Source organism: Adiantum capillus-veneris, chromosome 13 (genome assembly GCF_014529385.1).
Source record: "Adiantum capillus-veneris isolate H3 chromosome 13, ASM1452938v2, whole genome shotgun sequence".
In the NCBI taxonomy this organism is placed as follows: Eukaryota; Viridiplantae; Streptophyta; class Polypodiopsida; order Polypodiales; family Pteridaceae; genus Adiantum; species Adiantum capillus-veneris.
In genome coordinates, this window is record NC_140943.1 from 89,317,812 (window position 1) to 89,389,900 (window position 72,089).

The 72,089-nt window shown below is 39.6% G+C and overlaps 1 pseudogene; it reads left to right on the forward strand.

The window, feature by feature from the left end:
- Positions 1-22,964: 22,964 nt before the first annotated feature.
- On the forward strand, positions 22,965-33,507 carry LOC147444423 (uncharacterized; annotated as a pseudogene).
- The last annotated feature ends 38,582 nt before the right edge of the window (positions 33,508-72,089 follow it).

A 72,089-nucleotide genomic window follows, 5' to 3' on the forward strand; every position in this document is an offset into this window, starting at 1 on the left:
ATGAAGCAAATACAAGCAACAGATACAGATAAGAGTTGGAATTGATGACTATCTATGGAGTTACGGTCACAATTGACGGTCCCTTAAGTTTTAGGATTTTCCATCAAATGACCGCAAATGCGGGTTGTAATTATGTTTTGGGCTCGTCAAGAGTTCCAAGTTGTAAACATTGAACTATATTTAGATCCTAGGCAGTGCAGATAGCAGATTAAGTGAGTTTGGCCATTTGGGTGCCTGGCCACTTCTAAAAATCCTAGAGAGTATATAACTCAAAAGACACAATGTAAAAGGGGATTCTTACTCACTTGAGATAAGTTTTGTGAAGAAGGAGATGGCTATGGAGTTCTTGAGCTTTCTACGCGCATGCATGGACGATTCGGCCTCATGACAATAGCTAAACTCTAACCTCTTCTCTCTCATTTGCTCATGGTGTAATCAATGCTTGATTAATCAAAGATTAGTGGTTGATTTGTTGATTAATCTCTCTCTTTTTTCATATTCCCTCTTGTTTAAGCATGCTACTAAGTGTGTGTAGGCTTGTGTAGAGTGTTGGTGCCCGGTGTGGTCATTCTATGCTATTCTATGCTCATTGTGTGCTTGATTAGAGTGGGATTAGTGATTGATTAGAGAGTAGTGTGTGACTAAGCTTGTGTGTGAGAGATTAGGCTGAATGGTAGAGTAAGTAGTGTGCTCACTCCTCGTAGCAACATCCTAACCGCTCCGTAGCTTTCTTTGTGTGTAGATTTCACCTTCTAATCCTCCATTTGGCACGCACAAGCCACTTGTGTGTTTCCATGCCCTAGCCGGATCCTACTCCTCGGATTGACATTATGTTGATGTCCTCCCTATGCTAGGATGACGTTCCAACATTGGCGCCGTTGCCGGGGAGTGATTGCCTAAGCTAGAGGTGCCATTGGTGTGATTAGGAGACACTAATTTCCCTAATTTTTTTGTTAATTTTGTTAGTTTTTAGATTAGGTGTGTTGATTAATTGAGTGGTTTTTAGTGTGATTAGTGCTTGGGTTAGCATTGATTATGCTTAGAAGATCACAAAACAACCCACACTCATCATTAGTTCTTGATTTTGATCACTAATTTTGACCATTAAATTCACTAATTTTCACTAATTTCCCCTAACTTTGATGCTAATTTCCCGTTGATTGGTAAGTGTTTTTTGTGCTACACACAAGTAGAAAGTGATTTGGGTGTATGGACAACATGCCTATGTGATCCACACACTCATATCCTACTCCATTTGTGCGCAAATCGTAGCCGAAATCACCTATTATTCACTAATTTCATTCACCAATTTTTCACTAATTATTTGGGCATTTTGCGAAGTGTTGATTTGTATTGATTATTTGATGCATTTCCATGATGATTATGTGTTTACATTCATGCTAAACGATGCTACACATTGATATTTTTGTTGGTTGTGTGTAGGTGATTTTACGGGATCGACACACACACACGCACACGCACACGCACACGCACACGCACACGCACACGCACACGCACACGCACACGCACACGCACACGCACACGCACACGCACACACACACACTAGTGTGTTGGGCACTAATCAAGTGCTTAATCGCTGAGTTTGTGGCTAATTAAGGTGCTGAAATTAATGCTAATTCTCTGATTTTAGGTGCAGGTTTGGTTCATAAACCAAGTACATTCGTAAAATGCAAAACTAGGTGCGGTTTATGCTCGCTTGAGTGTAGGCGGAAGTGCCTAATTTGGGATAATTTGGGGCTGTTTTGGAGTCCAATTTGCTCATGCGAAGCATATGATTTCTTATGGTTGTCAATGAGTTATGGTTATGCTTTTCTAATTCCGTTGTGACGCCGAAATGCTGCCGAAATTCGGTCAAATTTGGTTATGCATGCTTATGTGCATGATTTGATGCAAAAAGCGTGTTAATCATTGATTAAATTTGAGATTTGGATGCTCGAATTGATGTTTAATTGATGCAAAATGCTGTTTTGAGTGCGATTAGTCATCGTGCAAGAGAGGGTGATTTTTGTGTTTAGTTAAGCGCAGTTTTGATACGATTTGTGTACTTAAAGAATGATGTTTGTGCGATTTTGATTAAGTAAGTGATCAATTTTGGTGACTTGATTGCTTGACTGCGAATGTTTAGGTCGGTGGGCTGATCTAGAATTTTTGGGAATTTTCTGGTAATTTTTGACATTTGTTTTGGTAATTTTTGCTAATTTTTACTCAAATGTGCTAATTATGCTAAGAAAATTGATAAATCGCTTAATTCGGGTGGATTGTGGAGTGCTGGGGAAAATTTTTTTGTGTTTTTGCGTGTTAGTTTAAATTTTTTTACATTTTTAGGTTTTCTGTTTGATAAGATTTGATTTTTTTATTTATTATTTATATTTGTGTATTTTATTATTTTTCTATGATTTTTTATTTTTGTTGGTGTTTTGTGATTGTTTTGTGTTTTTTTTTAAATTATTTTGTGTGGTTTTTATATCATTAGTGTTTTCTAGTAATTTTATGCATGTTTTGATTTTTTTGTATGTTTTTTGAATTAGTTTGTGTGTTTTTTTATATTATTTGTGTTCATTGTTTGTAATTTTGTATGTGTTTTTTTTTATTTGAGTATTTTATTGATTTATTTTGTGACTTTTTGAATTTTCTGTGAGCCTTTTGGAATTGTTGTATTATTTTTGAAATTTTAAATGTAATTTTTGTATTTTCGTGTGTTTTTGTATTTGTTTTTTTGATTTATGTGTGTTTCTTTTTAATTTATTTGTGTGATTTTTTTTTGGTTTTTTTTAAATTTTTAAAAAAATAAAAAAATTATCCATATATATATATATATATACTCACCTGACAGAGTCTTCCTACGCGGTCGCCCACAGAGTCTTCCTACGCGCTCGCCCAAAAAGTCTTCCTATGCGCTGCTGGCCCGAGTCCTCCTACGCACGCATGCGACGCTCCCGAGTCCTCCTACGTTTTTTTTTCCACCCCGTTGATTGCACTGGGCTCACACAACGTGGCTTGCCTGACTTGGCCCACGAGGCACACAAGCCATTGATACCATTGTTGGCGCACACACACTACTCTGCAGTCTTTCTCACGGACCCCACCACGGCGCTTTGTCTCGTAGCTCACGACACACACACACCTCTGACCTCGCTGTGCACTTTTGTCATGTGGCAGCCGTAAAGCTTGGGCTCGTCAGCAATATCGTCGCTTGCTTTCACTGCTTCCCGCGTGCCTGGTTCGCTGGTCTCGCCACGGGCCTCGATTGGCCGCTACTCGCTCTCAGCATTGCAACCCTCACCACACTATCACGCACGCTCTCTCTCTGTCTTTCGCACACATCGTCTCTCTCTCTCTCTTGCTTTACTTGGCCCGCCGTGAGCAGCTCACCTCCCTTGCCCGCTATGAGCGCCTACACCCTCAGCACACGCGCACGCACTCGGTGAGGCATGAAAAAGCGCAAAAATACACACACACACACACACACACACACACTGGGGATTGACTGCTTTGGCTCTCTCTCATCTGAGTCCCAGTTTATGATTGCTCAAAACCCGATCCTGATCAGTTGATGCTCCTGCACCTGCCTCGGCCACTTTCAGCTCGCAATCTTCGCACTTGGCCCCTCCCATGATCCCATCACACGCAAACATGTCTCATGAGAGTGGCAAGGACTCCTCCAGAATTATGGCAAAATCCAGGCAATTCACATCTTTATGCCATTTTCGATGAAAACATTGGAAGTATGGATAATGACGATGGCCCAATGGCAACATCGACGTGGGTAGACTCCAATTACCATCATGGAGAAATTGCTACTTGCAAATTTCTTTACGGTGAAGCTACTTTCACAAGTGTAGGAAGTCTCATATGCATGACATGTATGATCATGTACACCACTCAGTAGCTGCGGACTCTCCCGACTCTCGCCCTGGCTGATTTCTATGAGCACAAGTGAGCACGTGGCCACAATTGAGACAAGGTGAAGCGTAGAGAGCATCACACTGAGAGTAATTGTGAGACCATATCTTGCAATTATGTGACCTTCTACATTGAGCATACCCTCATTGCACATAGAGCAGGTGAGATAGCTTGATGACTGGGATTGCCGATTATCCTAGAGATATCATTGACACGTCTGAGATCATTTTGACTCACTCTTTTGCGACATTGGATTTGAGCCATTAGTTAGTGAGCGCCATTGAGACATTGTTGAGTATTGAGATTCACATTGACATCACTAGACCTACGACATTGAGCACCTAGGAGAGGGGCTAGTGAGTCATTTATTGACGATATCGGCTTCATTTCTTATGAGAACTCTTGCAAGCCTGCAGGAATTCTAAATCGAAGTAAAGGACAAATATTGGGCAGACACTAAAATCAACCGAGTAAGTTGACCTAGAGCGAACACAAGTGCATGTGACTTTTGCATCATCGGAAAGCTGAAAATTGAACCGGATTTGGTCTTTGGGCCTTCAAATTGATCATTAAAAGACTGCTGATTCTAACCAGATTGAAATTATCATTCGGGAAGACCATTGGTCACTCACGGGAAGGTGTAAAAGCTAACTGCGGCCTAGTGTAAAATTGAGAGTTCATTCACAAATTTGGTACGGTAAGACCATACACAAGAAACCATGACTTTGTGATATCAAGACACAAGTGTCTACAGAGTTCTGAACTGGTCATTAGCTAGCAAATTAGTGCAAGTTGTGCATACTTCTCTTGTGCTAACTTGAGAGTCACCTTCGAGCTTAAGGCACAAGTGGGTCCGTCAAAAGTACATCAATATTTTTGCATTCATTGTGGAAAAAAGTTTGCCAGCTAAATAGAATTTTACAGATTGAGTGTTAAACTGAATAGAGGTTAGATCGACTCAAGAATTGCTACGAAGTGAGCAGTCGTTGTAGTACAGTGGTAAGTAACGTGCCAACTAGTGCTACAGCTATAGAGGTAAATCAGACCATCGCAGCTGACAGTCAGAGCAGTGATAACAGCTAAGCCTAGCAGAGAACTTTGAATCAGGAAAACCACTGGTCACCCGTGGGAGAGGCTAGAAAAAGGATACAAGTGCTCAGCAAGTCAGTGACAGGGATAAAATCAAAATGGAGCAGCATATGCAACAGCCACAATCAATGGAAATATTGGCAAAACAAAGTAGTTATGATGCATCTTCAAGCTCATTAATAATAGTCAAATCAGTTGGCATCAGGTTGGAGTTAAGAGGTCATTTCAAAGACTTTCCATGATACATGGATGATGCAGACAATCGCTATCTAAAGTCCAAGAAAAATGCTCTGAAAAGCCCGACAATACAGGTTGTGGAAGTAGACAAAGCTACCAACATGGCTAATTCGCAAAAGAACCTAATAGAAGATTGTTTAGGATCCGTGTACATGAAGCTCAAACCAGGCAGTGAGTTGGACATAATAAAATTGCATAGGCAAGATCTTCCAGAGGTTAGTAGTTGTCGAGTCACTGTGCACTTGATAAAGTCAAATTACAAGGACAAAAATTGTAGTAATCTCTATAGAGATATGGAGGGTAGATGGTACAGAACAGAAACACCTCAACAAGCAACGGAAGAGCCAGATCAATGCTTCATAGCTCATGAAGATGGTTCGAAGTTGGGTTACAAATATGTGTCGACAAGTGGTAATATTTACTGCTTGATAATGAGCTTACCTTTAGCTTCCAATGCAGATACAGTGGTAGCTCAGAACAGATAAATAACTGAAGATACGGGGCCTACTATAATCAATCTGCCAAAAATTGAAGACACAGTCAGCAGGAAGGAATTCCTTGAAGCCATGTGTAAACGAGAGTTGCCTTCAACCACTTCAAAAGTCAACAAGCAATCTGAACCAATAGCCCTTCATTGGATCCACGAAACAAGATGGAAAGATCCAATTTATGTCGATTCTGATGGACAAAGATGGGTTCAAGTCACGCGGGTAAGGACATTTTGCGAGTCAGTTCCTAGAACACTATGGGCAACGCGCATTGGGGACAGGAGCTATGATATAGATGGAAGATGCTATGAATTAGATCTTATTGTAGATAAATTCTCTGAAAGAGCTGCATCTTTCATCTCACCTTCAACTCCACAAGACCAAATTGAGCAACGGACACATGACGAAATGATATCTAACCAGGTAAATATTGGTCACACTGCCACTATTGCACAAAGTCAATCACTAGAAGATAGCAAAGTGCACTTTAAAATCTCTAGGCTTCCACTGACACATGATCAGACTTTGAATTTGTATAAGCACAATTCAACTCCTTTCATTTCACAGATGAGTGCCACAACACAACAGTCACAGGTACAAAACACTACACATGCACCACAAAATGTACCAACACAAACACATGTACAATCAATGGAAGAATCAACTATTGAGATAGCACGACTTCACAAAGACCTAACTCAATCAGCTGAGCTAGGTGACAAAGCTAAAATATCCACATGTGGCATAAGAAAGATGCCTCTTACAGTTAGGGAACACTCTCGGATGGGGGGAGTCCAATCTCCACCTCACTTACTGCAATCAGGACAACCCTATCAACTGCAAACAACAAAAGAGAGTTGCAATGCTCTCTTACAATTCAGTAGACAGCAAAAGCCAAATACAGGATCGAAGCGACAACAGAGTCCTAAAACTATACAAAAGCCACAGATAAAGGATCACATGTTCATAACATACATATAATTAAAGTTGGTCACAGAAGCAGGGGCGGAAACGACCATCTACCAGGGTTACAAATGGAAGCTATTACAAGCTTCTTGAGAATGCCACAGTCGAAAAGATAAGGGCAATCAGTCAAAGCCATCGTCAGTGTTGGTTTTCAAGTACCTACATGTCATGCTGATGACATATTTGATCAAAGATACTATGGGCAACAAATACCAACAATATTATGAACAGATACCTCGACCTAGTATAGAACAAATAGGAATAGATGTGCATTGCTATGGATGTGGCATTAATCATCTAATACCCAATTGCCCAGTAAAGATGCACTTAGATATGATGAAGCAGCAAAACCAAGACAGTATCAGACTGCAAGCAGCAGAATCATTAAAGCAAACGTCTCCAAGTCGAAAGTCGCTCGAAAGAAAGCATATCTTGTCAAAGGATACTAGAGACAAACTGAAGACTAAAATATTGGAGGTCAAAGAAGTCAATGATATTTCAATTGAAAATCAAGCTGCCAAAAAAGACCAGCTGCAACAGATATTCAACTTGGAATTTTTCAGGCCTGAAGTCGAAAGATCCGACAAGGATGCAAAGGACGATCCAATGTCAGAGGAAGTGGATGAAGAAATTATCTGTGATCCAGAACCAGAGCAGGTACGGGAAGTCAAGGACTTGCCACTGAAGATTTCATCAAGTAGAAATGTGGAATCAAAGATTCTACATAATAATGCTAATAGCACAGATAGTTCATCGCTCAAGGATGTACCCAAGAATTCAACAGAAGCAGAGATCAAGTATCAAAGCCAAGAAAAAGACATCTCAATGTGTTCAAATGATGGCAAGAATCAAAAAGCAGAGCCGGTCATAAAGTCAGATACTAATATTGTCTCGCCAGTGGAAAATGCCAAAGAGCCAAAGGTGACACAAATCATCATTAACTTGAACAATCAGAAGCAAATGGTGCATCAAGCACATGGAGCCTATCAAAAGATAAACAAAGAGATCAATAAAGAGCAATGTGAACCAAAGGCCACGGTAAGCATTGCATCTGAAGAAAAGAGTCAACTTACTTCTGTCCAGCTAGCAGAAGAAATTAAAGACTCAAACAGTTGTTCAAAAATAGAGGCACAAAAGATGGTTCAAGTCATTTTAAATGAAGAAATAACCAAAGCATGTCATCAACAAGAGAAGGTACAAACATCCCAAGTAATTACATCTCGACGTTTATCAGCAGAAGACAAGGGAAAAGCAAAAGTCCAAGGAGGCTTAACCTCTTCCTCTGAAGAACAAAAGTCCAGCAAGGAGGTCACAAATGCAGTTAAACAATCAAAGCAGACAGTAGTGGCTTCAACACCCCAGGGAAACCAAGACCAACAACCTTGCCAAGAGTATAAAAATTTCTTTCAGCCAAAATACCCAACTCAGAGTAAACAAAGACACAAGCAGCAAATCAAAACCTATGTTGCAGCCAATGACATCAATGTCAAAGATCCAGTTTGGGTAAATGATCCTAGTCCAAACAATTCAGGTAAACAAATGGGATGGATTGCCTCCCAGTACAACTTAGAAGCGCAAGGCTACTACAGAGGTCAACCAAATGTTTGGTTACCTAAACCAAAGATATCAGGCTACAAAGTAGCAAATGGCTTCAAACCAAAACAAAAAACAGGAAAATCAAGATCAATTTCAACTCAAAAGAGGAGATCGAACAACAGGGCTAGAAACATGTTCAAAAACGCTTCTCAATCTAGAAGGCCTACATATCTTCAAGGGAATTTACCAACCGTGAGTCCCAAAAAGTACAAGGAACAGATATAGTTGAATTCGAAAGTACAAACAAAAATATTTGTTCCATCAAATATACTTCAAGCGCAGGGATATTACAAAGGACAAAAACAAATCTAGCTACCCAAGGCACCAAGACCAGATTTTACACAACTTGAATATACTTACAGCTACAAACACCGACAAATCAAGGATTCAGGTCCAAAATGTCAATATGTTGTCTGTAAAAATAAGCCAACAACAAATAGCAGATACGTATGGGTGCCAAAGCAGACAAACGAGCAAGAGAAGATTAAAGTCATCTCCAACTTCCAACAAAATGAAACTAGCCAATCTTATCAGACAATGGACCAAAAGTTACAACAAGCAATTTTGACAACCAAGGTCACCCAGGTATGACAGAAAAAACCTACTTTGCCAATACGGTCATTTAATAACCCTCTTTTTGAGGATCTGAGTCAAGTCAAGTCAAAAAAAAAAGAAAAAAAGAAGAAAAGAAAAAAAAGTCAAGAGTCGGGCAGCTGAGCCGATAAATGAGAAAAGCGTTAGACCTAAGCTTCAAGTCCTAATATTTTTCTGTGGTCTATGAGTCTAGCTAATTAGGTTACAGCTCAAGCTGGAAGAGTGGAGCTTCATAATATCAAGTCGCTCATTCTAAATAGGCAGCAGCAAAACAACTCCAGACTCAAGGCAAAACTTCGACCCTTTTCAAGGGATAGAAGGCTTAAACAATTCACTTTCACGTTATTTATATAAGCCCACTCAATTCAGTCCCTAAACACCCATCATTGTATATTCCCATAATAAGATCACATACCTTTGGGCACGTTTTCCCATGAGGTTTTTCCCCATTGGTCATCCAGGGTTTCCAGACCCTGAAGCACTATACATAGCCTTTTATTTCTCTTTATTCCCATAATAAATCAAGCCAATTGCTTTTACTTGAACCCAAATGCCTAATCTCATATTCACCAACACGTCAACCCAACAGCTTACAGCTCTTCAGAACAACATTAACCACCAATTTCAAATCTCTCCAGTGCAAGCCAACCCGACAGCACACGAGGATGTGCACTGAAATCGGATGGGGGGAATGTTTGGCGGCTAAGTCAACAATGGCCAAACGGGCCAGTCAAAGATGCTATTTACTATTTTTAGTAAATGCTAACGAGGCCAGATGATGCAGACGCTAAGTAAAGATGAAGATGAAGAAAATACAAGCAACAGATACAGATAAGAGTTGGAATTGATGACTATCTATGGAGTTATGGTCACAATTGACGGTCCCTTAAGTTTTCGGATTTTCCGTCAAATGACTGCAAATGCGGTTGTAATTATGTTTTGGGCTCGTCAAGAGTTCCAAGTTGTAAACATTGAGCTATATTTAGATCCTAGGCAGTGCAGATAGCAGATTAAGTGAGTTTGGCCATTTGGGTGCCCGGCCACTTCTAAAAAGCCTAGAGAGTATATAACTCAAAAGACACAATGTGAAAGGGGATTCTTACTCACTTGAGATAGCTTTGTGAAGAAGGAGATGGCTATGGAGTTCTTGAGCTACGTGCGTGCATGGACGATTCGGCCTCATGCCAATAGCTAAACTCTAACCTCTTCTCTCTCATTTGCTCATGGTGTAATCAATGCTTGATTAATCAAATATTAGTGGCTGATTTGTTGATTAATCTCTCTCTTTTTTCATATTCACTCTTGTTTAAGAATGCTACTAAGTGTGTGTAGGCTTGTGTAGAGTGTTGGTGCCCGGTGTGGTCATTCTATGCTATTCTATGCTCATTGTGTGCTTGATTAGAGTGGGATTAGTGATTGATTAGAGAGTAGTGTGTGATTAAGCTTGTGTGTGAGAGATTAGGCCGAATGGTAGAGTAAGTAGTGTGCTCACTCCTCGTAGCAACATCTTAACCACTCCGTAGCTTTCTTTGTGTGTAGGTTTCACCTTCTAATCCTCCATTTGGCACGCACAAGCCACTTGTGTGTTTCCATGCCCTAGCCGGATCCTACTCCTCGGATTGACGTTATGTTGATGTCCTCCCTATGCTAGGATGACTTTCCAACAATATACTTTTTATTAATCAATATCAAAATTAATTAATTTTAGCCCTAATTAAGGTTAATAATTAAGTACATTATTAATCTTTATTAAGGTTAAGTAATCAACATATAAATACAATATAATAGAGTGTTTAATAATAGAGAATAATCGAATACTATCTAATCAATAGATTAATTCAAATAATTAGATATAAATTACTACTTAATGGAGATTAGCATAATTACCTTGCTTAATCACTTGGATTTTTCTCTCTTAGTAAACACTATGAAGTATCTCTCTCGCACGAGAGATTTTTTGGCTAGGACTCCGAGTCTAAGTGAAATGAGAAGCTTAGGGTCTTATTTATAGATTTTTTTAACACTCATAGGCTCTCTTGAGCTGAATCTAGCAGTTACTTGTAGCTCAAGCAACCTCCATCCTCAAGAAGACGTTCCCTACTACTAAAACAGTCCCTGGCAAGTCCAGATACTCTCTCCTAGTACATGCCTACTCTAAAAATCAAGCTTGCTAAAGAACTCCCACTTCATTTGAGGCATGTCTAAGGGTTGCAGGGTGAAAGCATGTTAACGTGTTGCGCTTTATGTGCTAGTTAGCATTTTCAAGTTAGCACATCTTTAAAAAGTTGGGTGTTTGGTAAAATTTTGACAAAAAATATCAAAATTTATCAGAGGTTGTACATTTCGATTCCTTGCTTCAAGAGCTTTCTACCGATATATCATACGTCATAGATCTTGGAGATGTACCTCATGTTATTGTACTAGTTAACATGTGTCAAAATTGTGCTAGTTAGCATTGCCCGGGACATGAAAAAGTGTGATATTTTAACATATTTTCACCCTGCAGCTTTCTTGGCATCATCACTCGTTCAACCCTGTTTCTTTGATAAGAGGGGCATTGTCTGATGTATCAAAGTACATCCCTCTTCATTCGGGTCCAAAAGTATATTTTCCTCAAGGTATCAAGATTTTTTGCATATCCCAGGTGTCCTGATACTAGGATATCATGACCTTCATAAAGAATTATCTGCTTTAGAGAGGTATCCTTAAGAATGTAAAGTCATGTCTGTAGTAAAGAAGTCCATCCTCCATAGAATGGCCCTTAACTAGGCCTTTTTATGTTTTTGTTGCATCTTCCTGGCTGAGAGTTTGAATGATTTGAAGATAGGATTCATCTTTTTGTGAGCATTCCCTCACCTTATCCAATATTGGATTGTTGGCCATGGAGATGGCTCCAAGGAAGGCTTTTTTGCTAAGGACATTGGCAACCACATTTTCCTTGCCGGGTATGTATTTTATTTGGAGGTTGTATTCATGAAGAAGTTCTATCCCGCGTCTTTGTCTCATGTTAAGAATTGCTTGGTAAAAAATCCATTTTAGACTCTGGTGATCAATGATCAGCTGAAATTGGCATCCCAATAGATAATGTCTCCATAACTTAAGGGCATGAATGAAAACTAATAATTCCATGTCATGAGTTGGATAGTTCAACTCATGAAGCCTTAATTGTTTGGAGGTGTAGGCAACTGGGCGGCCTTCCTGTGTTAAGACTCCTCTTGTAGCGAGTCCACTTGCATCTGTTACCACCTCAAAATCTTGAGTAAAATCCGGTAGTTTGAGCACGGGAGCAAAGGTGAGATATTGTTTGAGTTGTTGGAAACAATATTCTTGTTCTCTCTCCCATGTAAGCTTGAAGGATTTCTTGAGTAGCTAAGTCAAGGGTGCAACAATGAGTGCATAATCTTTGATGAATATTCTATACCATCATGTAATACCTAGAAACCATCAAAATTTCACTGATAGTTTTGGGTTGTGGCCATTCTATTATGTCCTTAACCTTGGTAGGATCCATTGAGATCCCCTTTGAAGATATGATAAATCCAAAACATTTGACTTCAGGAGTGCAAAAGACACATTTGCTCATCTTGACATATAGTTGATGTTGTTAAAGAATACTCAAGACCTTGCATACCTGTTCCTCATGATCCTTAGCATCTTTAGAATATACCAATATATCATCAAAGAATACCAGAACAAAATCATCCAGGTATTCTCAAAATATATCCTGCATGAGCCGATTAGAAGTTGTTGGTCCATTTGTAAGGCCAAATGCATGACTATGAACTCATAGTGCCCATATCGAGTGTTGAATGCAGTCTTGTATATATCTGCTTCTTTGATCCGAATTTGATGATATCGTGACCTGAGATCAATTTTTGTGAACATTTTGTCCCCGTGCAATCTATCCAGAAGTTTTATATGCAAGGGATAGGTTTTTTTTTTTTTACCGGATACTTGATTAAGGCCTCGATAATCTATGTAGAGGCGTAAGGATCCATCCTTCTCTTTTTGAATGGAAACAAGTGCTCCCCATGGAGGAATACTTGATCGGATGAACCCTTGCTCGACTAGTTGTTGAAGCTGTTCTTTAAGTTCTATGGCTTTAGGTAGAGACATCTTGTAAGGTCTTTTGAAAATAGTTTCACTACCCGGAAATGTTTCTATCGCATAATCTATGTCCTTGGGGGAGGTAAATTTGAGAGGTCCTCTAGAAACACTTTTGAAAATTTCTTAAGCCACTCCAAAAGCTGGTTGGACTATGAATCTTAAGCTTTGTTTAATTTGACCATGAAGATTTGTTTTCCAGTACGTAGACCCTTAGAAAGTCTATGAGCCTTAACTAGATGGGATTTCAGTTTCCCATTGCATCCTTGAACAAAAATTTCCTCCCCTAGCTCATCCTAAAGGATAAAATACCCTCGTCACAGGAATGTGATCTTGATTTTTTATTAGCCAATCCAGTCCCAAGATATCATTGTAGATTTCAATCAGTAGGATGCGAAAGTAAGATGAGGTGGAAACTCCTACTAGTTCAAATTCTACTTTCTCGGTTGTATATTGAGAAATGAACTTCTTTTCCGTTTGCTTATTTTACTACCATTTTTTTGACTAGGTATTGATTCAACTTAAGTTTCCTTAGACATTTTGGATAAAGAAAAGAATGAGTGCTACCACAATCTATAAGTAATTCAAACTTTTCACCTTGTTGGTTTGAAGTAGTTTCAATGACCACATATTGCTGGCGTGCTCCAAGATTGTCAATTGCAGCAAACATGGTTTCTCTTTCATCTTCCTTGCTCATTAGAGTAGGCTCTCCTACTGTCGCATAAGCTTAGGCTCCTCTTCCTCTTCCTATGCCATGTCCTCCATTTCTTCCTCCTCTTTGTAAGTTACCCTGGTTGTCTTGAGGTTGGTAGTTAGGCCTAGTCGTAGCTCTAGGGTCCAAATCTTGGGGAAAGTTGCATTTATAGTGTTCCATTTGACCGCATCCATAACATCTTACATCAGGGAATGTTTGATTCATAGTCACTACATCAGTTATTGTACGTCATTGACTTCCTTGGTTAAAATTTCCTCTAGTTCTTCATCTATAATTTTTATAGTTATGATAGTTTCTGGTTGGGTTGTTTCCTTCAGCTGCAAGAGGGATTTGGACCTAAGAAGGGCATCTTGAATTGATATAGGTCTCATGGCTTCGAGACATGCATGTACTTAGGGGCTTGTTGAGACCTTGACATAATCGAGCAATTTGTTGCTCCATGGTCATCTGAGGAGCATAACGTTGTAAAGACGCAAACTTTGTATAGTAATCCTCCATTGAAAGTCCTAGCTGGTGTAGACTAAAGAGTTCATTCATCTTAATGGCTTGGTGAGCAGGAGGAAGATAACGTTCTATGATGGCCTGTTTCATCTTCTCCCAAGTTGGGTTACTGGTAGGATTATCTCTGCAGTGTTGTTTCTACCATAGCTTGGCATCTTTGCTGAGATGGAACATATCCAACATTGTTTGGTTTTCCTGAGTAGTTCCTCTGGTTATGAAATAATCATCCATAGCCTCTAACCATGCTTCTGCATCCCGCTCTAGATTGGGCCCTTCTCCCCTGAAGACAGGGAGCTGGACCTGCTTTAATAGTAATTTCTTTTCTTGTGTAATAGTGTAGAGGCTATTTAGGTGAGGGTTACCCTGGGATTAACTTAGGGAGTTTATTGTTATTTAAATTTTTCTCTACTTTATTTGTATTTCAAAAAATTTAGCACTTCATTCACATTGCAATGATCAAACAGTAAATCCACTAGTCTTTATTCCAATAAGCATGACATACAGTATTCCAGGAAAACTCATGGTATATACAATGACTGATACAAGAAAACTAATCTGTACAAGGATAAAATCACTTCTATATAAAAAGCCTATGCACCATGGGTGGGTCAGATACAGGATCACAAAATAAAACATCTCTTGGCCCTCTAAAGCTAGGACCTAAAACCATTACCTGGTCGATGAAATATTCTCATGTTCATGGAAAATCAGAACTATAGACCTAGGGGATACCCTCCTAGAATAGGACAAACAAGTCAGTTAAGACTCCTAAATAATTTTGGAAAACAAGAAAGGACAAGATGAAAGCCAAAAGGGAGCCATTAGATGCAATTTCCTTGGCTTATTAAGCTAGGCTAAAACCCAATCCAACCCAAGAGCATAGATGGTTAACGTATCGTCATCCCATATATGAAAAAGAGAGGTTGCAGATGTGCAAGGAGCTCATCCAAGCGGCCCAAGATCTTATGGAACCACATGTCCCGTATGCTCCAAAAATTGAGGTGTTGATTAGCAAAAGAATCCAAGAGATGAACAATCGAGGCCTCAAAAACAAAGACCAAAAAGAGTCAATAATTGAGACACCATTAGATACGAGGAAAGTAGTGAATACCACATATGGGTTGAGCTCACAAGAAGTTATGCCAATTCCAAAAGTAGAAGAACCATGGCCATAGGATTTGTGAAAGGATATTAGAAATAAAAAAGATGGAAGTGTGACCCTTGAGTTAGCCCCTATCACTGAGATCAATCTAGACCATGAATTCTACCTCGGCGATATCCGATCACTATATGGTGATGCAGGCATAGAGATGTTAGAAGACATCAAACTTAAGTCTTTAAAAATTTTACCTTCATTCATCGACAATCGTGAAACAAGATCAAAAATTAGAAAAGTACCATCTCATTGGAAATCTAATCCTAAGATGATGGACACTAAAACTCTTCATGTGTTGATGTCAACTCCTATCCATTGTACACTAACTCTATTCAAGCTATTGCAAATAAGATCTCATATTTGGGAAGAAGTGGGATTTTTTTTTTACAAATAGGGTTGATGATTCCGCAACCAATCATTTCTCCAAAAACATTAAGCAACCAAACACCAGAATAGACTAGAGCAGAGCCTGTACTAGTAAATAAGGTGGGAGACTATTGCGAGGGAGAAGAAGGGAACACTACCTTATTTGTGGAATACAAAGGAGTAAAAACAGTTTCAATATTAAACAGTGGGGCCGGAATTGTCATGGCAACCAAGGGGATGTGAGAAAAATGGGAAAAGCTTGCTCTAAGGAAAACCCGAATGAAACTACAACTAGCAGATGGATACATGGAGAGACCAATCGGCATATTAGAACAAATCATTGTATCCTCTTGTGGAATTTCATATGAATACACCTTTTCTATAATGAATTTTGATAAGAGCAGCAATTTTGATATCATATTGAGAAGACCATTCATGTCAGCTCAAAATGGTACAAGACTGAGGCTATGACTGAAGAATCCCAATCTTCGAGCGAGCACCGAGCAAACAAATACAAAGACATTGAAAACATTTAGACACATATTTGTTGATGACCAATAGTTTCCAAAGAAAACCCAAAGGATTCATATAGCGAGCAAATCCGAGTGAGCACTAAATCGAGCAAAGACATTGAAAATATTTAGACACATATTTGTTGATGACCAATAGTTTCCAAGGAAATAAATTGGTAGTTTACCGTGCCTCTGACGAGGTAAACCCATATGATTTAGAACTATGTTGTCGTATAAGGTAAAGCCAATATATTCAAAACCATGAACTCTCTTACCACTCTCTTACCACGGTTGTTGGTAGTGAATGCAAAGACAGTGTAGACATTCAAACACAGTGCTATTGATGACCTATAATTTTTAAGAAAATATAGTCGCGAGCATACTAAGTAACTAAACTCACGCAATTCCTTACAAGGTAAAGCCAAAAGATGCAAAAATTGTCAACTCCTAGGATAGAAGCTGATAGTAAATCCAAATGCCAACAAAAAACGACCACAATATACTAAATACATGGAAAGTTTATGTGTTTGAAGCCTTATATGTTCGATGTATCCCAAAAATTCAAAATTGCAACCTAAAAACACCTAAGATGGTGATTGATAGTTAACGTAAATGCCCACAAAAAACTACTGCAACGACCAAATTTGAGTGAGCACTAAATCGAGCAAAGACATTGAAAATATTTAGACACATATTTGTTGATGACCAATAGTTTCCAAGGAAATAAATTAATAGTTTACCGTGCCTCTTATGAGGTAAACCCATATGATTTAGAACTGTGTTGTCGTACAAGGTAAAGCCAATATATTCAAAACCATGAACTCCCTTACCACGATTGTTGGTAAGGAATGCAAAAACAATGTAGACATTTAAACACATTGCTATTGACGACCTATAATTTTTAACAAAATATAGTCGAGAGCATACTAAGGAATTGAACTCACGCAATTCCTTACAAGGCAAAGCCAAAAGATGCAAAAATTATCAACTCCCAAGATAGAAGCTGGTAGTAAATCCAAATGCCAACAAAAAAAGACAACAATATATTAAATACATGGAAAGTTTATGTGTTCAAAGCCTTACGTTCAACATTTCCCAAAAATTTCAAAATTGCAACCTAAAAACTCCTAGGATGGTGATTGATAGTTAACGTAAATGCCCACAAAAAACTACTGCAACGGTGTGTAGTATATAATTTGAACATCATGTTGTGTAAGTATCCTAAGGACGCACAGCTGCCCTAGTGCCCCCCAGAGCCTGAAAAATTTCTACCTTGGATAAAGCAGCCTGGGGCATGAACTCATGGGCATGTGAGTCTAACCCAAGAATATGAAGAAATACATAGTACATGTGTCTGCACGGCACGTAGGTCTGTTTTTTTTATTCTCTCTTTTGGAAGTCCTCGCATGTGCATCGTGGAAAATCAGAGATTGTCACTGAGTATGTTATCCCCTTTGCCTTGGACCCCTCTGTAATGACATAGAAAACATGTGTTTCATTGCACACAATAATCACTTCTTTCACCAATTTTGCTTCAAGTGTGCTCCCCAAAGCAATCCTTGTATGAAAATCTTTTGACAGCTTTGATCTCCACTTAACAATCTTCCCATCCCTATACCTAGGATGGAAGGCACTGGGAACGCTATTTCTTGATCGCAAACCACTACCTAAATTGGTAGCTTTTGTTGTCGATTGAAGGACAAATCCATTTGCTTGCAAGTGCTCCACCTCAACCGGCAACAATTGTGTTGCCTGCGCTACAGGCCAAACACCTAGTGCTGGCCCTGGAGCCCCTACAATCATTTCATGTATCCACCATGTATGCATGTTATTGGAGTTGCAAAACCACACAAAACCTTCCACTAAACCACCTGGATTTGAACCAGAGGCAGGATACTTTCTGCGTCCCCAAAATCATGGAGCAGCAGTTCCACGTGTGACATCGTCATTTACTTCATTGATGTATCGTGCACATCTAATACTTTGATTATCAACCATCCCAAAGAAAGTCGTCTTTCGACCAGGCTCAGTTCTTCTTATAGCCCAAAGTGTCTTTGGAACATTAACCTCGTGCCAATATTTGCCAACTCCACAGCTAGTCTCTGGATGCACATTTGGCCCTACAACCGGCTCTGTAACTGTCACAAATTCTGGTCTATGATTGTCTTCATCAAGTAGCTCATCTGCATCAACAAATGTTGGTCGCTTCTTCTTAACACTCTTCTCTCGCAAGGGAGCTCTATTCATTTTAGGGCTTTGAAAACCCATCTCAGACATTGAAGAGCGTGTCAAGTCAATGCGGGATTTGGAAGCTGACGTTGTTGATGATCGGCCCAAAAATCGCTTTGCGAGATCATCAATCCCAGGACCAGTAACAGACCTAACACCTTTTAGATAAGCATTGTATTTGATGCTTTGTAGCACTGCCATTTCCATGTCTGCACCAAGTGCCTCATACAAGCTAATTTTCTCTTTGTAACAAATAGATGCACTCATGCTTGCATGCTTAACCTCAGACAAGTTTGTTGTGGGCACAAAAATTCCAGACTCATCCTGTGTTACAAATATCCCTCCCCAATGTTGTACTCTTACATCCCACCAAGCCATCCAAGTCTCTAAAAAAGCCATCTCTCCATCAACAACATGCCCTGCCTTCCAAAATTGGCGTAGATCTTCTTTACAAATGTCTGCTTGATTCTTAGATGGTGCACTCTGCCATTTTCGGCACAAGATTTTGTGATCCTCTTGTGAAGATGGACGGATACATTTCACTGCATGTCGAATCATGGACTGCTCCCAATGAAAGCCACATGATCGTTCTTTGGAAGGTATTTTTGTTTTTGCCCCACAAAAGTAAACAGTCCGAATAGCAACCCAATTTGCATTTGCTTCATCTGCCATAAACCCTCTGAATTCTGGCTTTTCATATCCTTGATCTTGCACCACTTTATTTAACATTTTCCAAAACTCTATTTGAGCAAATTTATTTTCAACAGTGAATTCACAGGTGGCAATTGTCATTAATTCACGCACAAATGGGTCGTAGACATGAGCAGACATTGTTGGCCACCCTTGAACACGGTGCACGTGATCAAAGTGAGCCCACGTTTTCTCTAAAGTTCCTCCTGGACGCATCTTATTCACCAAGTCAACTCCACTCCCTGGACCTATGATCGACATTTTGAACACATGTGGCTGCTCTGAACCTCCAAGCTGTCCAGGAAAAAGTACACTATGAATGAAATGATACCTACACCTTCTATTGAGGTCTAGGACATCTTCCAAACCTTTTTCACTGAAATGCTTTGACCTCTTGGAAATCTCTAAGCTCCTCTCTATTATTCGCTTGTTAGATGGAGGAGTAATGGTATCAAGAAATTCTGAAAACTCTCCATCTTCAATAGTGTCATTTTTGCCAGAAGTTTCCATCACTAGCTTATCTATTATCACGTCTTGGGTAGCAACACGTTCTAATTGCTTGGCAGTTGTGAAAGGATCTTGGTTTGCTTTAGTTTGCAGAAGCGAATCTATCATTTGCTCAGCAGAACTATTCTTTCCCTGAACACAAGGGTGCTTATGCTCTCCCATATGAATAGCACATCGAGTAACTCTTTGCTTATCTTTTGGCAAACAGTAATAAATAACAATTCATTATGAACTCTTGCTCGCAAATAGCATCATTGACACAACGGAGATGACCTGAACACCTACTGAAGCGAATGACACCAGGAAAGCAATCACTACTACAAGTGACATATTCTGTCCACAAATGACAATCATGACGCTGCTCCATGCCAACCATTGTATTGTCGTTGCTTGTTGGTGGCAATTCAAATGCAACATATCCATCGTATTGAGCAGGAATCTCCTTACATTGAACAATTTCATTAGTCTTCTTCAAAGCAGAATGAAGATTGTTTTTATTGGGCATTGATCGAATTATATCCATGACACTGGTCTGATTCTTTGTGACATCACTTGAACCAATATCCAGAACTATTGGAGAAGATTCACTTCCCGGGGAGCCTTGATGTTCATGAGTGTTTGTTATTCGAACTTTAAAAAACTGGCACACTTCATGATCCAATAAAAAGACCTCTTCACCAGAACCTGACCTCGAGGATTCCATTTTTACATGTTCACCATTCAATGGTAATGGGTGCAGAGTAAACGAACTGGTAAACAAGCCAAAACCCTCTCTCACTGACTGCAAAGGTAATTCATAAAATCTGTTTTCAAGAAGTAACAAAAGTTTCTGACCACGAACTGGACCATAGATAGTAATCTGATGACCCATTGTAGCTACAATCCACTAGAATGACACAACAGCTTTCAAATATGACGTTTCCCTTTTTAACAAATCTAAATATTTTTTTTAATGTTTAAAAAAATAAATAAAAATGATATATAAACTTTATATTTTTTTGCAACAAAAACGTTTCATGATTCTCATTCTCATGCAAATGATTATTCCATATCCTGCTGCCATAAATGCAGAATCGCACGTTGCAAATGATTATTCCATATCCTGCCTGCAATTCAAGACACATTAGTGACGATTTTCTTTTCAACATATTTTCAAAAAATATATACAATTAGATTTAATATAAACTTTCTAAAAATTAGCAGCATGAACATTTAATGATTGAAAATTATTAAAATTTAAAATCATTAATGCACCAACAAATGTCGTTCAAGACAAATCACTACTCCACCAACTCAAAATCACTACTCCACTCTTCTGGTTTATTCTAACAAGATCTCTGGTTTTCCTAGGAGAGCTTGATGTGAGCGCACATTAACATGTAGTTCTGGAAGCAGCTCTCAAATCTGCAGCAGAGCGCACGCATTTTGGGAGCAGGTGTCACAGCATGTTAACGTGCAGTCTAAACATGCATGTTAACGTGCAGTCTTTGGGAGCAGATCTTTGGGCGCAAAGTGGTGCAGGTCTCGATCGGAGCAGTTCTCAAAAAACAAAAGCTAAGCTATGCGCATGTTAACGTGGGGTCTTTGGGCTCAAAAAACCAAAGCTTAGCAGAAAAAACCAAAGCTTAGCAGTGAGCGCACATTAACGTGCTGTCTTTGAGAGCAGAGTACTCAGGTGTCAGATCGGCGGAGTTCGCGGCAGGCTCAAATCGGCGCAGTTCGCGCAGGTCTCGGCAGTTCTCAAATCAGGGCAGGTCTCGACAAATCATCAAATCGCTTCTTGGCAGCGGCGGTTCTCGGCAGTTCTCAAATCGGAATCATGGAGAGTAGTTGCTCACTCACTCTATAGTGGATAGCCTTGTTAGTATACTCTGCACATCAGCAAGGCCCAACGGAGTCCCAACTTTTTTTCGACGACCCATTGTTTCAAATCTGTCATTGTGAGTTCGTACAGTTTCGTATAATGTGTATTTCGTACAGTTTTCATACAGTATTTTCAAGGTAAGATGCCAAATTTCCTAGTTTGCTCCTGATCCTACGCTTTCCCCCCATTGTTGAAGCTTAAGTCTAGTACAACACCCTCACAGATAGAGGTGGTGACTTTGAGCCCCTGCTAACTGCGAGTGATCTTGTCTCAAAAATATCACTCCCCACATTCATTGAACACAATAGTGAAGAATTTTCTCTTGGCACAACCAGGTTGTGAGCTTATTTTGTTCCTGAGGCATTGGATGACACAAAATCTTTCATTCTCTTGGACTGCCATCCCCTCTAAGACAAGGTATCGATAAGTTCATGAACAAGAATGTCTCAAGAATGTTCACACATCTAGACAGGCATTGCCATCGAAGTTCCTCATGAGCATAGTTAATAACTCTTCTATGGTGAGCTCTTCAACAAATTGTGAGATAAACCTATGGCTTGATAAGGTTCTGCAAGGGACTAACTACTCAAGCCCACATATTTTACTTACTCCTTCCTTGCAACACTTGATTAAACTGGAGTCCTCTCCTCAAATCTTTATCTCTCAAGGGGATGTCAGCAGCTCTTACAGGTCTTGTATCCATTTATGGTCCCCCAGAAAGACATTCCATTGTACTCCTGGCAGGCTGAACAGGCTTTGCTTATCATGGAGTATACCTACTGCATAGGTTACAAGTGATTGCCTAATTAGATCTTGTGTAGCCCCAATAGCCCTAGCAGTTTCCCTGGAATCCTAAGGCCATCGTTACTTCAAAGCCTGCTTTAAAGGTGTGAATGTAAATGCCTGATTTCATTGCCTGCAAAATGTAACTACCACGACTTGACAATGATCGCATACGCACGCACAATGCACACTGCGGGTAGATTGGCATAATACACACTTGAGCGATCTTCAAAGGATCTTCATGAGAGAGCCTACAACGATCTCAGATCCTTGGCGATGCCCTACCCTGTGGCATCTCCTTCAGTATTTTTTTGTGTATTTGATAATGTAGAGTGTGACCAACACAAAGTGCATTTTGCACAAAAAGCTCCTACTTTATGTATTGTCTCTTGCGTGGCACAAAAAGATCCTATGTTCTCCTGTTCCAAACTCACATCAACTTTGTCAAAAGCAGGCATTATTGAGACATCCTCACCGTGAGCGTGTGGTCTCTTGAGGCTTTCAAAATATGGTTATGAGTCTGAGTTGCACATGCAGGTGAGAAAGCACTTGCGAAGTCTGAGAGCTAGAGCATCTGTCATCCGAGTATCGACGCAAAGCTTGCATCTCCATGCCAACATCACCAAAAAATCAGAGAGGAGCAATGGCGGGACGTAAAGGACGCCCTCCTGTTAGGTACATTTTCTCACCATTTTTTTGATGTCATTATTATACATGTAGAGGTGCCCGTCGATGTGCATGCCTAAAAGAAAATTGTATAAAAAATAATGTATATATTTTTACAAAAGCAAATTGCTTCTAAAACTACCCGTTGACGAGAATGTTTGTAGCTTGCTAAATTTTATTTAGTGTCTAAAGACTTGCATGTTAACGTGAATGCCTAGAGACGATGTTTACATATGAAAAAAAGTTTTTAAGTCATCCAAGCTTGCTAAATTTCAGATTAATTAAAATGTCAATTAGTGTCTAAAAACCTGCATCTTAGCATGCATGTTTAGAGAAAAGTGATTGATGTTTCAAAAGAGATTATTTTTGTTTTTTATATTCAATATTAAGAAACCCTCATGTGAGGTGTCCATTGTATTATTATATTTTTTGAAATTTTGTTCCACATTCAAAGGAGGTGCTGTCCAAATATTTTCAAAGATTGATTGTGTATTTTATTGAAGGTCAACGTGCATGTTTAAAACCAATGTTTCATTAGAGAAGCAGAATATATTGTTGTATTTCTAGAATTTGTTTTTATGCACAAAAGAGGTTCTAGTCATACATGTTACATGTTAGCGTGCATCTTTACAAGCAATGTTTTGTTGGAGATAGTATTTATTTTTTGTCTTCAATCTTTATTTTTTGTCTCCTCCAATGGACTATGTAAAGATTAAATTCTGTTTGAAACATTGCTTATAGACATGCATTTTAACATTCATGTTTAAAGGCAATGTTTTCATTGTTAACGTTCATGTTTAGAGGCAATTTTTCATTTCTTATAGACATGCATGTTAAAGTTCATGTTTAGAGGCAATGTACAAATTTTTTGAGATGTTGATTGTGTATTTTATTTGTAGTCCATCTCGTGGAAGATTAAAGAAAAATCTACGTAATGAAAAGTCTACACAACCACTTGAAAGTAGTGAACATGTGTCATCAGTGTCGGTAACAGACATGTCAGAGTGTCATGGCATTGAAGAGGAAGAGATTCACTCTATGGATGTTGACCAAGGGTCTATGCACGAAATTGATGACACCTTGGCTCCTGAAGAAAACGAACTTCAAATTATCCCTTGGGAAATGCGAGATGAGGTAATTGCAGCTGCAAAGATTGACGAGGAGCAAAATATTTTTATGCATAGAGGTGCCGATGTACTTCAGACCACACGTATGTTCAGTTGCTTCGAATGTCCTCCTATACCATTGTGTAGGTTGATTCCATATGCTAGAGTCAGAGGTTTAAGAGATGATTTAGGTGGATTAAAAACTGCTTTTGCAAGGGAAGGATATATGCAAGAAAAGGGAGCTTTCATTTTTTCACTTTGGACATTTAAGAGAGAGCAAACCATTTCTACAGGTAAGTTGAAGCTTCTTAAATTTTTAAAGTGAATCTCTATTTTAAAAATTCTTTTTGAATCCACTAATTTTGGTTTCTTGTTTTGAAGATGACATCAAGGAAAATTGGGATCCTCTTTGGATAGAAATCAATGAGGAGTATGAGTTGGAGCTCAAAAGCCAACCAAGGTTTGTAGATCTGTCAGACCGCATGTTTTATGTTTACCATCGCACACTTGCATGGACTGAAGCTATCAAAGAGAAGTTTTCCACCTCAAAGGAGAGACATTGTAGGGTCCTTCGTACTATCATAGATCCCACCAAGGTTCCTGAGATTGCATTTCTAAGTAGCTTGCAATGAATGAATGTGTGAGTATCTACTAAAGCATATATCTTGTTGTTGAATACTTTATTATGGAAACAAATCAATATGGGTTTTTGCAGTATGAACATGCATGCTTTGGTGGCCACTCACATACGGGATGAGATTGTGAACACCAATCACATATGTGCAGCTGAACATGAAAGCTACCTAAAAACTCCCCCCGAAAAAGACCAGAAACTAATTGCATCTGTGCGAAGAAAGTATGCTAAAGGTGCAGAACCTTGGTATCCACTCACACGACGCTACCTTGGCATGCTAGTTTATGATGTGAGTTTTGTTTTTTTTTTTGCTTGCAAATTATTTTTAAGTCATTTGAAGAACTCTTAGACAAATTGATTTCTTTTTTAGATTCAATAACTAAAGAGAAAGAGTCTAGATTGACTCAACTCAAGCAAGGAATGCCTGTAGAGGATGTGAAGAAGGAGGAGAAGGGCATTCATCATGAGATAATACATAAATATCAAGAACTCATTGGAAAGGTACACTTCACCAAATAATCAAACAATAGTCATTGTGTTTGTTGGGATTAAAGCCCAAGTGGCCTCTTATGCGGATATGGCCGGCCGCCCGCCTAACTCACTTACCTCTAACTCTTTGTATATACTAACATATTCTTTGTGAATACTAAGGATTTGGGAGATAACCCTTCTAACAGATCTCTGCGTACTGTGTACTGTGTAAGCTCACTGTGTGTGTGTGTGAGAGAGAGAGTCGACCCACGCTCCGCTCCGCGACTTCAATTGGTATCAGAGCCTTGGTTCAGTGCGGATTTGCGCAATCGCGCGCGCGCGCACTTTTCCGGCAGATTCTGGATCCGGAGTTCGAAGATTCACACTCGGCGTTCCGGGAGCGTTTCCTGCAGGTGACCTGGGGTTTTACCCCCCTTTCGAAGCCGTTTATGCCCTCAGAATTTCGTTCTGAGCACTACAGCAGAAGATAGATTTCAGCCACAAAGAAATCCGTCTTGTGTAGATTGGCAAGCAGGAGGTGGTCGACATCAATATCGACATCGACATACATCACTTATTCGTCTTCAGAGCATCATCTATAGACCAGGTACACATATATATCATCAGATATATATATTGCAGTCTGCATTGCTACTTCTTGTGCTTGCCAGGTTCCAGGGGAGGTGTGGCCATACGACGGCTTGACACCACTGGCATGTATTGCAGATTGATGTACTGTGATTGTGGGTCTGCTAGTTGTGAGTCACGCTAGCAGACAGACCGCCGCAGCGGTCATAGGACAGTGATTGGTCTATTATAGGATGTATGCTAGTTCTGGGCAGTTTGCTGAGCCATCTGAGAGGGTCGTGTGTGAGGTTTTTTGAAGCCAAGCACTGGGGGCTGGGTTACCCAGTGTGAGGTGGATTAGGTTGCTGGAGTTCCCCTCTACACGCATCCTCTTCGGCGACTTTTATCCCTTAGGATGTATGACTTTGTGTAGACACTGGATTGCATCTTATGCGTCAGGCCGTTGAGGCATTGTTCAGGGTTCAGTCTTGAGACAGATACAGGTTCTGTCATCGCCCAGAGAGGAGACAGTGTATGCTTACAGGACAGCATATTACAGGGATTTTTTAGATTTGTCATTGGTCAGCTATTTATGATTGTTTCTTGAGCTATCTTTTGGTTCCCAGAGCTCAGTTTACAGGGGAGACTCTGTCAAAAATTTTCAAAATACTGACAGTTCCTGAGGAGAGGTGTTCAGCTTGTTGATTACAGCTTGTTTACTGTGTACAGAGGCCAGTTTACAGGGGAAACTCTGCCGGATTTTTCTCAGGAGTAAACAGTTTGGCAGATATGGCATCTTCTCACAGTGAGACTCTTTACAACATAAAGAAGCTGGATGGCACAAACTTTCCATTCTGGAAGAAGCAGATTTGGCAGGTTTTGGTGCAGAAAAAACAAGTGAAGCCACTGAAGCTCAAAGGGGAGAGACCAGAATTTATGGCTGAAGATGAGTGGGAAGAGCTTGACGAGTTAGCTTGTTCCACAATCATGCTGACACTGGCAGAAAATGTTTACTTCAACGTAGCAGAAGAGACTACAGCGTATGGCGTATGGCAAAAGCTATGTGATATGTACGAGAAACAAAGTGCTGCTTCTCAGATTTACTGGCTCAAGAAATTGGTGGATTTGAAGATGAAGGAAGGGACAGCCATGTCAAATCATCTGAATGAATTTCACTCAATTTTCAGCCAGTTAACAGCACAAGAGATAGTCTTTCCAGATTCAGTGAAGGCTATGTTTCTCTTAATCACTTTGCCAGACAGTTGGGATACTTTTCGTACAGCGTTAAGTAATTCTGTCGTGCCAGAAGGTCTTACAAGTGCCAATGTAGAAGGCAGCTTGCTCACAGAGGAAGTGAACAGGAAGAACATTGACAAAGGCAAAGGCAATAGTGCTTTGGTCGTTCGAGGGAGACAACAGTTTAAAGAGAAGAAGGGTAAGAAGGCACAAAACCGAAGTAAGTCTCGTGATTCGAAGTCAAAGGATGACATAGAATGCTACCATTGTGGCAAGAAGGGTCACATGAAGCGAGACTGTACGAAGTGGAAACAAGAAAAAGGCAAAACAAAGAGTTCTGAGCAAGATGAAAAGAAGAGTTCAGTGAAGATTGAAGAGGTGAATGTCACAGGATCTGGTTCAGACAGTGATTCTGGTATAGCAGCTGGTGACATCTTCCTTACAAGCAATCTTGATTCTGTTTTCTTGACTGCAGAGGATGGACATGCTATGAGTGATTGGATTATCGACTCAGGGGCATCTTTACATGTTTCTCCGCACAAAGAGTGGTTTACATCATATGTGGCTACTAAAGATTATGTCAGACTTGGCAATGAGCAGGTTTGTGACATACTTGGAGTGGGAGATGTGCAGTTGAAGTTTCAGAATGGCTCTTCTTTATGGCTCAAGAATGTCAGACATGTTCCAGCAATCCGAAAGAGCTTGATTAGTACAGGGAAGTTGGATGATGCGGGTTATGTGACAGTTTTTGGGAACAGCGCTTGGAAGATCTCCAAAGGTTCGATGACTGTAGCACATGGCAGCAAGTCAGGAACTCTGTACACTTTACATGTTTCAGAGGTTAAAAACCATGTAATTAATGTGATTGAGCAGCCAAGTGTGTCACTGTGGCATCGTAGGTTGGGACATATGTCAAAAAGAGGAATGGAAATACTTTCTCATTATGGTTATTTGCCTGGCTTTTCATTTCAAGATTTCGAGTTTTGTGAGCATTGTGTTTATGGTAAGCAAACACAGGAACCGCACAGATCAAAGAGGAATCGTAGGGACGAACGGTTAGCTCTTGTACACAGTGACCTATGCGGACCAATGCCTAGTTTGTCACTAGGGGGAGCAGCGTACTTTTGTACATTCATAGATGACTATTCTCGCAAAGTATGGGTTTACTTCTTGAAGCACAAGGATGAGGTGCTCAAGGTCTTTAAGACATTCTTGCAGCTGGTGGAGAATCAGAGTGGTCAGAAGCTGAAGTGCTTGAGAACTGACAATGGTGGAGAGTACGTTTCCAAAGCTTTTCAAGACTTTTGTGAAGAAAAAGGGATTAAGCGGGAACTTACTGCACCATATAATCCTTCACAGAATGGGGTTGCAGAACGTATGAATAGGACCATACAAGAGAAGGTCAGAAGCATGTTGTCAAATGCTGAGTTGCCTGATGGATTTTGGGCGGAAGCAGTGGCTACAGCAGTCCATTTGATCAACAGGTCTCCTAGTAGGGTTCTGGATAAGAGTGCAGTGGCCGAGATGCTATGGACAGGCAAGGCACCTTCGTATAAGCATCTCAGAGTCTTTGGTTGTGAAGCTTATAGCCATATTCCTAAGGAGTTCAGAAATAAGTTAGAACCAAAGAGCAAGAAGTGTATATTTCTTGGCTACGGAGAATCGGGCAAGATGGGTTACCGGCTTTGGGATCCTGAGTTCAGAAAGCTTATTCGTAGCAATGATGTGCATTTCAATGAAGCCAAGTTTCACGCTAAGCCAGAGAAGACAGAGGAGATCAGAAGAGTTGTCTTCAGGGAAGATGGACCTAGTGCTAGCACATCAAGACAGCATGGTCAGGCTCAGGAACAGCCTATAGTGGCTAGAGAGGCAGAATCAGTTGTGGTGAGACGTTCTGAGCGTGTCTCCAAACCACCTGATCATTATGTGCCATCTCTAAATTATGTCATGCTCACAGATTGCGGAGAACCATCTTGTTACAAGGAAGCATTACAAGTGGTTGACTCGAAAAAATGGCAGTTGGCCATGCAGTCAGAGATGACAGCTCTGCATAAAAACCAGACATGGAAGTTGGTTAAATTACCACAGGGCAAAAAGGCTCTACCTTGTAAATGGGTTTACAGGTATAAGATCACCGCTCATGATAGTCAGCCAAAGTACAAAGCAAGGCTTGTTGCCAAGGGCTTTAAGCAAGAACAAGGCATTGACTTTGATGAAGTCTTCTCTCCAGTGGTCAAGATGACTACATTGAGATGCTTTCTTGCATTGGTTGCTATATTGGATTTGGTGTTGCACCAAATGGATGTCAAGACAGCGTTCTTGCATGGTGATTTAGATGTGGAAATTTACATGCAGCAGCCAGAAGGGTTTGTTGAGAAAGGCATGGAACATTTGGTATGCCAGTTGTTAAAGAGTCTTTATGGCTTAAAACAATCACCGAGGGCATGGTACCATAAGTTCCACCAGTTTATGCTTTCTCAAGGCTACAAACGTAGTGAGTTCGATCACTGTCTATATACAAAGAAGGCTAAGGATGGCAGTTGGCTGATCCTTATTTTGTATGTGGATGACATGTTGATTGCTGGCAAACACTTGGAAGAAATTTCAGCTTTGAAGTCAAAGATGGCAAAATCGTTTGACATGAAAGACATGGGTGAGGCAAGTCATATACTTGGTATGCGCATTGAGAGAGACAGATCAAAGAAGTTGATTTGGTTATCTCAAACAGAGTATATTGACAAGGTTTTGCAACGTTTCAATATGGAGAAGGGAAAGGCATTGAGTGTTCCATTGCCACCATATGTGAAACTTAGCAAACAAGATTGTCCTGTGTCTGAGGAAGAAAAGGCTGAAATGGATAAGATTCCATATGCGTCTGCAGTGGGTAGTTTGATGTATGCAATGATTGCTACACGTCCGGATATTGCATTTGCAGTGGGAGTGGTTAGCAGATATATGTCAAATCCCGGCAAGAAACATTGGGAGGCAGTGAAAGGTATCATGAGATACTTAAAACATACAAAGAGTATGCGCATATGCTATGGTAGTCAGGATTTGAGTGTCAGAGGATACACTGACTCAGATTATGCAGGAGACTTGGATAAGAGGAGATCTACATCAGGCTATGTCTTTACATTGGCTGGAGGTGCCATATCATGGCGATCTCGATTACAAGATTGTGTTACGCAGTCTACTACAGAAGTTGAGTATGTTGCAGCAAATGAGGCATGCAAAGAAGCTATTTGGCTTGGTAGATTGGTTGCAGACTTGGGAATCAATGCAGATATGCCAGAGTTATATTGTGATAGTCAAAGTGCTATACAATTGGCAAAGAATCCAGTGTTCCATTCGAAGACTAAGCATATTGATGTGAAGTATCACTTCATTAGGGAAGTACTTGAAGACAAGCAGATACAACTGCTGAAGATCCATACCAAGGACAATCCTGCTGATCTACTCACAAAGGGACTTCCAGGAGAGGGCTTTGTGCATTGTCGTGAGTTATTGGGCATTGGATAGATGGCAGCCATGTAAATCTTTGTACATTTATGTTCATAGATTTACAGTTACTTAAAGTGCCACATTGGACTTTAAGTGGGAGGTTGTTGGGATTAAAGCCCAAGTGGCCTCTTATGCGGATATGGCCGGCCGCCCGCCTAACTCACTTACCTCTAACTCTTTGTATATACTAACATATTCTTTGTGAATACTAAGGATTTGGGAGATAACCCTTCTAACAGATCTCTGCGTACTGTGTACTGTGTAAGCTCACTGTGTGTGTGTGTGAGAGAGAGAGTCGACCCACGCTCCGCTCCGCGACTTCAGTGTTGATTGTTGTTATGGATGTGAAGTAAAATTTCATGCTCTTTGTATTGTGTTGTAGCTCTTGAATATTTTGGATCCCAATCTTGGGACAAACTGGTTGGCAAAGATTATGTCACTCAAATGGGGACATGATAGCTGGGCACTTTAGAGAAGCTAAACTTGATTGCACTCCATGATGCCCCTATGTAGAATAGAATCCAATGGGTTTCATTACTCGATTCTGATAGGATCACAAGGACTGCTTTTGGTTTGAAGAAGGGAGATAATTTATTTTGACAGTGAGTATGATTTACTAGTTATTTAATGTTTGGCTTGCTTTGTCTAAGAAATAATATTTGTTGTGGTGTTTTTCTTTTTTGAAATTTGTAGTTGGCTGCGTAGAGAAGGCTACCTTGCTCGTGTCTATGAGAGAGCAACATAGCTTGTTTTGGACAATTCAAATGTGCCAGGAGGGGCACCATTGCCACATGAATGCACATTGGGGTTCTACTTTGATGAAATTAAGTTTGAAGCTAGGCCTTTTCTCTATCCTTTGGAGGTTTCTTTGGAGGCCAAAAGCAAAGATGTAGAGAAACAAGCACTCAAGAAAGTTGATACTTTTCGAATGGCAGCTCAACGATTGGCTTACAGGTTTGTAACAATTTTGATCTTGCTTTGTATGTCACTATCGAGTCATGTGTTCAATGTTTTTGTTTCTTGTTAGGTTTTTGTCACTTTTGGTTTCAAAGGGGATCTTGCCAACTCTCCCATTTGTGGTGAGACAGTGGGCACAGACTGCGTCAAAGGACACATATATGTACCCCCCTAGCATGCCCACTTTGACAACATGGGAGAGAGATACATGTCCATGGTGGTTAGATATGGTGCAGGGTCACATCCTTGAGAGAGAGAAAGAGCTTCGAGAAACCATGCTTCGGGATGTAGCAGCAGAGGCGAGACAACCACCACCTACTACTTCAGAGGCGAGACAACCAGGTATTCTTATGTCATTCTTTAACTTTTATGTTTTCATGTTGTTGATTCTTGTAGGTTCAAAAACTGTTGTATATGTCTTTTAAGGTGTCCACTTGTCTAGTGAGAGGATGGAGACTGTGGTTGATACCACTATTGTGAAAGATGTTCTAGAGCATGGTAAGTGTCGGAATTTTTATTGTCGACTTTTATTAATACTTTGTGAAAAAGTTCACATATCATAAATATGTTGTCGCAGACTCCTCGGGCTTGATTGTTGTTAGGAGGAGCATACAATTTGTCTATGTTTTGGAGTCTCCTTTGCGTTAACCAATGCTTCCTGTTGATACACGATGTATTGCTATCGTTGGCGATTACATTTCTATCACTGCAAACTATAGAGAGGGTACTCGCAATGCATCGTGGAATCTTGTGCATCAACATATGTCTCGAGTTCGCTCAAGCGGTGTGCCATACATTCGTGGGGGAAAGTTTGTTTTGTGGGCCGCAGATTTTGTCTTCTTGGATCTTCTTTTTGGTGGATTGCATATTGGTTCTTCTTCTCCATCTCGTTGGGATATTTGCACTGAGGAGCATGTACGATCTGCTATCCATTTGACTTTTTCTACACTTGTAGATTCTGGATGGCTGCTCATTATGGCTTCTACTGCAGGTATTTTTGTTGGGTTTGATTACTTGCATTAATATTATTTCATAATATCGGTAGTTTTTCTTACAGGAACCTATGAATAGGAGAGGTTATTGGATGGGTGGAGAGGTTCTGTCGTGCTTCAGAGATGGTGGTACATCGTCGCATTATAGTGCTCCATCATAGTTCATATGGATATGTTGAGAGTTTATCTGGTCAAATTCAGGTATTGTTTTCACTTCAGTATTGTATAGTTTTGTTGAGGCTCTTTCTTCAATGTTTCTTCAATGTTGTGGTTTTGTAATTTGATTTGCAGTGCCAATGCTCTATGCTACTTATGGTACATAGGATTGGGATGCAGCCAGCATGCTTTGTGGATGAGAGCACCACTATGTTCTCTCGCTTGGGTCTCCAGCCTTCAGATTCGTTCATGACACACCATCTTTTGGAGCCTTCCTTAGCTAGATCAGGATCGAGGATGCCTTGGCGGGGTGAGATGCAGCGGAGCCAGGCTTTTGTTGCAGCTTTTGTTGAGCTGCTTTGTCGACGTGGAGGTATTTGTTTGGAGCTTGGGTGTGGTACAGCTCCCGTTTTGGCTGCATGCTTATCATCTGAACGAGCATGTGCTGTGCTTGACACCGATGAGTCTCTTATTAGAGACTATGTGGTTCCCTTGCTTTGCCCTAAAAAGCAAAGCCGAGAGGAGGCATCTACCTCTCTAGATGTTGAGGATGAGGGTGACATGCCATCGCGTGTCGACCCTTATGATGACTAGTGAGACTTCGCTCCTACTATGACATTGACATTACTTTTGTGTTTTTGATCTTTATGTTGTGTTCCACTTTTTGGCATTTATGTATCTTGCATAAGAATTACGTCTAATGTTATAGATCCATAGATTAAATTTTGATTACATGCATAATAACTACATATACTTTTGTTTGTTTGTGGAAGTGCATTGCCAATTTATGCAGAGGCAGTGGCTCAAATAATGGCAAAGGAATTGAGATACGACTTTCATATCTGTGAAACGCGTCATAAACGCAATGTTTTCATTGATGACAAATGTGACTCTTCATAGAGTCTAAGAATTATTAGCGAGTGCTTATGATGTAGAGTTTAAGTATTGACAAATGGACATATCATTCCTTCTATGATTTTGAAAGTGAATATTTTGAAATCCTCATGTGAGGTGTCCATTGGACCATGGTTAGTTTGAAATTTTCTTCATTTTACAAAGGAAGCTTTGTCCAATTTTTTTAATGAAAGGCTCTTGTATTAATGATTTGACAACATAATTTGTATTATGGATAATACATAACATTGTGAATTGATGAGACGAATGCGACTCCTTCAAGAATCTAGAGAATTATTGGCAAGTGTTTGTGATGTAGGGTTTAGTTATTAACAAATAAGATAGTGTTTGTGAAAATGTAGCTTATTGAGTTCATTTTCTTGTATTATGATTCACTTCCCTATTTTGTTTGCTCTGTGTTTTGGGTCTTTATGTTATGTTTCACTTTTTGGCATTTATGTATCTTGCGAAAGAATTACGCTTAATGTTATTAATGAGATCCATAGATTGAATTTTGAGTGCATGCATATTGACTACATTCACTTTTGCTTGTTTGTGGAAGTGCATTGCCAATCTATGTAGTGGCAGCGGCTCAAAGGAAGGTGAAGCAATTGTGATACGACTTTCATATCTGTGAAACGCGTCATAAACGCAATGTTTTCATTGATGACGGATGCGACTCTTCATAGAGTCTAGAATTATTATCGAGTGCTTATGATCTAGAGTTTAAGTATTAACAAATGGGATAGTGTTTGTAATACTATAACTTGTTGAGTTCATTTTCATGTATTATGATTCACTTCCTTAATTTGTTTTCTCGGATCTGTATTCGCTAGGAAAATGTCGCTCGGGGTATGGTAAGACTCGCTATGACTATATCTACTTAGGACACAAGGATGTCACTACGAAGATCAGTGTCAAAGAACATAATTATAGAGATGTCCAGCTACTCAAGAATGGGAGATACCTGCTTGGCTGCAAAGCAAAGAGCATATTTGGATGTGCGGAGCTTCAGAGTGTGGAAGTCTAGAAAAACAAGATTGTATTCTCAATCGACTAGTGTGGGATGAGACGTATGTACCAAAGCCTTTTTTGAAAGAGATGCTCAAACCATTTGGATGGCAGTAAATACTAGCCACCCTTGATGTGTGTGTGAATGATGTGACACTAACAAAATTCTGTAATGAGTAAGGATATGATATAATTTCATTCCAAATGATGAGTGTCATCTTGAATACAAATCAAAATCAGAAGAACCTGACGTGGAGGAAATTACAGATTGCGAACGCATAGTGGATGAGATCTCCATAAGAGACCTTAGTGAAAATGATGAGGAAGAATTCCAAGACTCCAGGGATATACCTGTACAGGATGACACAGAAGATGAGCTCTCTAATAGCTCCGATAAAGACATCAAACTCAGGGATCGACAAGCTGTTTTTTACAAATTTCCCAACCAAAAACCACAAACACAATGGAGATACCAGGAAATATGCGTGAAAAAACAAGATCAAAGAAAACAAAAACCTATAGCTCACTCAAAATATAAACCGTAGTATTTGAGGCTGGTTGAAGCAACTGATTTCCTTAAAGACGAGATCTCAAAGAGGTGCATGAAACCCATCTCAGCAGAAAAAGGAAATCCAAAAAGGAAAGCAAAACCAAAATTTGAACATGAGAACATCTTTAAAAAAGAAAAGAAATCATAAAAAACAGAGCACAAACAAAGATACAAAGAATTGAAACGCACTTTGAAAGAAGTTTTGATAACAAAGTTGGAAACTGAGGATGACTCCGACAATGTTAGGTTTGATGCACCTTCCCACTACAAAAGGTACACCATCCAAGACAAAAAGATAGTAGTTCAAAAGCCAAAACAAGGCCCGAAGGAACTTGGAACCTCATATGATGGGCCAAAAAAATCCAAGTGCATAGACCTAGCAGAACCAGGAGAGGAACCTAAGCCAGCATACATTGCCACCGACCTCATGGGAGAATAAGAGAAACTATTGATAGCAACACTCCCACAATATAAATATGTGTTTGTATGGTCGTTTAAGTATTCAAAGGGAATAGATCCAAAAAGCTATCAATGCATGACACCCCTTAAGAGTGATGCCAAACCGTACAAACAACATCCTTATACGTACAATGAGACATTTTCCAAAAATATTATAGAGGAGATAGACAAACTCAAGGAATTTGGAGTTTATTTATGAGATTGAACACAATGACTGGGTGTCCTCGATTGGGATAGTGCCCAAAAATAATGGAAAATTATGGGTCTGTGTGAATGTGAAACAGATAAATGATGCTACCATTAGAGACAACTATGCCCTATTGATAATAGATCATGTGATTGAGAGAGTTGCATGGAAAGAAGCTTATAGTTTTTTAGATGGGTTCTCAGGCTATAGCCAGTTGACCCTAAAACCAAAGGATCAACACAAAATGTCTTTTGCAATAGAATGGGGCATATTTTCATATAGGGTGATGCCTTTTGGCTTGACCAATGCACCTGTTTCCTTTCAAAGACTAATGAGTCATGAATTTAAGGTAATTTTTGGAAATATACATGGATGATCTATGTGTGCATTCTCAATTGAGGAGTGATCACATAACACACTTTGAGAAAGTCTTTGAGAAGTGGAGATCTTACGGTATTTAGTTAAACCTCGAGAAATGTGTCAAGGCATAGTAAAATCTTGGGACACATTGTGTCCAAAAATGGACTTTCCACTGATCAAGATAAGATACAGATGATTGCTGCACACTCAAGACCAACTAAAGTAAAGGAGGTACAAGACTAGAACAAGATCTTCCATGTCCATGTGGATGCATCAGCCTATGCCATAGGATGCATATTAGCTCAATCTGGACAGAAAAAATGGATTTCCCAATTGTTACTCCAGTAGACAGCTAAAAATTACAGAGAAGAGTTATACCACAATGGAAGGAGAAGGCCTAGGGATAATCTATGCCATCAAAAATTTTAGACACTACCTTCTTCCAAACAAGTTTGTATTTTTGGTCGACCACCAAGCATTGTTGTAGCTTGTAAACAAACCTTGCAATACAGGAAGGGTTGTTCACTAGTATATAACATTGCTTGAGTTTGATCTCATTGTGGTCATCAAGAAAGGTACAACACACAAAAGAGAAGAGCATCTTTCGAGATTGTTCCATGGAGAATCATCCGAGGATATTGATGATGACCTTTCGGATACTTATCTGTCCAACATTGAAATGGTTCCAAGGTGGAGTGAGGAGGTCATTTCTCTAGTCACCATAGGATCAATATAGGTGGAAAGACAATCGTCAATCATTAATCAAACCAAAAATCTCTAGCTTTTAGATGGAGGGCTATACAAGAAAGGTAACAACAATATCCTAAGACTATGTATACAGTCGGACGAACACAAATCTCTAGCTTTTAGATGGATGGCTACAAGAAAGGTAACGACAATATCTTGAGACTATGTATACAGCCAGACGAACACAAATACTACATGAGACTTGCTTGTATACAACACACGGGGTTTCATGAGGGGAAAATGCAAAAATTTCAAACTGATGAGACTTGGTGTCTACTGACTAAACATGGCAAAAAGTGTCCATGATTACATAATAGCATGTGAATCCTGCAAGAGACAACCATGAGTGGAACACGCCACGCTATTTAGAGTAATTGTAGCAACCAAATGGAGTACTTACATTATTGAGTACTGAAACGCCAAGACCTTCTCGAAAGGATTGGGTAACGCACAAATGATAACTATCGAGGAGGAAGAAAACTACGTGCTGATCTCAAACCAATTGTACCGATGGGGAAAAGAAAACCAATTGAGATTGTGTGTTATTGAGAGAAAAAAATTCTCTATCTAGAACAAGCACATGCATGCGAGCCAGGTGGACATTTTTCTGCTGACAAAACAACAAAGCTAATACTTCTTGCAAGAATATGGTGGCCAACCATGTTCATAGATGCAAAAACATATGTAAAAAAATGTAATGAATGCCAATGAACTAAGGCACCTCTGTGGAGCCTCCTGCATACCGCATACATGCTCAATATATTATAGTAGCAACAAATTATTTGACCAAATGGGTGGAAGCGAAGGCAACACAAAAAAATGATGCACAAACTATGGCACAATGCCTATTTGAAAACATCTTTACGAGATACGGCCTACCCATGCCATTGAGATAGTGAGTGATCAAGGAACCCACTTTGTGAATGCTATCATTAAAAGTTTACTCAATGAATCATGGTGGTTCATCGTAAATCAGCCCCCTATCACCCACAAGCTAATGGACAAGCAGAGAGTACCAATAAAACCTTATGCACAGTACTAAACAAAATAGTGAGTGACCTAAGAATAGAGTGGAACCTAAATCTACACTCAGCATTATGGCTTTATATGGAAGCATTTAAAACTTCAATTGGTACCTCTCCATTTAACCTTGTGTTTGGAATAAATGCTATAATACCCATGGAATTCTTTATTCCCATACTTTGAGTTGCAGCACAGCTAGGTTGGATGGGACACAAACTCTTTGAAAGAATGAACATCTTGGAACAACTAGATGAAACAATATTAAAGGCAGTATCAGGGATATATGCCCAAAAACGACAAATAAAGGCTTTCCATGACCAACATATAATAAGCAAGGAGTTTCAAAAAGGGGATTATGTACTGGTGTATACCCTAAAGAAACACTCCAAAAAACTCAAAAAGCGAGGGATGTGGCCTTTTGTGATCCATGACATATTGCAAAGTGGTGCCATCACAATTAAAACATTGGCAGGTGAGGAGATGTCTAATAAGATAAGTGGATGCATGTTAAAAAAGTATCTTCTTCCATTAACAGAAGAGGAGCTAGAAACAGTTCATGTGGCAGTTGAGCGGAAAAACAAAGCCCATGCTATTCATGCACAGGCCAAGGAAGAAGCTTGACTCAGGTATTAAAGCAGAAAGAACAAGCCAACCATAGGGAAACTTGGTATCAATGCAAAGTCCTCAATCCTCCTCCAATAATATCAATTCAGATGGAACCTACATGGCTTGGTGGTATGGATGTCCAAATTATCCTTCAACTTCCTGATGGTTCCACTGAACGAGCACTGGTAGACATAGAAGCACGAGCCAATGTCATTAAATACTCGACATTCTTGAGAATGGGACCTCTAACACCAAACCAAAGAAAACTCAAGGTAGCTAATCAAGGTACAATGCTCAACATGGGTCAAGCCAATTTATCAATCAATGGCAATGGACACATCTTCCCTCATCAATTTCATGTAATGGAAGATACCGATCTTAACAAAGCAGTGATTCTTGGAGTACCTTGGATGCGTACATACAAAGCAACACCAAATTGGCAGGATGACACCTTACAACTCAAATTCAATGACACATCCTTCACTACTCCAGTAGCACAAACATATCACTTTTGGGAAATTCAACCTCTTTTAGAAAAACTTAAACCTACAGCATTGTGTTCAACAAAGGCAATTAGATAGAAGTCCATCATGCAGACAAATCCAAAAAAAATATGGGTTCCCAAAAGAAATTTTACCCACATCCAAAAACCTCTAATTGGATATACTTCTAAAAACACAAAGCTTGTTCCTCCAACAAAACAAAAATTGTCCACAATTCTTAAGATATCAAAGCCAATCAAAACCACCCACAAGCACCAAACAACAACCACATGGCAATGGAGACCAAAAAAACATCCACAACCAAAAGGATCAGAGCCTCCATGCTACCCATTACAAAAACTCAAATGGGTTTTGAAACAAACCAAAACAACTAAAGAGGATATCCTGTCAAGGTTACCACCATCCAAGAATGTGTGCATCCTCTTCAAACCCTTGTATTTGGGCTTGTAACTTCAAAGAAACTTTGCCAACAATGGCCACTGAAAAAAAAGTTTAGAACCCACATCTCACATAGCACATTGTTACCCCATGCATCTCTTCAATTTGCATAATAGCGCCACATTACACAGCCTTGCATAGACACATAGTTTACGTCCATGCATCATGCCAATCCTTCATCGGGGGGACGACTTCAGAATGGAAAGAGGGGAACAACATGACCATGAACTAGCAGCAAGATGATCATAACTTTGTATATGATGTTTTCTTGTTAATTTTTGCCTTTTCAATATTACTTAGCCATATTGAAACATTCATGAGAAGTAAGATGCTACACTGAGATGATGTATATATGAGTGACCATAATAATATTGGTAATTTTTTTGCCAAATAATAATAATTATTGGCAATTTTTTTAAATTTCAAGCTAAAAAAAGCTAAGAGAGAAAAAAAATTAATAAGTTGAGCTAGGACAATCAAAATAAAGTTCTGAAAGTAAATGCCAAATCTACCGTAAGCAAGGGCTTCAGACATGGAAAATGTGGCAGGGTTTGGCACTTGTTAAAATTTTGGGACAACCTATGAGGGATCAAAACTGCATATTAAAATCAAATTTGGCGTTAAAATGTACAAATGATGAACCGTTTCAATCATGGGTGGTTTGAAAAAAAGGTATGAGAAATCAAGGTAAGTATGCATAAGACCTTCCGGGTAGGTCGGGAACATATAGTCAGAATTGGGCATATCAAGCTCATTTGCATTGAGAGAGAGAGAGAGAGAGAGAGAGAGAGAGAGAGAGAGAGAGAGAGAGAGAGAGAGAGAGAGAGAGAGAGAGAGAGAGAGAGAGAGAGAGAGAGAGCGCTCTACTGCATTTCTATCTGCTGCAACCACCACAGTAGCTCTTACTACACGAGACTTGTCAGGTAGCATGATCATTAATCCTGCAAGAACAATTGTGCGTATGGTACAGTGCACCAAAAACATCAAATCAATAGAACATATCAAATCAAAGATGGGGACTCTGTAAACTATCAAGACCCATTAGGGGCAGCTACACATGTCAAAACCACAAAACTTTTCACAAGTAGACTCTTGACACTTGGCAGAATTAGCCCAGCTAGTCACAACGGCAAAATGATGTGAAACATGGATCGTGATCTATGTTCCCAAAACTCAAATCTTAGAGAAAATTGGGTAGTACAGTCCCCATAGAACCAAAAACACACTATACTTCTTGGATTTGCAAACCATGCTCCAACATGGATCGGGATCCATGTACCCTAGATTCAACAAAAAGCTCATCCTATGGTTAGAGGTGGCAAGGAGGAGCATGCCATGCAAATTGGGAACAAAATGGATCACTAAATCACCAAGAACCAAGAGATCTAGCAATTTCAATCTACAAATGGCCATTTTAGGTCTAATCTATGCTAAAGTGATGATAACTCCAAAATTCTATGTCAAATGGGTTAGAATATGTAGCAAAAACAAACTCACCAAGTCTGGTAGCATTTGACCTCAGAACATGGATCACAATCCATGTACCTCTAAGTGAGATTCTAAAAGATTTTAACATCAGTAGTCCTATACGTGGGAAATATAGGGCAAATGATGTTAGGACAATACATAAATGTTGATTTTGAAGTTCAAAGCAGATGTGTGGGAAACCAAAGTGCCAAAGAGAAACATTCAAAGTTTTAAAGATTGTGAAATCTAGCTAAAAGTACTTTCAAAGACCTTGAGCTTGCTCATCTAGATCTCCAACTTCAAATGGAATCACAGAGTATTGAAAATTGTTAGGCAACTAGGCAGCAAAGTGATCCTCATACAAAAATCACTAAGGAAACATCAAGGGAATTGATGAAAAAGGGGTCCAAAAAATAGATATGATCAAAGTTTGAAAATTATCACCATAAAATGAGAAATGAAGTAAATTTAGGAAAAACATGTCCAAATTTGAAAAAAATTTACTAGTGTGTTGGATGTACTAAAGGAACATGTGTGCCAAATGGCATTCCCAAACCCTGCCAAACATGGATCGCAATCCATGTACCTTTTCCACCCAATCAACAATGGACATCACCATCTGCTCCTGGACCCCATATAAAGTCTAGCCCTGAAGTACCAAGTCATTTGGATCTGAAAATCCCAACCAAAGAGCTCAGATTCTTTAAGTCTATTTAAAATCTTAACCAATGATCCAAACCCCAAATCTTTTGGACCAAAGCATCACCTTGATGTACCCATCAAGGTGGTATCATCAAATAATCAAAATGTGCTCCAACATGGATCATGATCCATGTACCTCAAAGCCATATTTCATTTGTGATCTCTTACCCTAGTGACTATATTTGTCCTAGATGCATTGGTGAAGTTTGGTCAAACTTGGAGTAGTTTTGACAGAGTTATGCGCATTTCTCATTTATGGTCAAAGTTTGCTTTTTTCCATTTTTTGACAACCTTTCGATCATCTCCTAACTCTTTAATCATCTTGAAATTGGTCACAAGATGCCCCACAAGAAAGTCAAGAAGGAGTGGGGGGTGGCACCTTATGAGGTCACAGATATCTCATAAAATGAGAAAGCTCACATCACCGATTAAGAACTAGAAGCAATACCAACAAATATATTCATCAAGTTCCAAGAAACCAATGGAATGATAGTCAAGACCTCCATATTACCCAAGTAATTATGGACGATACATCAAAATTTTGAAGGGCTAGAAGGGGCCATATGCTTACATTTAATCAACTTCTTTAGATTACCGCCATGGGAAACATGAGTTGATCATCCCATGAGCCCATGAGTTGATCGCTCCATTCAATACAATGGGAAAACAACACTAGCAGACAAAGATGGGGCGACAGTAAAAGTTAAGATCATCCTAGAAATCATCGATGAAGCTCTTCAATTGCAGCAAGGAACCCACAACCTATTGCATAAGACCAAGGTATAGATAATGACAATGCCTTCTTGAAGCAGAGGGGCCATAAATTGACCTATCAAGATCTAATCACTCCAAGACGGAGCTACCTCTACGGTTTGTTGGGTTTTTAGGGTGGATACACACATGTAGCATTCATGTTTTAGACACAAAATGAGGAGATATGAGAGAGAAATACAATGCCTATGCAAGAGGAGAACTTACACCATTGAAATGAACAAAATAACTAGTGCATAAGCAAAGCTTGTAAACTACAAGTGATTTCTAGAGCTTGTGGAGGGTGCCTTCTTATGTAGGCTCTCATGATATGTTCTAGAGTGTTCTAGGGCTAGTTCCCACATGGCTAAGAGATGGAATGAAGGCATGTGTTTAATCCTTACAAACTCCCCCTTAAACTCATGCTTGGAACTCCTAAGGTTGCACAAAGGTATATAGAAGGTTCATACATTTTGGATACATCATTTTTGGGTCTAATGTGGTACATAATGGTTCTCATATGGATACAACATTATTCCCTATACAACATAAAACGGTGCTCAAAGAGATACAAAGCATCATCACCCTTAGGATACAGCTTAAGGAGTGGGTAACTAAACATAATGGGCTAAAAATGAACATTTAGTAAATATCATCATACTCATAATTGGATTTGGATTTTGAGCCATATTTGGGGTTACTCTCCACATGCTTTTTATTAGAAAAACTAGAGGAAGGAGAAGAGATGGCTGAATGGATGTAGTTGATGCTCTCGGCATCCTCGTTGTCGTCATCTCCATCGTCATCATCATCACTATGCATATAGCGAACCTTGTTGGAAGACCTTTTACCTCGTTGAATGTCGGAGGTAGTGTTGGTGTTGAGCCCATTGTGGTTACAAAATTGAGGCGCATGCCCCACTTTACCACACTTCACACACTTCTTGATTTTGTAGCAATTGAAAGACATATGATTTGTCTTTTCACAATGCTTACATGCTTTGAAGTTCTTTTTAGAAGAAGATGAAACATACAAAGCTTGTGAGGTGTTCTCTTCTTTATGTGTGTGTTTCTTCTCTTGTTCTTGTAAAGAGTTGACAATGCTCTCAAGTGAAGAAATTGGTTCCTTCTCTTTTAAGACCGTCACAATATTATCATATTGTGATGGAAGAGACTTAAGTAATACGGCAATTTTTTTCTTCTTCTTCAATGTTGCATTCCATGTAATTTAGTTGCATGCAAATGCTTTTTAGTCTATTGACTAAGCTAGATAAGCTTTCACCCTCTTGCATAACTAAGCTATAGAGTTGCATTTTAAGATAAATCTTAGAGTGTTTTGATTTTGCCCCAAAATTCCTGTCAAGTATCTCCCATGCATGCTTAGCGGTAGTGGATTGGTCTAAATAGTGAACTATCTCATCCGCTACACTTGTGAGAAGAATGCCCAATGCTTTTTCATCCTTAATTTGAATTTCACGTTGTTGTGCACGTGAAGGTGGGTTCTCTTCATCAATATTAGATGTGATTATGCTCCATAACCCTTTCTTCATTAGATATCTCTTTACCTTAACTTACCAAGTGTGAAATCCTACCCCATTAAAGATATATAGATTATCATTACCCATAGTGTATGATGGTAGGTGAATATGCAATGGCAAGAGAGGTCGTATCAAGAGACTCTCTTGATGGTGTCTTGGCCCGTTACAATAGCATACAGATGAAGCAAGTAAAATGTAGCATATAGAGTTACAAAATGCTCGTTTTGGGTTACCAAGTGCGGCAATGTATTGCCACTTCAAAGTAGAGTTGAAGTGTCCTTTTCCCCCTTTGTTGAAGAGTGTGGAATGATGAGAAATCAGCCTATTGCTTGCTATTTTTTCTGATTTGAAATGTCCACCTTTGTTGAAGTAGAATCGGCCTCGAACTAGTGATGTAGACGCTCCCAATTGATAGAGCTTATTTGTGAAGTAGAGAATAAGATAGACGAAGATAGGAGCTAGTAGAAGCCTAGTCTTGCAAGAATGAAGCAAGTGAGAGTAAGGAGCATTGAGATCAAGCTTGGGGATGATGGGGAGATGAAGTTTTCCATGAAAGCTTGGTGAGAAGAAGGAGAAGCTCCTAGAGGAGAGAGAAAGTAGGTGGTTGAATGAGCAAGAATCAAGTGAAGATCACTTTCCACATTTCAAGGCCACTTGTCCACTTGGATGCCCACTTGTGAGGCTTGACTTTCTCCTCTTTTAGCTCTTCCAAAAACGTTTTAGAGAGAGAGTGTGAGAAAACCACCTAAAAGTGAATGCTAGTGTGTGCTAGTGAGCCCATGAGGGTCTTTAATGCTGTGATACCAGTTGTTGGGTTTTTAGAGTGGATACACACATGTAGCATTCATGTTGTAGACACAAAATGAGGAGATATGAGAGAGAAATAAAATGCCTATGTAAGAGAAGAACTTACACCATTGAAATGAACAAAATAACTACTGCATAAGCAAAGCTTGTAAAGTACAAGTGATATCTAGAGCTTGTGGAGGGTGCCTTCTTATGTAGGCTCTCATGAGATGTTCTAGAGTGTGATGAATTGCCCTCAAAACTTCTCCCTGTGTTGCCAAATCTGCCTCTTACTGCTTATATATGATTGATATGGCTTCCTCTCTGCAAGAGAGAGAGATATCCGCCTTGCTGAGCTTCGACCTCTTTGCTATGCTTCGAGAGCGAGAAAGAGAAAGATTCCTTCCCATGAATTGTCGTGCTCCAACTCCTTGCTTATGTCCGAGAGCGAGAGAGAAAGAGTCTTCTTCCCCATGAATTGTCGTTCTCCGACTCCTTGCTTATGTCTGAGAGCAAGAGAGAAAGAGTCTTCTTGCTTGTATCCAAGAGCGAGAGAGAAAGAGTCTTCTTGCTTGTATCCGAGAGCGAGAGAGAAAAGGTATTCTTCCCCTTGATCATGCATGCAAGAGAGCTGCTTCTTTGTTCCCCTCCTTCATGCAATAATAATCCCTACCCTCCTCTCTTGCCTCCGCTTTCTCCCAAAAACTCCCCTACTTTTAGGCTCTATCATGCTTTTTGTTGTCACGTTGCCATGAGAAGGCGTGTGAGCCCCCATGATGATGTGGCAACCCGGCATGACGACACCTCAAAAATGGGTGCCGCTTGAGCCGAATAGAGGCACCACGGCCTGCTGAAGACTTCTTTCCTCTATCTTGCACTCGTGCCAGCTTTTGGCCACCACAATCTCCTCAATCCTCCTCTTTCTACCTTCACGTTGTCTGCCCGCCATCTCTCCTCTTTTCTCTCTCCCATTCACACACAATAAACCTCCTTTTTTAAGCAGGCGGCCATTGGCTCAATTGGGCGGCCTTGCCTTTGGGTGGCCTTATGAGCACACCCTTGAAAATTGGGTGGGGCCACCCCTTGGGTGACCATTTTCCTTGGTTTTATGGGGCACCACATTTGACATGCATATCGGCCAAGGCATTGCACCCGCTTGTCATTTTTCTTTTATAGCAGCCCTCAATTGACATTGTCATCGTGACTTTTACTGCCCATACCAGTATCTCAGATATTGCCACATGCCTTTAAGATGCACATATAAGAGATTGCATTTTCCAAAAGGTATTCCCTTCGCACTCGGTTAAAGACACCACGGCCTAGAACGACGAGCAACAGATTGGCACAAAATCATCTGCTAACAAACAGTCAACAAGTGACACACACTTTAACTTGTTATGTATTTTCAACCCGTGTTCTGATTGATGCACAGTCACTTCCTGCTAACCCCATATATTGAGTACCACCCTCTAGATGGCACACCGATCGAGGGGATTGACATGACATAGAACTGGCCCTCGTGGATCGACCTTACAGAACTTACAATATCTTGGTAATCGTAACTCCGATTGTTGTTGATCTGAAAAGATCGACGCGCTCCACAAAGTGAGCACTTGAGGCTCATGCATTCACTTCATTTCTGTCCCCTTAGTTGCAGTTGCTGGTACGGATCTCCATTTGACTCAAACTTCAAGCTGCCATAACTTTTTCACCGTAGCTTTAATCAATGAGCCGTAAAGACAAGACGGTAGAGAACTTCAAGCATTACAATTCTAGATCATAAACTCCCATCTGTTCTCACTTCAAGAATATCATTTTAAGAATCATGAAGGCATATTAAGTCGGATCTGGCATACATTACTCATAAAGGTAGCTTGTTCCCAAGCCCTCAACATTGATCATTAATTAAGTAAGCTTCAAATAAGCTCAACGTGCATCTTTTTGGTATCTTTCTTAGCATGGGGCGGAGCCGCATGACATCCACCCCCTCTGAACCTGCACAGTCTCCAATCTGTGCCATCTGCACTTAAGAAGCATTATCAAGAGCATCATCAAACTCATCGCCTGATGCATACATATCATTATCTTCAGGAGGTTGATCTGTGTTGAAATATTCAATATTAATCTCACCTTCTTGTTGCTTAAACAACTTAACTCTTGTTGACAATAGGCACCTTGAGCTCAGTGCCATCAAGCCTACATAACTTATATGTTGCATTATCATAAGCATGTAGCACCACATATGGTTCAAACCATCATTTAACCATCTTCCACATGGCAGTGTACTGGTTCTCCAGGCTACTCTCATATACAAGGACCCAATCCCCATATTTAATAGCATGAGGTCATAGTCTGTGCTTACCATCAAATGTTGCTTTATTCTTTAGCCTTGCTGCCTTAAGCTTCATTGTAGCATGTTCAATATCTTCCTAACGCCTTTCAAGTTGGTGCATGCGCAAAGCAAGAAAATCATCTATAGAGATACCTTCTTCCCATGGCATTATGGTCCAAGAAATAACCGCTTCCTCTATAGGCATAATAGGTCTTTTCCCTACATTAGCTCAAATGGCATAAAACCTGTAATAAAACTATGTGTAGTTCAATCCGCCCATAAAGCAAATGGTAAGAGTTTAGGTCATTTACCAATATGCCCTTTACAGGCCTTCTCTAAGGCTTTAACAATAGGCAGATGACCTCTTTCACTTTTTCCATTCCCTTTTGGATTGTATGCTGTAGTGAGAGCTAGTTTAATGCCCAACCAAGCAAAGAAATGACGAGTTTCATCTGCATCTAGCTCTCCTTTGTCAGCAGTAATTTTACCAACACATCCATATCTAGAAATCACATCTTCAAGCAAGAGCTTTCTAGACCCCAAGATATTTACACATTATGTGCCAAAACTAGGATAAATTGGGATTTGCATGGGCATAGTAGGTGCATAAGCATGTTAATGATTTCCATAATGTTTGCATTAGTGCTAAGATTTGCTAGTTTTTATGATTGCTTGTGCTGATAAGGTTTTACTTAAGGTAGTTAGTCACTTGATGACGGGAGTTAGTTTTAGGGAGTTTGTTGATAGTTAGTTTAGCAACTTCAATTTCAAGCTATGGCTATAAGGTATCTCAGTTTGAGTTTGATAGGAAATTTTAAGTTCTAGATGAGTCAATAGTTTAAGTTTAGTTGACAAAATTGACAAATACTGGCTAGATTTTAAGCTTGTCTCAGGGAAACTATAAAATTTCTATAGGTTTTAGTGTAAAAGCTGACAAAATATTCCTATTTTTCTAGGAAATTAGATAATATATAGGCAACTGTGGAAAAAAATGTCATTATGTAGTAGTGATGCGGTTTTGAGCTCATGACTTGTTGGAATAGCTATTTGAGGTCCTTTATGATTGTCTTTACGATGTTAAAATCGCTCATCCATAGGGTTTGAGTAAGGCAGAGGGAGAGATTTGTTATCTGGGGTGTAAAAGGTAAAGTGAGAGATTTTTAGTTCAAGGCTCACCATCCTAGATCTTTGAAGTTCTTTGGGCTTGTCTTTATGACGTTAAATAGGAATGTGAAGGAGCGGAAGGCTTTGAGTTCAAGCCTCACTGAAGTAGATCTTAGAGATCTGATGGGATTGTACCTACGCAGTCGACAAAAGTGTGAGAAGTCTTGAGTATGAGTTTTGTCAGGTTGGTCTTTAAGTTCCCAAGGATTGTTCCTTTGGAGATTAAAATAAATGTTTATTTGGAAGAAAGTGTGTGAATGGGGTTTAATGAAAAGCCATGAAAAAAATAAAAAAATGTATATTAAAAAGTTGTTTTCTGATTCAAAGCAAAGTGAGCAGTTGCAGATTCGTGGGGGGTTGAGTTAGAGATAGTCGTCAGCGAGGAGAGAGAGGATGGATCCAAACAAGAAGGTAGAGAGAATAGGAGAGAGAAAAAAAATGTTAGCGTGTTTTTGTGTGTGTATCGCCATTAGTCAGCTTGAGAGTATGCTTGATTATCTGTGTGTGTTAGTTTGCTAGCGAGCAAGAATTAGTGTGTGAGAGACAGTAAAAGAACCGTTGTGTGTGTTAGTCTATTAGTGATTGTGTGTGTAGCACCATTAGATAGTTAGAGAGAGAGTTTTTAAGTTCCGTTTGTATTAGTGTGTGTGTGTGTGTGTGTGTGCGCGCGCGCAAGAACTAGGTAGTGAGATAAGGGAAGGAATTTGTAAAAAACGTTAGTGTTATTGTGTGTGTATGTTATGAGAGAATGCTTGATTATGCCTGCAACGATTCTGAGTTAGTGAGCGAAAGAGAGAGTTCTGTTAGTTCTATAATGCTTCAGAAAGCATATTCACTTTTGTGTGCTAGTGTATGTTAGTGATTGTGTGCAGTGTTATTACTTAGAGAGGGAGATTGAGGTCGATTTGAAGATGTGTATGGATGCTTGTTTGCAATATGCTGCGTGTTGTGCTTATGACTGAATGTGTGTGTGAGAGAGAAAATTGTCTACAATATTGCCAGTTTGAGAGCAAGATAGAGAGAGAAGAAAGACGTCGATTACAAGGAAAGGGAGTAGCATAATATACAATATGCTATAAGTGTGATCAATTCACTGGTTGTAAGTGTTATGTTGGTGAGTGTGTATATTGGAGCTAGAGAGAGAGAAAGAACCCTGCAGTGATAGCATGATCAAGAAAGTAGACAGAGAGATAAAAGAGGAACAAAAAGACAAGGAAAATGGAGATTGAGAGAGAAAGTGAGGAGAAAGAAAAGTGACTGAGAGTAACTCGCTGAGTGCAAAAAGGCTAGAGAGAGAATCAGTTCAAGAGTGAAAAACAGAGATTTCGATTATCGAACACGCAAAATTAGTCGATGATGAAGATATACCGAAATGAACCTTGATGAACGAAAAATGCAAAGTTAGCATTGAGGGCGAAAGTGATTTGTGGTTAGTTGAGTCGTAATTTTAAAAAAACAAGAAATAAAAAAATTAAAATAGTAAAATCATAATTGTTTGTCACTTTTTAGGACTGGAAGCATAAATGAAATGTTTGCATTTGGCATCACTAAAGTTTACAAGCAGATTCATGTTTTAATATAATTTCATATTCAAAAGGAAACTTTAGTTGTTTAAGAGTCTTTGTCAAAAGTCTATAAGTGAACATCAATGATTGCAAAGTTGGCAAATGCATTTTTAGAATAAGCATTGGGATGGGAATTGAACAATTGATTATTTTCAATACAAATATTTTTGTTGGTGAAATCCACTCTGTCATGAAAATGGGTATATGTGTGTTATCGCAAATAAATTAAAATCTGTATGAGTTCAAAGTGGTGAACATTGTCGTAAAATTGATGAACTAGAGAAAGAAAATTTATTAATCGTGCACATGTCAAAATGTTTTATAAAAGGATTGTTGTTGAAGATGCTTAGCAAAAATTAAAGTACTTTAGATGTTAGTAATTAAGGGGTTGTTTGCCTAGTTGGACTATGAAATATAGGAGGGTAAGTAAGTTACGAACGTTTATTTATAAATCTGTTAAAATAGGCTTGGGAGTAACAAGTATGTGGAAAACTTGTGCACTTTTAGGTTAGTTAAGGGGGCCGTTGGATTTGTTGGATGAAAATAAAAAGAATTAGAAGGCAACGCTCATTTGGTGCGTCTGTCGAAAGAGGCAAGTCTTAAATAAACTTTGGGTTATCCAAGCGCATAGACTTTGCATGCTTGAACCTTGGTCTTGATGACCTTGAGTTTGCTGATAGAATATGTTAGTAGAGACATGTCTGTTAGTTTATAGAGACTGAGAGATTCAATTGCTTGTTAGAGTTAGCATGGTATAAATGCAAACAAAGAGGGAGATGAAGTTGGTGGAAGTAGACCTAAGTGTGTTAGAGGGGTGTGTAGGAGATCCTAGTGCACTTGAAGAAGCAAAGGCTATTTAAGTAGAATTACTTAAATAACAAAATTTAGTTGATGAGGCTTTTGCTCAAATTCGACAAAAATTGACTAGATTAAAGATAGAAAATGGACAAGCTTTGATGAAGGCTAAACAAGATAAAGAGTCTTTCATGTTGAGGAAGTCAAAACAATGAGTGGGTGCATTGATACAATGGGAGAGTAGCTTGATGAGGATAGGCAACTTATGTCTATGAATTACTTTGCATATGAACAGTACTTTGAGATTGAAATTGAATTAGGTTCTTCTACATTTGAGACCAGATATGATTGTGAAGAGTTAAATATAGAAAAAAATTATCTTTGAATAAACTTGAGAGATTAAGAGAAAATCACAATAAACATATCAGTGGTGATGGTAAAAAATGTAACAGACATATTAGATATGAATTTCAAGTAAACGCGGTCATTTTAGGGAATGAGACTAGACAATATACTGCATATGTGCAAGAGGGAGATGAAACAGAGAGAGGAGAGGATAATAGAAAGCGTAGGAGACCAAATGTCTACACAAGGTTTTCAATAGAGTTAGAAAAGGTTCAATAGAAGACAAGGATAGTAGAATCTATAAAAAGAGACAATATGGGTATAAATAGTATGGTGTGATAGGCTATATTGCAAAGTTTGGTGGAAATTTGAAATTAGTAATCAAAATCACCTAAGCTCAATGATGAGAAAATTATTGGGAAGAGTAAGTAGTGACTATTTGGTTTAGAAAAGTGAAAAAAAATAAAAAAATATTTTCTTGTTTGTAATATGAAATATCTAGCTCATTTTTAATTGAGATATTCATAGTTAGGGAGATTTGATTTCATGTCATATGGATGGTGAGTGTAAGTTCTAATGTATCGTCATTTATGTGTATATTTGGGCTACATTGTGGAGTCTTTGTTGTTCCTATTTGGATGTTTAGTGACTTTATGTGTGTGCAAGATGAATAAGAATCCAGATTTTGATGAAAGTTGATTAAGTGGTGAAGTTATTGTGTGAGGAGAGAAGTTAAGAAAGATTGTGAGTTCAAAGCACGGTGAAAATTTAGTAAAGAGTAGGAGTGATTAAGTGTGACTTGGTGGTCTAAGATAAGATATAGTTGAGGAGAGGGTTTCTTGTTTATTCTTGCTCATATGCAAGTCGTTTACATTCAATTGTAGGAAGAATGATGACTTTTAGTGAAATTCAAATTCAAACATATTTGGCAAAACTTTGGTTTTTGACCAATAGAATTATAGCAAAATTGTCCATGAGAGTTGACCAAAGAAAAAAATCAATTCATAGTTTTAGGTAAATTTAAATGGGTATAAAGCAATTTAGACTTAGACGTAGATGCCATGTCTAGTGTGTTCTGTGTTTTGAAATTGCAGTGCATGTTTGTGGTGAAAGAAATATTGGTGTTTAGGAGATAAAGAAGTGCATGAGAGTAGATTTTGAAATAATAGAGTTAGAGGTGTGAATTGAAAAGATGTTAGTAAAGTGGAAGGATGTTAGAGAAGTGAGAGATGTTTATAGAAAAATAGTAAGTTGAGAGATGCTTGGGAGTTAGAGATGTTAAGATGTTGAGAGATGATTGAGAGGTAGAGTGGAAAGCTAGAGAAGTGAGATGTCTGGGTGATGTTAGTGGAGATATTGTACAAGACGTATGAGATGTTTGAGAGTTAGAAATACCACAAGATTTTGAGATGTGAGATTGGAGAGGAAGTTTCAAAATGTTAGTTTATCATTGCTTGCGGTGTTAGTTTCAAAGCAAGAGTTTATAATACAGTTGCATCTGAATAAATGTTTGAAAGAAAATTTTAAATCAATTAAAAAAAAAAAAACATATACATGATGTGAAGAATGTGAAATCAGAGAGGGTGTGGTCTATGTGTAGGGAATTGTAGCTTTGTAATGGAAGTAGGTGTCTGAAGCACATATAAATGTCTGTGACCTAGGATACGGTCTATTTGTAGGACACTGTAGCTCCTTAGAATGTAGGTGATTGAACCACGTATAGATGCCTGTAATCCATTGCATTATTCTTGGAAATTTGAATGCTTATTTATTTATTTGCAAATTTAGGTTTAAAAAAAAACAATTAAAAAAAGAACAACTAAACAATCAAATTTGTTTTTTAAAAAAAGACAAAAATCATAAAAACTAGGAGTAGGATACTACAGTCCATTAGTGGGTGTGTAGTTCTAATCCTTTTGCAGTAAGCAAAGTTAGAGTGTGTGATCAAAAGAGAAGATTAGAGTAGTTGCTGCTGTGAAGTAAAGAGATGTTAAGTTGTATCTAAGGATGTAGTTCAAAGTAAAGCAACAGTTTCAAGAAAGACTTAACAGGTGTTTTATTTCCAAGTTATTATTTCAAATTGTTAACATCTTCTCATTTTAATGCCTGTAAGTCAGTGAAGAATTAATAAGGGTCATGCATAGTTTTATTAAACTAGCTAGATTAGTAAACTATACAATTTTATTAGTAGTCTTTATATAGAATTATTAATCAAGAATTTTGATTGAACTGGTTAGTGGCTGACAGGGGGCAGTAAAGGTTATTAATTAATATATTCACTATAGCTAATCTAGGGTTCGATAGTATATTTATACCCTAATGGTAAAAAACATTCTTTGAAGTGTTATAGATCTCTGTGGTTAGGAGAGACCTTTAAAATCTAGATTATGTCACTTGTGATGAGCTTGGGGAGGGAAACTTATATGCTATATGTTGTGTACCCATCGTCGTGTAAGCTTGGTAGGTGGGTGGGCCAACTTTGTCTCTAGTAACAGAGTGGTAAATTATTGTCTTGATTAGAATAGTTTGTAGTTATTCTATTGATTAATCTCTTTTATTATTTATTGCTTAGTTGCCTATTGGGAGGTTAGGGTTTCTGATTGGTAAATCTTTATAGAAGCTGTTAGTGTGAGTATATAGATTTACTAGTGCTATTTGGTTTATTCTACTATGTTTACTGGTTATTAATTTATCGCTGACTATGTTATTACTTGACTAAAATGCTGAAAAAGTATGATGTTGTAATGTGTTAAATGAGAATAGGTCCATACTACAGTTAGTTTTGGTGTGTTGTGTTTTAGGATATTGTGCTCAAGAGGGTGTTCGCAGTTAAGGAGGGGAGCCAATTATTTTTTAATGTGTAGCTGTAGAGCTGAGAGTAGCAGCAGTTTAAAGAAGTTCAATTTCAGTGTCGAAGATATTTTCTTGTTCGTCGAGGACAACTTCACGTTTCAGTAGGGGAGGAAAGTAGACCCCAAGATATTTTCACATTATGTACCAAAACTAGGATAAATTGGGATTTGCATGGGCATAGTAGGTGCATCAACATGCTAATGATTTCCATAATGTATGCATTAGTGCTAAGATTTAGTTTTTATGAATGCTTGTTGATAAGGTTTTATGTAAGGTATTTAGTCACTTGATGGTGGTTGGAGTTAGTTTTAGGGAGAGTGTTGATAGTTAGTTTAGCAACTTTAAATTCAAGCTATGGCCATTAGGCATCTCAATCTGAGTATAATAGGAAATTTTAAGTTCTAGATAAGTCCATAGTTTAAGTTTAGCTGACTAAATTTACAAATACTAGCTAGATTTTAAGCTTGTCTCGAAGGAAACTGTAAAATTTCTATAGGTTTCAGTGTAAAAGGTGACAAATTATTCCTATTTGACTGGGAAATCAGATCATCTATAGGCAACCGTGGAAAAAAATGTCGGTATGTAGCAGTGATGAGGTTTGAGCTCATGACTTGTTGGAATAGCTATTTGAGGTCCTTTATGATTGTCTTTACGATGTTAAAATTGCTCATCCATAGGGTTTGAGTAAGGCAGAGAGAGAGATTTGTTATATGGGGTGTAAAAGGTAAATTGAGAGATTTTAAGTTCAAGGCTCGCCGTCCTAGATCTTTGAAGTTTTTTGGGCTTGTCTTTATGACATTAAATAAGAATGTGAAAGAGTGGAAGGCTTTGAGTTCAAGGCTCGTTGAAGTAGATCTTAGAGGTCTGATGGGATTGCACCTACATAGTTGCCAAAGGCGTGAGAAGTCTTGAGTATGAGTTTTGTCGGATAGGTCTTCAAGTTCTCGAGGATTGTTCCTTTTAAGACTAAAATAAATGTTTATTCGGGAGAAAGTGTGTGAATGGGGTTTAATGAAAATCCAGTTAAAAAAATGTATATTAAAAAGTTGTTTTCTGATTCTAAACGAAGTGAGCAGTTGCAGATTTGTGGGGGGTTAAGTTAGAGAGCGTCGTCAGTTGGAAAGGGCCGCGAGGTGTGTGTTAGTTTGTTAGCGAGCAAGAATTAGTGTGAGAGAGAGTAAAAGAAACATTGTGTGTGTTAGTCTATTAGTGATTGTGTGTGTAGCGCCATTAGATAGTTAAAGAGAGTGCTTATGTTCTATGTGTATTAGTGTGTGTGTGTGTGTCACGCGCAAGAACTAGGTAGTGAGAGAAGGGAAGGAAGTTGCAGAAAACGTTAGTGTTATTATGTGTGTATGTTAGGAGAGAATGCTTGATTATGCCTCCAATGATTCTGAGTTAGTAAGAGAAAGAGAGAGTTCTGTTAGTTCTGTAGCGCTTCAAAAAGCAAATCCACTTTTGTGTGCTAGTGTATGTTAGTGATTGTGTGAAGGGTTATTAGTTAGAGAGGTTGATTGGGGCCGATTGCAAGGTGTGTATGGATGCCTATTTGCAATATGCTGCGTGGTATGCTTATGAGTGAATGTGAGAGAGAGAGAAAATTGTCTATGGTATTGCCAGTTTGAGAGCAAGATAGAGAGAGAAGAAAGAAGTTGATTACAGGGAAAGGGAGTAGCATAATATACATTGTGTCTATGTGTGATCAATTCACTGGTTGTAGGTGTTATGTTGGTGTGTGTGTGGCCCGTGTCACACTGCGACGGGCGTCCCTCACTTTTTGCAGGGTGCCGCCCGTCGCTGATGTCACACTGGGCCTTCTCCAAAAACCTACATGGAGGCAGCAGCGAATCCGCCTTGGCCAAGTGGTACGACCATCGGGTTTCTCGCTGCCTGCCAGGGTTCAAACCCAATCCCGTGTGCTCGCGCCATAGCTTTTGGCAGATGGCCTCCCATGTTGAAAGTTGGCCGAGGTGGGAAGGCCGCTCCTCTGACAAACCCCAGCGGCCATCTTTCACTTTTTGGAGCACCAATGAGAGCGCGCCAAATCAGCACGGCCATCCCTCCCCCGTCCCAATGTGACACCAGCCTGTATATTGGAGCTAGAGAGAGAGAGAGAAAGAACTCTGCAGTGATAGCGTGATCAAGAAATTAGACAGAGAGATAAGAGAGGGATTTGAGGGAGAGAAAGATAGGGAAAATGGAGATTGAGAGAGAAAGTGAGGAGAAACAAAAGTGATTGAGAGTAACTGGGTGAGTACAAAAAGGCTAGAGAGAGAATCAGTTCAAGAGTGAAAAAAGAGAGATTTCGATTATCGGAACGTGCAAAAGAAATCGACGACAAAGATGTACCGAACTAAACCTTGGTGAACATCAAAAGCAACATTAATGTCGAGGACAAAAGCGATTTGTGGTTAGTCGAGTCGCAATTTTTAAAAAAAAGAGATAAAAAAATTAAATAGTAAAATCATAATTGTTTGTCACTTTTTAGAAATGGAAGCATAAATGAAATATTCTCATTTTGCATCAGTAAAGTTTACGAGCAAATTCATATTTTAATATTATTTCAAATTCAAAAGCAAACTTTAGTTGTTTAAAAGTCTTTGACAAAAGTCTCTAAGTCAAAAGCAATGATTGAAAGCTGGCATATGCATTTTTAGAATAAGCATTGGGATGGTAATTGAACAATTGATTATTGTCAATACACATATTTCTGTTAGTGAAATCCACTACGTCATGATGAAAATGGGTATATGTATGCTGTCGCAAATAAATTAAAATCTCTATGAGTTCAAAGTGGTGAACATTGTTGCAAAATTGATAAAGTAGAGAAAGAAAATTTATTATTCGTGAACATGTTTAAATTGTCTATAAAAGGATTGTTGTTGAAGATGCTTAGCAGAAATTAAAGTACTTTAGATGTTAGTTAAGGGGTTGTTGGATTAGATGGACTACAAAATATAGGAGAGTAAGTAAGTTACGAACGTTTATTTATAGATCTGTTAAAATAGGCTTGGGAATAGCAAGTAAGTGGTAAACTTGTGCACTTTTAGGTTAGTTAAGGGGGCCGTTGGATTAGTTGGAGGAAAATAGAAAGACTTGGAAGGCAACATTCAAATTTGCATATTGAACTGGTAGCTTTGGTATGCAAAGATTTGCCTTCAACCTGGTTAGTAAGATCTTCTCTGGCAAGAACAATATACCTCATCTGCCACACTCCTACTGGCATTGTAATAAGGTCTATCACCCACTTGTAGTGCATAGCTAGTGGATGACTGGGATGCAATCCATCTTGATGTTGCACATTAGAATATTGTTGGCATACTAGGAATGTCTCCACAAATTGAGTCACATCTTTATACATATCTTTCCACCAATATCAATCCTTAATCTTGACAAAAGTTGCCCAGACTCCTCTGTGTCCAGCCCATAAACTTTCATGAAATGCTTTGATAACCTGCTGTTGAATTTATTTATCACAAACAACCCGTTGTGGCACCCCTCTTGGGCGCTTTGGTTGCTTCCATAAATGTCCACCCTTCAAAAAATAGTCGTAAGCCTTCTTTCTGATCCTTTTATACTCTTGATCCATCCACCCTTCATGCTTAGTAAGAGTGCTAATGTAGCAACCGATCAAAAGCCATTCTCCATCATAGAACTCCTTAGAAAATACCTCAAAACTATGAGCAATATTATCCCAATTTGCATGTAGATAAGAAGATGTATAGAACTTCAAGCCAACATCATCAGTCGTGGTAAGCTTCTCTTCTTCATCTTCAAATCTAACCCTTGATAACATATCTGCAACATCATTATCCCTACCTGCGATATGACAAGATTTAGGGTTAAGAGACTTAATATAAACTACCCATCATAGCATGGCAATGTTTGGTGTAGAGAAATTGGCAATCATCCCTATCAATGGAAAGCATTCTGTCTCTACAATGACTGAAGCTCCAATAAAATATTCTTTACCAGACCTTAGAGCAGTAGCAACGCCCCAAAGTTCTCTCTTAACTTGTGGGTAACCTTGTTGACGAGCATTGAGCACCTTTGCTCCAAATCGAATTGCATACCTATGCCCTTCATCATCATCTTGACCTATAGCCCACCCAATACCTGTCGGGCTAGTGTCCATCGTTAAGATTACTAGCCTTTTGCATTTGTAATCAACCTTCCTCAAGGTAGGATCCTCAAGAAGAATTTTCTTTAGCGTCCTGATAGCCTTTGTGTGTACTTCTTCCCAAACAAACCTCTTTCATTTCCTTAGCAATTGATAAAGCACTTTTGCAACATGAGCAAAAGGTTGTAACCAAATAAGGTAGAATACACATGCACCCAGAAACCGACGAACTCCAATAACCAAAGAGCACATTTACTTCATCTTTTGAATAGCTTCAACTTTATCTAGACTCGGCCTTCTACCTTCTGGACTGCACATATGCCCCACAATTATAACCTCTTTAGCACCAGAAGTTAATTTTTGCCCTGAAAGTGTTAAAAGTTAACTTCTTCAATCTTGCACAAAATAGCATCACAGTCAACAATATGTTGAGCAACAAACTATTGGCACCCCTTTGATCTTTTACCTGATCTTTTGAGCCTTCCTCACATCCTTTAATTGGTAGATCATCATGTTACTATATACATGTGGTAGTGATGTGTGTGAACACACTAGGACCGCGGGGGCATTTTTTCCCTCTTTAGGAGGTTTTTTCCCCGTGCATTGTATATACGCCCATCACTCTAGGGCTATATATCTTTCCATTGCACACTAAGTAATACACTCAGTTGTGTGCCTTGAGCTTCCTTCGTCTTCTCCAAGCTGTGTGCGTTTCTCTGCAACCATAATTCCAACAACTGGTATCACAGTAGGTTGCGTCCTCCCGGGCTTAGTCGCCAGCAGCTCCAGCACACGCCTGCTCACTTTCTCCGATTTTAGTGAGCTTTAGAGAGCATTTGTAGGTCGACAAAAATTTCAAGTAAGCTCATAGAGCTCAGTCTGCTCATATTTCTGATTCGGGCTCATTTCGGCCTCCGTTACCACTACATGCAGTACTGCACAGGCTATTTTGTCATTTGTGTAGAATTTTTGTCAGTTCTATTTTCTGCATAACAAGTTCCTTACAGCCTTCTATGGTTTGTGCTATATAGCACGTGTTGTTCCCGCTTCGTTTATCCTCTTTTCCGGCAATTTTCACATCAGGTGCAACATTTACCATGGCTAACAACAACATAGATATGTTCAAGATGTTTGTTGCTGAGGACAGGTTGGATGGGGACAATTACCCTATGTGGGCTTACATGATGCAACAAGTTCTTGTATCAAAGGGCGTCTAGAATATTGTGCGGAGCATTCATGTATGTCCTGGTTTTGAGGATGCAGGCGATGTTGAGGATGTTGTAGGTCTTACTGCAAGAATTGTTTCTATTAGAGTTGTTTTTCCTACGGCAGAACAAGCTCATTGGGAGGTAAAGGATGCGCAGGCTCATGCATAGATTGTGTTGTCTATGAAGCGCACCATTGTTCCTCACATTCGTTCCAAAATCTGCAAAACAGGCTTGGGATATTCTAGCAGGTCTTTATGCAAGCCACAATGAGGCTAAAATTGCTTTGCTGCATAGTAGTTCCATGGAACGTTCATAATGGGAAATTAAAGTATCCACCTCACTCTTAATTTTTATGATGTGTGGGACCAAATGCTGCAATGTACATAGTGTGATATATGCGAAAATGAATGTCATGATTACAGTCGTGTACCTACCTTGCTGGGCGGGTGAGGCCGTACACGTGGCACCATGGAATGTTTTTTATGCTTAATTTTCTTTGGGAATGTACAAATGTCAAGTGTTTCGAAGTGGCACGCTCGTTTTGCCTAGAAAGTTCAATACGGGCAATCTCGGCCAAAAATCGCAAGTTTCGTGCGCTAGTGTAAAAGACATGTCCAAAGTGCTTACCAAGTGGGAAAATGAGGTTCAACATCAAATTTGAGCCCAATGGGATTTTCCACAATTTTAGGGATTTTTCCCAGCTCGTTTGGGCTTTTTACGAACAAAAAGTGATATTTTTGGGCTAAAAATGGTCAAAAATAGCCTTAAAAATACTCAAAATAGCTCAAAATGCCACATCAACGATGCTGGTGTTGTTTCTCAGGTTGTGTGGGAATTTTTAGAGCCAAGAATGAGCTCATTTGGGCACATGAGCAAGGAGATACAACCATTCCTTTACAGGGTGCTAGTGCAGTCCCGTGCTGCTTCCACTACATGGTTGAGGCTGTGAGGCCGCCAATTAGGGTTTCCCATTCTCAAATAACTACTTGGGCTTCTCCAATGAAGTACTGAAGCTTCCATGAAATGTTCACGACGAAGAATCGAAGTGTAAATTTAGGGTTTTTAACAGGTCGAATGAGCACTGCATCTGTGCAATTGGGAGCGAGGCTACACCTAATCTTCACACACACAAGAGTTTTGAGTTAGTATTGGTTCTTTTTCAAAGTGGAGCTTTCATGGCTGGAGTTTTGTGCTTTTTTAGTGTGTTTTTGGCTTCAAATCGTCTACGCCTTGCTTGATTTTGCTATGAATCCTCACAGTCAGAGGCCCAGCGCTTTCCTAGTCGCAGCACTTCTTGACATGTTTTTGGTGAACCCGACGTGAAGTAGGCTAGGCTGAGGGTTCAAAAGCTTCATTGAAGGTCTCAAAAGAAATGTTTAAAGCTATGGAGCAATAAGAGCATTAGGGGGTTCGGTTTGATCCAGTCACAATGCAAATGTTTCAAGCTTTTGGAGTGTTTATGCAGCAGCAAGAAGCTGCAGAAAGGAGGGAGCTCTCCTCAACCAAAGCGCTTCAATCTGTGGTGAAGAAATTGGACCAATTTAAAGGTAAAGATATAAAAAAGTATCTTTGTGGATATGTAAAGGAGATGGAGCTTCATCGAGTGCCCGAAGCAGAGATGGTGCAAAGTTTTTAACTTGCTGTGGTTCCCGAGATTAGAGAGCATGTAAGGGGAATTAGAAATGAGCATGGGGCAACTTGGGAAGCATTCAAGTTAGCCTTGAAGGAAGAGTATTTTATGGAGGACTCAAAAAGGGTAACAAAGAGGAATTTCTTAGAGTGGGTAGTTCAGCCAAAAGAGGGGCTCTCACCTACCGAACTGCTAAGGGAATTCGAACGCCGTTATGATCGACTGTCAAGGACTGAAAAGGCTACTCTAAACTCAAAGAAGACAGAGCTCTTTTTGCAGGTAGCAGGTAAAGAGATTCAAGAGAAGTTAGAGCTACTACTTGAGGATAAGGATGCAGAACAGGGTTTGAAGACCGATTGGAATGAGGTTGAAGATGCCATTTCACTGCTAGCTAAGCGACAACGACGAAGAGACAATATGATAGTCAACCCTACTCAATCGCCAAGTGTTTGCGAGAGTCCTATAAATCCTGTGATTGTGGTTCCAAAGAGTGACAAATCCATTCTAGATGATATTGTCAAGGGAATGCAAGAGCTCAAGTTAAAGCTTACAAGGCTATAAGAAAAGGGGCAGCCATCAAGACAATCTACAGGGCAAAGGCCTCAAAACAAAGAAGGCTTTGTAAATAGATGCATATGGTGCGATAGTACTGACCATGGAAGGAGGGATTGTGAAAGTTTTAAAGACGCTTTGACAAAGGAGCTTGTTTTCTTTAAAGATGAAAAAATTCACTTAAGTGAAATAGGTAAGCTCTTGGGAACAAACTTTGGCAAAGGCGGGATGAAGAAACTAGTTGAGGACATGGCTACTAGCCATTCCATCTCAATGGTTGAGGTAGCCGCCTATGGGTTGAAGGTTGATCCTATTAGAAGAAAAGGATCAATCAAGTTTGGAGAAGATGAATCTAATGGCATTGGAGAGCTATGGCCATGCGCTATAGAGTCTGCTATGAAGGGTAAAATGACTTCAGAGGTTTTACATGAAGCTGGAGATTGCATTTGGCTTGAAACGGGTTGGAATGACCCTGTCGACTCTTTGTCAGTGCATGCATATATTGCCAAATGTCAATCAAATGAGGCCATTGTTGAAGAGAAATGTAGGCGCGAGAATGGGTATGAAGGGCCTTCAAAGCGGGCAATGAGGAGTGGAGGTAGAAATGACACAGTGCCTCCTAGATCACCTTCCCCGCAACAAATGCCTGTCCCCGAAGTGCCTATGCAAGAAGACTCTAAAGACAAGAAGAAGGATGCAACAAAATCCAACGCAAAGGGTCCGGCCTACAAACTCCAATCCAATATAGAGGCAGCAACAGATCTCAAAAAGGTTTTGGAAGAGAGGATTCTAAACAGTAAGGTGGAATTTACCTTGGGTGAGGTCCTTGGTATAGCAAAGCGGGAATTCCACGAAGAAATAATTGATATCATAAAGAGGAAGCGGCAGTCTCTTACTGAATCTATCCATGTACAGGGTGAAGAAGAGACTTTAAATGCACAGGGTGTACAGGTCTATAGTGAGCAAGGTGAAGAAACAATTGTTGGATGCTACAAGTCCACGGGAGGAGTAAAACACGTTCGCTTCTTGGATGATGAAGATGAAGTGGAGACCACTCACAAGAGCTACTACTTGAAGAGTCACTGGGCAAGAGCAACTACTGAGACCCTGGTAAAAGTAGGAGACTTGGAAGAGCCATACATTGCGTTGATAGATCATGGGTCAAAAATTAACCTCATGTCAAAGAGTCTTTATCAAAAAGGAAAATGGCCAATTGATATAAATCATGGATGATTCGTGCAGCAAACAACTCATCAGGGGAGCTGTACGGAGCTTGTCCAAACGTTAAGGTGACTATAGGGGATGTGAAAGATGACCAAAATTTCTTTGTACAGGAGATGTCTACATATCCTCTTATCCTTGGGCAGCCATACATCACTGCTACTTGCATGGAAACCAAGGTGATGGATGATGGGTCAGCTTAGGGATGGGAAGCGTGCAGTACAATTCCTTACTGTTTTTGTGGACCATGCAAGGAACCGTGAAAGTCTTAGAGAGCAACCCTTGCCAAAGACAAATAAAGAATTCAAGGACTACAGGGATATGAGGGGTTTTGGCCATGTACCATTGTAGAGTGCGATTGCAGTGGTACAAGAAGAGAAAGGTTCTCGCATGATGTATATGCAAATAATACATTTTCTACAGGTTTTGTAGGATTATCAGACCATGGATCTATTGCTTTTACAGAGTGTGAGGACTTAAAGCGGGGTGAACGACAACATGTAAATAGTGTACAAAGAGGCTTGAAGATGGATGGTTTGCTAGAAGATGATGAATGCATTGCAGGTGTTTTTGATGAGTGTTCGTTTGTGGATACTATGCAAGATTTGGAGTCTTTAATGGATTGCAATTTTCACATGGGAAGTGAGGTTGTGAAAGTATGCTCAATAGAAATGTACAAGGTCATTGAGGATTTCAAAAATGCTCAAGGTGTTGATGTACGAGTGGAGACTAAGTATAAGTCCGTGGCAAAGAAAGTGAAACCAGTGGCATTACCTCTACCAAAAGATTGCACAAATAAGATAGAGCAAGCTGCTTTGCAACCTAGCCTTCGTAACCCAAGCAATATTGGACACAAGTTCACAAAGGATTCTTTGAAAGAGTTAAAGGTTGGTTGTGAGGACAATTTGACAAAAGCTGAAAAGATATGCTTTGAAGACATGCTTGCCAAACACGGAAAAGCTTTTGCATTTGATCCTTATGAGATAGGGTGTGTTGATCCATCCATTGTTGCTCCTATGGTGATCTTCACTATCCCTCATGTACCTTGGAACTTGAGACCTATTCCTATTCCAAAGGCTCATTTGCCAAAAATCATTGAGTTGCTTAATGAAAAGATCAAGATGGGTATCTTGGAGCCTTCTTGTGCTCCGTATTCAAACAGGTGGTTCACAGTTCCGAAGAAAAATGGTTCTTTACGCTTTATTCAGGATATGCAACTTGTAAATAAGGTGACAATAAGAAATGTGGGTATAGGGCCAATTGTCGATGAGTTTGCAGAGGCATTTGCAGGAAGGGCAATATATTCTATGGGAGATTTGTACTCAGGGTATGATCAGTTCCAACTAGCAATGGAAAGTAGGGACTTGACTACCATGAGGACACCCTTGGGTTTAGTAAGGATGTGCACCTTACCTCAGGGGGCAACGAATTCAGTTGCACACATGATGAATGGTATGAACAAAGTCCTACGTGACTTCATACCGCAAACTACAATGCCTTTCCTTGACGATATGCCAATCAAAGCATGTGATGTAAGTGATAAATATGTGGCTCTAGACTCGAGCGGGTGCCGAAAGTACGTGGCAACCCATATCAATGATTGTGATAATATCTTGTCAAGGTTGGAAGAGGTGAACCTTACCTTGTCTGGCCAAAAGTCAGTGTTTGGTGTGACTGAAGTTCCTATTGTGGGACATATGTGCGGGCCATATGGTAGAAGGCCTTGTCCTGCAAAGATTGATGTAATCCAGAGAATGAAAGAGAAATGTATAAATGTCACTGAGGTTCGAAGGTTCTTGGGTGCATGCGTGTTTTATGTTATTTGGATTCCACATTATGCACATGTAGCAGAGCCTTTGTATCAGCTTTTGAGAAAGAACAAAAAGTTTCAATGGAAAGAAATGCATACCCATGCCATGAGGAAATTAAAGAAGTTTCTATTTATGTCTCCAACTTCGAGAAAAGAAAACTATGAATGTGGAAGATATGTAATTGTGACTGTGGATACTAGCCCCACAGGAATTGGATGGGAGATTGGGCAAGATGATAATGATGGCAAGCGATATGTGGTGAGGTTTGGAGCAAAAGTCCTAAGTGCTCATCAACGCAACTATCCACAGGTAAAAAGAGAGTTATGGGGAGTAGTCACAGCTTTGAAATGTGACAAAGAGTACTTGATAGGAGCAAATGTAATAGTGGAGACTGATTTTCTACCCCTTCTTGGAATGATCACAAGCTGCTCAACTCCCGACATTGCTATGTTGAGATGGATTTCCTACATAAAGTCCTTGAATCCAGAATTTAAGAATATTGCAGGGAAAGATAATCCAGTTGCGGATATGCTTTCAAGAGCAAGGTATGAGAAAGAAGAAGACATGGTTGTCGAGGGAAATGATGTAGGCACACAGTTTTATAGTATCTCTCATGCCAAGGGTGATCATGTTTGCCTATCAAATGAACTTGAGTCGTTTACAGAGGATCTGTATCAAGGTGACTGGTTTCTCATTGGACGCTATCTGAGCACTTTGACAAGGCAAGAAGGGTGGACTAATCAAGAAGTTCAAAAGAATATGTAGAAAGGCCTATGGATACTTTTTGAAAGATGGGTACTTATGGAAGCGTCTAAAACAAAGAAATGGACTGCCCATGAGAGTGGTGAATGATAAGGACGATCAAAATGAGCTTATGAAAAAGTTTCATGAGAGTCTTTATGCTGGACACAGAGGTGTATGGGCCACCTTTACTAAAATGAAAGAGAGGTATTGGTGGAAAGGTATGTATAAAGATGTATCTCACTTTGTGGAGTCCTGTGAAACCTTTCAAATGTATTCAAATGTACGTCATCGTGATGGGTTGAACTACTTACCCATTGGCCATGCATTACAAGCGGGTAGTAGATCTGGTTACAATGCCATTGGGCTTATGGCAAATGAGATACATAGTGTTTGCACGAGAAGAATTAACCAATCAAGTTGAAGGTCATGCTCTAAGAACAAAAAACACAGAAAGGGTATGTAAGTTCCTCTTGGATGATGTAATTAGCCGTTATGGTTGTGTTGGGAAAATAACAGCGGATAGGGGTGAGTTGGATGCTGACAAAGCAAGGGATTTTTTCTCTAGGTTGGGCATTAAACTTGCTCTCACTACTGCATATAATCCTGAGGGAAATGGAAAATCAGAGCGTGGGCATCCTCCTATCATTAAAGCTTTAACTAAGGCCTGCAAAGGTAAAATGGGAGAGTGGCCTAGGTTGTTGCCTTATGCTTTATGGGCTGATCGTACAACTCATAGCTCGGTTACTGGTTATATGCCTTTTGAGTTGATGTATGGTTAGAAACCTATAATGCCAATTGAGGATGTAATTCCCACATGGAATGTATTACCTTGGGAAGATGGAATGAGTAGGGAATACCTTCTTTCTTTGCGCATACAACAGTTAGAAAGAAGGCCCCAAGATATTGAGATTGCAGTAGCACAATTAAAAGATGCAAGGTTAAAGAATAAGGACAGATTCGACAAGAGGCATAGGCTCAGACCTAAAGCTGTTGAGGAAGGTGATTGGGTGTTGGTATATAACAGTAGTCTTGACAACCAACATTCAAAAATAAGAAAGCTTTCAAAGAGATGGTTTGGTCCTTATGTGGTTCAGCATGTACATGGGAATGCAACTTATACCTTGCATGAATTAGATGAGACAAAAATGAAGATTCCCATTGCAGGGAAAAGAATCAAGTTATTCAAAAGAAGAGGTGACACAGATCCCTTTGATTCACAGGAAGGTAAAAATGAGGGCTTTGATGAAAATTATATGGATGTGAATGAAGAACAAGAGGATGATGCATTAGATTTCGTTGCAAGTGATGATGAAATTGATATGTATGTTGACTTAAATGAAGACTGAACCTGCAAAAGATATGTGTGGCACATGCCGGAGGATGTGCATGTTTAGAGGGGGTGGATGTCGTGCCATGGAACGTTCATAATGTGAAATTAAAGTATCTACCTCACTCTTAATGTTTATGATGTGTGGGACCAAATGCTACAATGTACATAGTGTGATATATGCGAAAATGAATGTCACGGTTACAGTCGTGTACATACCTTGCCGGGCAGGTGAGGCCATACACGTGGCACCATGGAATGTTTTTTCACATAAATATATGCTTACTTTGATTTGGGAATGTACAAATGTCAAGTGTTTCGAAGTGGCACGCTCGTCTTGCCTAGAAAGTTCAATGCGGGCAATCTCGGCCAAAAATAGCAGGTTTCATGCACCGGTGTAAAAGACGTGTCCAAAGTGCTTACCAAGTGGGAAAATGAGGTTCAACATCAAATTTGATCCCAATGGGATTTTACACAATTTTAGGGATTTTTCCCAGCTCATTTGGGCTTTTTACGGACAAAAAGTTATATTTTTGGGCTAAAAATGGTCAAAAATAGCCTTAAAAATACTCAAAATAGCTCAAAATTCCACATGAACGACACTAGAGTTGTTTCTCAAGTTGTGTGGGAATTTTTAGAGCCAAGATCGAGCTCATTTGGGCACATGAGCGAGGAGATACAGCCATTCCGTTATAGGGTGCTAGTGCAGTCCTGTGCTGCTTCCACTACATGGTTGAGGCTGTGAGGCCTCCAATTAGGGTTTCCCCTTCTGAAATAACTACTTGGGATTCTCCAATGAAGTACTGAAGCTTCCATGAAATGGTCAGGACGAATAATCGAAGTGTAAATTTAGGGTTTTTAACAGGTCGAATGAGCAATGCGAATGAGCACTGCATCTGTGCAATTGGGAGAGAGGCTACACCTAATCTTCACACACACAAGAGTTTTGAGTTAGTATTGGTTCTTTTTCAAAGTGGAGCTTTCATTGCTAGAGTTTTGTTCTTTTTTAGTGTGTTATTGGCTTCAAATCGTCTACGCCTTGATTGATTTTGCTACGAATCCTCACAGTCAGAGGCCCGACGCTTTCCTAGTCTCACTGCGCACTTCTTGACAGCGTAAAGAGCTGGAATCGAAGATTATGCATGAGAAAGATGATATGGACACTTTCCTTGCTGGTGTCAAGGATATCAATGAGCAACTTATTTCTGTAGGTGAAGTCATTTCAGGCAGTTCCATTGTGCAGACTATTCTTGATGCCTTACCAAATTCTTACCAGACTTTTGCTAGTACTTAGAGACTTATGACCCAAGGAAATCCTGAAGTTGTCAAGTTTGATGCATTATGCTTATTGTTGTTGCAAGAGCCACTTTCCAAAAAAAATAGGACTAGGCAGCGTGCACTTGAACAAGATTTTATTGCTTCTCAAAGAAAGGGTGGTAACAGTAATGCAGTCACTTCTTCTGGTTCTATCGCGAGTGGCAAAACTTATGTTCCTAATGCTCCTGCTGGAATCATTTTTTTTGGAAATTCTAATGATAAGGGAAAAACTGAAGATGCGTTGCCATTATTGTAAAGCTAATGATCACTTGATCAAGCAGTGTCCTAATTTGAAGGCCAAAGAGGCTAAGAAGAAAGAGGGTGGTTCCATTGCAAATGCTGGTTCCACTACAAATGCATCCATTTTTGAGTCTTCTATGAAAGGAGACTGTGTTGCTGAGGTTGATGCAGAATGGGCTTTTAGCGCAGAGTGAATTTACAATCCTCCTATCCATGATGCATGCTTGTCAGTTTTGCTGCAGATTCACATGTGTGGTATTTCGATAGTGGTGCTACAAAGCACATTACCTTACATCGTGAATGTTCACCTCTCTTGAGTCTGTCCCTAATGGGAATCCAGTCACTTGTGCCAACAATGCCTCTTATCCGGTTCAAGGAGTTGGAAAGATTGTGCTTACTGCTACTGATATGGTTGCTTCTTTGCCGCCTCTTGAAGCACTTGTCAAACATGTTTGTGAAGGCTGTATTTTGGGTAAAATGCAGCATTCTAAGTTTCCAAAGGATGGTTCAATTAGGTCCACATGCAGGTTGCATCTTGTGCATAGTGATGTTTGTGGGCCCATGCAAACTCCGTCCTTGGGCAATTACCTGTACTTTGTGACTTTTATTGATGATTACTCCAGGCATGCATGGGTATTTCCGCTTAAAGAAAAGTTCAAAGTTTTTATGTGCTTTAAACAATTTCTGGCTATGGTTGAAAATGTATTGAATTGTAGTATGGGCACCCTCCGTTCCGATTGAGGGGGGGAGTATGTGTCTCATGAATTCAATGCATTTTTGGCTAGTCGTGGGATAAAACACCAATGTACAGTGCCGTATACGCCTCAGTAAGATGGTGTTGCTGAGAGGAAAAATAGGTCTCTCACAAAAATGGCAAGATGTATGGTCAAGAGACAAGATTTACCACATTCATTTTGGCTCGAGGCTATCATGTGTGCCGCTTATGTACTCAACAGGTGTCCTACAAAAGCATTGTAGTCTATGACTCCATATGAAGCATGGCATGATAGAAAGCCATCTACTGCGCATATGCGTCTTTTTGGCTATTTGGCTTATGGTTTAGTGCCACAAGTGCAACGCAAAAAATTGGATGATAAGGTCGTCAAATGTATTTGTGGTGGTTATAGTGCTAAAAGCAAAGGTTACAGGTTGTATCATTCGCAAACAAAGCATATTTTGGTTTCACGGGATGTAGTGTTTGTGGAAGATTCTATTCAGCCCTTGTTGTCATGTACTAGAGACAGTAATGTAAGCTCAAATGACATTTATGACACTTTGTTGCCTCTTTTCAGTGGTGGAAGTTCGAATGTAAATTCCAATGAGGCAAATGTACAGCCTATGGGGGTTTTCGAAAATGTTATAGATCAGCTTAATACTGATGCAGATGTACATGATGTACTTGATGAGAAAAGGGCTGAAAATGAGTAGGCTAGAGGTATGCGAGAATGGCTGGTGCACACTTTACATGACAGTAAATTGGATGCACCTTTGTCTAGTCATACCCGTTCAGGCTTGCGCCATGCATCTTATGCATTAGATTGTTATGCTTTGGCTGTGTCTAGCTTACATGATGTTGAGAAACCTCCATCTTTTGATGAAGCAAGAAATTCAAAAAATTGGATGGCTTCCATGCAATCAGAATATGATGCACTTATAGAAAATGACACATGGACTTTATGGGATTTGCCTCCTGGCAAAAAGGCCATTGGTACGAAGTGGGGTTACAAGTTGAAATCCAAGCCGGATGGTGAGATCGATTGCCATAAGGCTCAACTTGTTGCAAAGGGCTATGCACAACAAAAAGGCATAGATTATGAAGTGAATTTTTCTCCCACTTGTTGTATGACTATTGTGCATTTTCTATGTGCATTGGCACCTCATTCTGGTTGGGATGTACATCAATCAGACATTGTTACTGCTTTCTTGAATGGTGACATATTTGAGGAACTTTATGTAACGTAGCCTCATGGTTTTGTCAAGAAAGGACAAGAGGACAAAGTGTGAAAATTTAACAAGGCTTTGTATGGGTTGAAGCAATCTCCTTGTGCTTGGTAGGAGAAAGCGGACACTCATTTGGTCAAGGATTTTGTAACAGTCCAACAGAAAGTACATTGTATGTAAAGCATGAGGGTGATGTACTTCTCATTGTGGTTCTTTATGTCGATGATTTGCTGATCACTGGACCAAATGAGAGACAGCAGATCACTAGACCAAATGAGAGACATATAGCTGAATTTAAGGTTGAGTTGAATGCTACTTTCAAGATGAAATATTTGGGGCTGTTGCATCATTACTTGGGTATACAGTTTAAGCAGTGTGATGGTGGTATTGCCTTGTGTCAGAAAAGTTACATAGAGACATTGCTATGTAAGTTTGGACTTGAGGATTGCAAACCTATTGCCACTCCCATGGAAAAAGGTTTGAACTTGAGTCTACATGATGCTTATGATCTTGCTGATGTCACTGCTGGTGATCTTGTTGATCCAAACTGTTGTTGGATGCCTCATTTATGTATGCAACACGAGGCCGGATATTCAGTTTGTAGTCTCACAGGTCAGCAGATTTATGCATAGCCCAGGGTCTAAGCATTGGCAGGCTATCAAGAGTATTTTCCGCTACCTTAGTGGCACTTTACATCTTGTATTTCTTTATCCCAAGGGGGGATCATTGCTGCCAGACTTACATGCTTTTTTGGACTTAGATTGGTTTGGTTGTTTTGACATGCGAGTGTCCACAAGTGGTTTTTGTTTCATGCTTGGTAGTTCATGTATATCATGGTTGAGCAAGAAGAAACCCACTGTGGCCACTTCGAGTTGTGAGGCTGAGTACAGGGTAGTCTTCACAGCTACGGTTGAGTGTGTATGGCTCAGACGCCTTATGGATGATTTGGGTGTTGGACAGGACACTACCAACACTATCTACACTGACTATCAGAGCGCATTGGCAGTTGCGAGGAACCTAGTTTTTCATGCTTGCAGAAAGCACATTGAGGAGCATTACTACTATGTCAGGGAGAGGCTCTCAATTGGAGAGATCAGCTTGGCTTATGTGCCAACATAGGACAACCTTGCAAATATTTTCACAAAGGCATTGTCTCGTGAGAAGCTCGAAGCTTTCCGCAAAGCTTTGGGCTTACTCCCCTTGTGGACTCATGTCCTTAGGGCATGGAACTTCCCATTACTCGTGTTCCAGCTCTCGTTTTCCGCATCACTCTAGGGGGGATTTTTTACCATATACATGTGGTAGTGATGTGTGTGAACACACTAGGACCGCCGGGGCATTTTTTCCCTCTTTAGGAGGTTTTTTCCCTCGTGCATTGTATATACGCCCATCACTCAGGGGTTATCTATCTTTCCATTGCACACTAAGTAATACACTCTCAATTGTGTGCCTTGATCTTCCTTCATCTTCTCCAAGCTGTGTACGTTTCTCTGCAACCATAATTCCAACACATCAATAAAAGGCATAGTAACATGAGGGATAAAGTCCCTTAATACCTTATTCATGTCGTTCATCATATGAGATACATAATTAGTAGTACCCTGTGGCAAAGTGCACATCCTTACCAACCCGAGAGGTGTACGCATCGTAGTAAGATCCCTGCTCTCCAAAGCTAATTGAAATTGATCATATCCAGAGTAAAGATCACCCATAGAGTAAATTGATCTACCTCCAAAGGCTTCAACAAATTCATCCACGACTAGGCCAGTACCCACATTGCGGATTTTTACCTTGTTAATCGGCTGCATGTCCTGTATAAAACCTTAAAGTACCATTTTTCTTTATAACAGTGAACCATCAATTGGAGTATGGCACACATGATGGCTCCAAAATTCCCATTTGTATCTTCTCATTAAGCAATTCAATAAGCTATGGCAAGTGAGCTTTAGGAACTGGAATGGGATGTAAGCTCCATGGCATGTGAGGAATAGTGAATATAACCATAGGTGAAACAACACTTTGATCCAAACATCCAATCTCACTCGGCTCAAAAGAATAATCTTTACGGTGTCTTTTGAGCATACCTTGAAAACACTTGATTTCCTCTTCGTTGAGAAAACCATCTTCTCCAACCTTCAGCTACTGCAATGTCTCCTTATTGAATTTATACCCGATGTTCTTTGGATCCCTGAGCATAGGCTGTCGAGAAGCTTCTTTGATCACCCTTTCACTTCCTCTTGGTAGAGGTGTAGACACTGGTCTCACTTTCTTGCAACTGTATTGTACTTCGTCTCTAC